The sequence below is a fragment of the Dermacentor albipictus genome, unplaced genomic scaffold (assembly GCF_038994185.2).
Source record: "Dermacentor albipictus isolate Rhodes 1998 colony unplaced genomic scaffold, USDA_Dalb.pri_finalv2 scaffold_14, whole genome shotgun sequence".
In the NCBI taxonomy this organism is placed as follows: Eukaryota; Metazoa; Arthropoda; class Arachnida; order Ixodida; family Ixodidae; genus Dermacentor; species Dermacentor albipictus.
In genome coordinates, this window is record NW_027225568.1 from 11494087 (window position 1) to 11566175 (window position 72089).

The following is a 72089-nucleotide window of genomic DNA, read 5'->3' on the forward strand; positions in this document are numbered from 1 at the left end:
GTCGAGGATTGCTTCATTAGCGAATAGTGCGAGGTCAAGAGAATGAGGAACAGAACAGGGGGTTGGAAAGGCAAACTTATTTGCGTAGAACAAGGGGCACTCGTGTTGGCCGGAGCACGGAGCGCAGTCCATCGTTCTGGTAGCATGATCTACAGGTCAGAAGGCTACATCTTTTTTCGGAGCACACACATCAGAGCAAGTCAGCACACCAGAACACACTCGCACACAGCCGCTACGTCGAAGCACTCGTAGTCACCTGGAGGGCGAGAGTGGGCACACTCACTCCGGCACCTTTCTTCACGGAATACACAGAAAGGAGGGGAACCTCGAAGACAGGTATTGTCACGCTTGACTCAAACTGGCGCGTCTTAGTTCATGGGATGACCCAGCACTTGGCTGGCGCGCCTGGCAAAGGACCTTGTCTGCTAGTAGTCGCCGTGAGGAAACGGCGTAGAATGCCTTTTTCCAAGAGTTTCTTGCTACCATCGCCGAGGACGGTGGCAGTGTACCATTCATCAACACTCTATTGGCCAAACATTGTCTCGCCTTCGTGTCGCCGCTAGTATGTCTGAGGGGACGAATTGTTAGGTTCCCGAAGCTATTCGTCGCAGTAGGACAAGAAAGGCTAGAACGTCACTTCCACCGCTGGTCGATCGTAACAAAGCGTGCACGCGGCTATCGTCTTTCTTGGCGGTGCTGGGGCTGACTGCTGTGACGTCACACTCTTTTTTCCTCCCCATATGTGTAAGGTAGCCAAGCGGGTACTTTCTTGGTTAACATCCCGGCCTTCTTCCTTTCTCTCTCTCCATTGCTGTGTCATCTTCCACATTCTTTTGTGGGTAGACGGTTGCCACTACCCTACCGGGTGAAGTACAAAGCGAATGAAGCCTAGCTGGGTTGGTCGGGCGCTGCTCTCCTCGGGCTCATGATACATACACCTAAAATCCCCATTTCTTATCAACCAAGAAAGACACTGTAGGTGACTTGAGTTACGTTACCGCGTGCATTTTGTACAAATGTGGCTCTTCAAGCAGCCGTTTCGTCTTTTGCGTGGTTCTGAACCAGAGTGAAAGGCAGGAGGGCAAAACGCCTTCCCAAAAATGACAAGATTCTGGAGAGCAGCGCTTTATTGGTGGTATCAGCGTACAAAGAAGGATAGCGCACTCGATAACAATAATATTTCATATTGGACGCTATATGAATCGTAGGGACCCGCCGTGGTTGCTCAGTGGCTATGGTGTTAGGCTGCTGAACACGAGGCCGCGGGATCGAATCCCGGCCACGACGGCCGCATTTCGATGGGGGCGAAAACACCCGTGTACTTAGATTTAGGTGCACGTTAAAGAGCCCCAGGTGGTCGAAATTTCAGGAGTACCCCACTACGGCGTGCCTCATAATCAAAAGGTAGTGACTACAGTGACGGGGCCCGGCACTTTAACATCTGCACTACAGTGACGGGGCCCGGTACGTTAACATTTGCACTACAGTGACGGGGCCCGGTACTTTAACATCCACACTACGGTGACGGGGCCCGTCGCTTTAACAACACTACACCTACGGGGCCGTCACTATAAAGATGTCGGTATTGGGGGCGAGGACGACTTACGGAGTCGCCATCTGTCGGAAGCGCCTCACATGCGTCGGCGTTAAATAAAGGTTAAATAAACATACTACGCGGCAGCCCTCCTGAACAATTTTGCAAGTACTCTCGAAATGGCAGTATTTTACCTTTAACATAATCATGTTGGACAAACAGAAAGCACAGAATGGTTTACATTGATTGATTGATTAACCTTTATTTTACAGTCCTGCAGAACGCGTATTAGCACGTCGCGGGCCGCTCCCACGACGGGTCCGACAGGCCTAGCCTGCCAGCCGCATCGTGGGCCTGCTGGACAGCCCAACGTTGCTCAGCCAGGAGTGGGTTGCGGAGGGCCGCCTCCCTCCTAGCTGAGCTGCGGTCAGGGCTTGCTATAGAGATACATCCCCAGAGCATGTGCGAAAGTGTTGATCTATCCCCGCAAGCAGGGCACGCGTCATCAGTGTAAATCTCCGGATATATCGCATGTAACGTGAACAGGTTGGGATAGGTTTCTGTCTGCAACAGTCTGAATGTCAGTGCCTGAGGCCTAGTGAGCTTGGGGTGAGGAGGAGGGTATTGTCGCCACGAGAGATAGAAGTGTTTAAGAAGTTAAATTATAAGTGGCAGGCGCGTCCCTACCATGCATAACTGTAACCATGGTTTACAAACGCTATCTCTTTGCCTACTACATACAGTAAGCTGGGACACTGCGAGCGGTCGCCGCAATTCGATTCCACCGAACCGGTTTGCGCGAAACGTAAGCAATCGCTGAGAAAACTATATGAAATATGTTCTTATAGTAGGATAGCTGTCTGTGTAACTAAATGTAGCATAACAGAATGAAGCTGCAATGCAGCGATCGCACGGGTTCGCGGTGACCGACTTCGCCTCTGCATGCATGTCCTCGCGCAATGTTTCGCTTTCGCTCCGAGCACGTTTTCGCACCGTGCCGTGAGCTTTATGCCGCAGCATATGAGCATTTGACAGTACGCAAGCAACCATTGTTGCATGGACACTATCGGAGCTGTTCACCGACGCCTACAGCGACTTGTGATATGTTCCGTCGCGATGATTCAGTCTTAATTTTCTTTTTCTTTTCTTCTAAAGTCTTGGAAGCTTCAATATCATTATTTCTCAAATTTCATCGAACTGCATGTTTATCGGTCTTCTAAGCGAGCAATTAGCCGCTGCTTCTTTTTCTTATTTCAGTAGAATATTCATTATCTGGTGCTACACAAGCAGGAACATGTGCCGTGCCTTTTTTAACGTGTTTACCGTTCCCCTTCCATTAGAGTGAACTTTCTTTCTTTATTATAATCATCATAGGTGTTGTGCATACGCAAAAGATTGTACATTCGTGGACAAGTACCCATTGCGGTCGTTCGATCCGTATGTGTGCAATCAATGTATTCCATTACTGCACGGAAGTTGCTGACATCGTGAAATTCACGTGGTGTTGTGGACAGTAGTGGAATAAAATACCGCGGTCCGTGAAGTGCTTGGCATCCCCATAGGCGCCAGCATCGAGAAGCTCATGCAGCTGGGGGTCCACAACACCTTCGATGAGGTTGGGTCACAGAAGTTAGTCCAGGTTGTCAGGCTCGCTTCCTCGCCTGCGGGGAGGCGGATCCTGGAGGCGCTGGACTTTAACCCGTCAGGGAAAGGCGGTGCGTGCTCGACGCGTGGTCGCGGGAGGCCGTCACGGTCTCGCCGTTCCCGCGCAACGTGCACCCGCAACGCAATGTAGGCACACGCCGGGCCCGAGCGGCCGCACTTCTCGGATCCGTCGCCGACGATCCACGATCGGTCGCGTTCGTCGACGTCGCCCAATACGGTTCGTCCGACCGGTTCGCGGCGGCCGTGGTGGATCACAGGGGCAACCTAACACCGCGTCCGTGCGAGGCAGGTGTCCGGATTGCGGAGATCCATTCTGAACTTTAGAACACATGCTCTGGCGGTGTCCCTCGTTACGGGACCACGGTCATCTCACCACGGAAGAAGAGTGGGAGGAGGCGGTCAGGCACGGCCTGCCCGTCCCAACGTCGGAACGGCTCGCGGCGGCCCCCTCAGGGAGTTTCTCAGTCGCTCCTCAGGACCTTAATAAAGTTCACTGCCTGCCGTGAAGTGCTCGAAGTTGTTTGCATAGAATGTTTGAAAGAAGTGCGACCATTGACGTCGCTACAGTGTTGACTGCAGGGCTGAGGTTAAAGCGCCGGGCCCCGTTACTGTAGTGTATATGTTAAAGTACCGGGCCCCGTCACTGTACTGTATATGTTAAAGTGCCGGGCCCCGTCACTGTAGTGCATATGTTAAATTACCGGGCCCCGTCACTGTAGTACAAATGTTAAAGTGCCGGGCCCCGTCACTGTACTGTATATGTTAAAGTGCCGGGCCCCGTCACTGTAGTGCACATGTTAAATTACCGGGCCCCGTCACCGTAGTACAAGTGTTAAAGTGCCGGGCCCCGTCACTGTAGTCACTACCTAATCAAAAAGTAGTTTTGGCACGTAAAACCCCATAATTTTTTTTTAATGAATCGTAGGGGTCTGTGAATGTCATCACAGCGCCTACACGTGTAACAAACACTTCTGAAACGTATTGATCATATTCTGTGCAATCTTAAGTCTACAAATATTACCTCCGGCGTAGTAGATACGGATCTATCGGATCATTTTCCAGTGTATTAACTTGTAACTAAAAAGCGTCAACACCCTAAACGGTGTCGTCAAACAGCTACACGCGTGGACAGAATTTTGCTTCAAAAAAACTTATCTGCGATACGCGAACACCTCATGGGAGGCATTGATGCCAACAAAATGTATGAGTACTTGAATATCGCGATATCAAACGCATAGTGCTGAATCCCCCCCCCCCCCATGACACGATAAAAAATTCTACGAACAACCGATAAACCTTTGGATGACGCGAAGTGCCTTAGAGCTATCCAGTACCAAGTATTATTCTTATAGAAAGCAAAAAGGAAATAATGAAGACGTTTAATTACTACAGAACTCAATACAAATACTTCAGGAACAAATTATTAGCCCACTTACGACATTGTAGGAAGGATTATTACAATCGTGCTATAATAGCAAATCAAACGTGCCCTGGAAAACTATGGGAAATAATTAATTCAGTCATTAAGGAACCACTGAGCAATCCAGGTTTCCTGACATCTATACGGTGACTGAAAATAACAATCAGCAAATAAATTTAGTGTTTATGTACGAACATTACTCATAACCTATCATTGCTATGTACCCAATGCCGCACCTGTCCCTTGACTTTGAGTAGAGCCAACTCGTTAGTATTTTTCAATACTACCAGCTGCTGAGAGGTAATGTCTACAATTATTTACATGCCGACCTAAAAATCCTCCGGATGTGACAGTATATCATTAAGCGTTGTAAGATATAATCTAGATTTATTGTGTCCTTACCTCTCGCAATATTTAATTGTGCTTTTTACACTCGAACGTATCCCAATCTACTGAAGAGAGCTAGGGTCTCTCCCATTTTTAAGAGCGATGATCACAACCTGTTAGAAAACAACCGTCCCATTTCAGTACTCTCTACCATTAACACAGTGTTCGAGAAGCTTATAGCCAAGTGAATAATTAAGTTCTTGGCAAAATACAACATACTAACACCGCATCAACACGGATTTCGCCCAAACAAGTCGACCAGCACCGCGGTTACTTATGTTACAAACTATATTAACACTTGCCTGAATAACAATTAAGTAGTAATTGGCATATCCCTAGACATTAAAAAAGCGTTCGGCATCGTCGGTGATCAGAATTTGTTAAAAAAACTGCAAGGTTAGGAATTTCGAGAAGACCGCTTACATTTCTTAGAATTACCTGGAAGAAAGATACCAGAGCGTACACTTGGACAGTGTCTCGTCTGACTTCCTGCCCATTACACACGGCGTTCCTCAGGGGTCTGTTTTGGGTCCGTTACTATTTTCCTTGTACATCAACGACCTATCCCAAAGGCTTGTTAAGGGTGAGGCAATAATGTATTCTGATGACACCATAGTTGTAATCTCAGGAAAGAATATCAATCACTTACAAAACACTGCTAATAGAGAACTAGAAAAACTAGGAAACTGGTTTATGAACAACAGATTAACACTAAATACACCTAAAACAAAGTACATTATATTTTCGTGTAATAGAGTTAAAATACCAACAATAACTTTGAAGACTGCGATGACAACAATTACAGAAGCTCAAGAACATAAATATCTCGGTATAACGTTAGATTCAACCCTTCATTACAGGGCACACACAGGAAATGTTTCCAGCCGGCTCAGTCATACATGTTTTATTTTACATCAGGCGCCTCAGCATTTTCCCGCATGTACACTACGAGTGATTTACTTTAGTATTTTTCAAAGCCATTTACGCTATTGTATTTAGACATGGGAGCATACCTACTCCCCTTACCTAGATCCGGTAACCAAGCTGCAGAAAAGAGCGCCTCGAATTACGTCCTTCTCTTGTTTAACGGAACACATGGAACCATTATTAAAAAAAAACTAACGTAATGCCATTCCTCATTGTCAGGGACTTCAAAACAGCGGGCTCAGTTCATGTCATGCTTTCGGACAATAACCCCCTTCCAAGTACCATTTTCATCACACCACACAGGCACACGAGGACACAATCGAACAGAAATTTTAACGTACCACCTGTTAACAACTTGTACGGTAGGCACAGGTTAGCCTACATTGGAACGAAGATATGGAATAATCTTCCAAAGAGGATAAAAGAGAGTCCAAGATTTTCGTATGTTCTTAAGGAATTTATAATGCATAATCAATATGTTTCTGCATTGTAATAGTAACGGATTTTGCTATTGTTGCTTTTTCTCTTGTGCTATAAAATGTATTAATATCATGTTAACAACAATATTAGCGGAAGCTGTACTTGCAAATCACATTACCTGTTAACCTGAGTGGCAATGGTGTTTTGTATTCATTTTCATGGGCACAGAACTAGGAGTATTGCTAAGGGCCCAGGCGATTTCAGCAACGTTTGTAATCATAAATGAAACACAAGTTAAGCTTTTTGAAGTTGACTGACCTTTAATATGCTAAGTGTACTTTTTTTTTCTTAATTTCTTTCTTCCCTGCCGCCTGATGAAGCTGACTAAAGCACTTAAACGTTCTTTCCTCTCAAGATATCCGGCTAATATCCAAGCTCCTCAATTTTGCACTCTGTTATCCGAGAAAGTCCGTTGTGAACAATAAGTTATCGCGGTAAAAGAGTAAACGCACATGTACCCAAAGTCTGTAGCCCCTTTCGCCGCCTTCAATCAACGAAAATGTAGCACGTTTTCTTTTTTTGCTTTTTTTACCGCCACGTAGAAGCCATGGTCAAGAACAAAGACAATTCCAAAAGTGTGAGTCTCCAGTCAAACTCCTTAGTTCGCGTACTCGTGTGCTCAACAACGAGTAACGCTCAAAGCACAACGATAGCGGCGCACAGAGGCGTCCATCGTCGGAGTCTCACTACTGGTCAAGGCATAGGCTGATCCGACATGCATCCTACACTCCAGGGCAGTCAGTGGGACTCGCCTATGATCGCGAATCTACGCAAGTATTTGCTTCACGCGCGCGATCTGAGTAGATAACGCTCTTTCACTGTGAAAATCTGGGACGTCATTTTGGAAATGTTGTGTACATGGATGCGCGTCTTACGCCAAACAATATCTTTGTAACGGTGGTTGAAAAAAAAAAAGAAAAGGTAACAGGGAAAAGATGAAGTGTTGTCAGTACTTCAGTATTGTTCTAATAGCCCGTATTTTCTCCTTTCGGCTTGAACCTTATGGGCAGTAGCAACCGTGGTGGCGTAGAGGCTTTGCCGTTGCATTGCTAAGCCCGAGGGCGTGGGATCGAATCCCGGCCGTGGATGCCGCATTCCGATGGGGTGGAAATGCTCGCGCACCGTGCATTGGGTACACGTTAAAGATCCCCAGGGTGTCGAAACTGATGCGGAGCCGCCCACTACGTCGTCCCGCACAATCATATCATGGTTTTGGTCTGTAAAATTATAGAAATTAATAAGCTAATTGACTTGGACGGTCAATCAATTGCCACAAAGCACTCATGCTAAAATTTCTGTATTTTCCGCTTCAACGCACATGTCCACACTGCTCAATCTATCGCGAATGACTGAAAAAGTTCTCTAGTACTTTTCCCTAAGCAGCTGTTTTTATTCCTGAGGACGCCATGAAACCAAGCGTGAAGCCACCAACGCTCAGAAATGTAATCGGGAATGAACAAAATGTACTCGCCCATTTCGTGTGATGTACCGTAGTGCTGAAGCGCTTCTTGTATAATGCAAGGGAGTCCATTGTGAAGGTAGAACAGCATTGTTGGGCACATGCGTTTGAGTTTCTGAGCTTTATTTGCATCAAGAAAATATGTACAAGTGTTCGCACCTGCTTTTTCAAAAGCGCACTGCACCATGAACAGGCTGAATAGCGGCCCCAAGTGTTGCGCTGGGGCACGCAGGAGTGATGAGCTTTAGGATAGGGCTTTGCGTTTGCGGATGTCTTGCGCTTGCACCATCACTACGGCGTTGAAGAAAAGGTATTTTTAAAAAGTGAAAAAATTTACTGCTTTATGAGAAGAGTAATTTAACATTCGTGTTTCCGCGTTTAGGCACAATTTAGGGGTTATTCTATAAACAGGAAGCAATTAGTTGCGCTTAGTTTTGAGTAACCAACTTTACGTGCCTTCACCAGTCAAGTTAAGCCGTGTTGGGCTACAAGTCATGAAATCGACAATCGAATTCGGAATCAGCCGCGGATATTCAATAAATCTTCGTAACACATGCTAGTTGAGAAGGAGCGATAAACGCAGTCCCTTCTAGCTTTCTAACTTCACGCGTTACCACAAATCCAGCCCAGTTTTGTGCTACGTTAGAGCTGTCGCTTCGAAGGGTGCCATCATGTTTGTTGACACAAAGCGTTTGGGGCAGCTTCTGGGGCTCCCGCTAAAACAGTGAAATATTGCATGACCGACGCAAAATACAAACGCTGTTGGCCTCTCGCGCATGCGCAGTGGCATCGACGCTCTTTCTTTGGGGCCCCAAGCGTTTGGGGCCGCCATTCTAAATCTCTTTAATATTCTCATATGTTTTCTTAAATTGACCAATCTAAATGTTACTGACGTTATCGTTATCATTTGAGTGTTCCGACGGTAACATATGGATATTGAGTAAGCTTAGCAGTCGTGTGCATAATTAGTCAAGCTACCTTAATTAACCTTTCAATAACTGATCTGAGGTGGCTAAAGCAAATGAGTAGCTTCGAGCCCTTCCTCGAGATTTTCTAGCTGAGGGAAGAAATCTTTATTGAACTTGCTTCTTTAAGAGCTATGCGAACCATCATGTTGCAATTAAACGTTCTCTGAAAGCGTAACTGACGCTGAAAAAGAGCGTCGGTAACATCGACCTGACCGCGCCCAGCCTTCTGTGATATTGTCATCAACGGTATGGCTCTGTGATTATGTTCCTTGCGGCCAGTCCACTATCGATGTTTATTCACGTTCTTTTTCTAGGGCAAGCAGTTTAAAAGTTTTGATGACAATATAGCAGTGAATAGGCAGTTCTATAATAGCGTTTGCCGCCTTACGCCCCTTAAGCCCCTTTGCCGGAAGTTACGTTGCGCGTCCTTTCAAGAAATTTATTTTGCCGCACGGAAACTCAAATACACGGAAGACGTTATAAATGAGGACGCGGTCTGCTGCCTCGTGCCAAACGTACCCAAGCCAACACAGTCCATTAGCAACCATCCTGTTGCTGCTCTGCGGCAGCGTGTCGATAGGCTTACGGGTGCCGGATTCGCCGAACGATCTCAGAAATTGGACGCCCTATGCGCTCATAATTAACGTTTCAGGTGAGTTTAGAGATAGCCAAAGTTCGTTCGAGTAATTACTGGCGGTTAACGCGAGTCAGAGCGTAGCCATCACGACAATTCACGCTGAAGATGGAGGGATTGGTGTCACCGATCGGTAACAAATGTAAACACATTGTGTGCGTAAACAAATAGCTTTGTCATTACCGCGCATTATGCGAACGTTCGTGCGTTTCTGTGGTTTACGTGTGCTATTATAACGCACATTATTTGGCGAGTAATAACGCGCTGATAACGCGAATACCATTCGGGACTTGTAAGTACCGGACTACCTGCGGTATCGTGCTCGCAGGGAGGAAATGCGAGCAAGACAGATTACGATTTTAGTTTCGGGGCGAGGTAAGCCCCAAAAGGGAGCAAACTTTTTTTAAGAATGCAGAACGTGGACGTGCTCGGAGTGCAGTGTCGGAGTTCATTTTTGCTGTGTCATACTGAGCACGGTGGACGCAATGAATTGAGTAATGGTAGGTTTTGTCATAAATTCATAGAAACTGAAGTGTAATTTTATTTCATTTCTTTACTATGAAAATGCTTCGTCGTTTGAAGAAGTTGGAATTATGACAAAAATGGCGATCACTATAGTATACGACAGCAGTGCCTTTGTTGCGACAGAAAGCATCTGTCATTATGACGGAATGTGTAGCGCTGTGTTCTTTTAGTCCGTTTAACTTCGCTTAATCTAGCGCCACATCGTGAGCCAACCATGACCCGTATTTATAAAAAAATTTTCCGCTAAACTGGTTCGTAGCAGAAAATGCCAGCAAATCAAGGCATTGGACGTATTAGCGAGGACATCTATATCAAACATCCCTTAAGAAAGGAAAACTTTGTTGATTCGTCCCAAAGTTGTCCAGGCTTTGGGAGAGGAAGAAGAAGAAGCGGAGCAGTGCGGACGTTCGTCGCATGGGCTTCGTAGATTCCTACCCTCACGGACTATCTCGACCCACCGGGCCGCCAACTTTTGGGTTGGATCTGAGAGTGCTAACAAGCTGGATCAGCCGGACACCGATTTCAAGACGGTAGGATCATTTTTGGCAAATTACCGGACTTTGACGGGAAACGCTCGCCGCTAAGCCTACCGAGGTTTAGCACGACTACGGGCGTTTGCGGGCAGCCAGGCCCGCTCAGCGATAGCGATGCAGCCTGGACCCGACTCCCGCTCCACGAAATATCCTAATGTTGAGCCATCGACGAGTAGACTAGCCCAGAACTTGCTAGAAGCACAAGAGATGGACGACGACCACCTCGGCGCCTCCGACTCCGAGAATTCGGCGGACGGGGAGATCGAGGACTCCGCCATGCAGGAGCAGCAAGACACTCACAAAGAAGACGAAGCAAATTGGGAATTGGTGATGACCAAACGCCAAAAGAATCGACAAAGGAAGAACGGACGGAACGCCGGCAGCGCCGGGAATTCCCCGGCCCCACCGCCGACAGCTGGCGCGCCAGCTTCCGGCGCACTGAAAAAAGACGGGAAAGGAGCGCAGCGGCAGTCTAGGCAGAGGCTGCCCCCGCTCCCCAGAGACGATTTCAAGATTATTTTGCGACCGAAGGGACTCGTAGTCAAGTCGCTCCAGCAATTTCAAGTGGCCCGGGCCGTAGCCGCGGCATGCAGCAACAAGTTCGAAGGAAGAGACCTGATCACGAGGCTCCGCACAGGGTCCAACATAATAATCGTGAGCACGCCGAACGAGGAGGCCGCCCAGCTCGCGAGGCGCATCACTAGCCTCACGCTCGAGGGACGCTCATATGACGTGAACGCTTACGTGGCCGCACCGGAAAACACCCGGCGTGGCGTGATACACGGAGTGGACCCCGGCGCGACACCGGAGGAACTGAAAGCCGACTTGTGGACGCGCACACAGGGTGTCACCATTCACAGCGCCCGAAGGTTAGGCAAGACCAAGACGGCCGTCATCACCTTTGACGGACCGATCACACCGAAACACGTCATCTACTGCGGAGCCGAGTACAAGTGCTACGCGTACCGGCCCACAAGACAAATCTGCTACGTTTGCTGCCAACAAGGTCACCGCTCCGACGTGTGCCCCACACCGGACGCCAAGGCTTGCAAACAGTGCGGGATGCAGAACCCGCCAAAGGATCACCAGTGTACCCCCAGATGCCTGATCTGCGGAGGCAACCACACTACCGGATCGCGGGAGTGCCAAGACCGACTAAAGAAAGCCAGGGACCTGCGAGGCAAGGCCAACGGCGACAACAACGGCGGCGGACGCGGGAGCAGACGTCGCAGCCGGGACGACCGCGGCAAGAAGCCGCGATGGTTCAGCTCGGAGGAGGAGACTTCGCGGAGCCGTTCGAGATCCCGGGCGTCGCGGAGCCGTTCACGGAGCCGGTCACGGTCCTTCCCACCTCTGCCGCCCCTGGCCATTAAGGGAGCAGGCCAGCTGCAGCAGCAGCAGCAGAAGAAGAAGACGAAGAAGGAGCCTACCCGAAAGAGCGGCGGCGTCAAGGTGAGCTGGGGAGCCGAAAACCCTTGGTTTGCTCCGCACTCGGGTGGGGTAGCTAACGAAAAGAACAACACCAACAGCCACCGCGAACAGCCTAGACAGGAGGACGCGGAGAAAATAGCGCTGAGACGTGAATTAGAGCTATCACGCGCTAAGCAGAAAGAGCTAGAACGCCAAATAGCAGAGCTAACGAAGGCAGTGCGAGACCTTAGATCGAACAGCCCTGCGCAGCCACAGACCGTACAAACCCAAGCCCCATGGCAAGCAGGCAACGAGGATTTCGCCACGTTTAAAGCAGAGATTCAGCAAATGATGCAGCAGATGATGCAGCAACAGCAGCAACAAATGCAGCAAGTGCAATTACAAGTCACAGAGCTCCGGAGCAGCATCCGCAAGCAGAAGTTTACCGAGAACATTAGAGAGAAGGCCTACCACCGCCCCGCGCTGGCATCCCTCGCCGACACATCCGCAAACAACACCGAGGCTTAAACATGGCCAGTACAACTTTAAGCAAGCAAGAAAGCTTAGATATATGGCAATGGAACTGCAGAGGCTACCGTAAGAAGCAGGGCCTCCTCCAACAATACATTCACACGCAACAAGCACCGCCTGACATCATATCGCTTCAAGAGACGGGCACGACACCAACACTCGCCGGATACACGTGTTACGAGACTCAAGAGAAAGGAAGAACGGCTACCCTAGTCAGCAAGGCACTCATCGCCATAAGCCACGACAGGATAGCCGACACCGACGTAGAGCACGTTATTGTAGAAATTATACCCAAGAAGAAAAGAAAGAGGGGCAGTATATTTATTGTAAATGCATACAGCCCTCCGAAACAGAGGAAGGCCAAATTCTACGAGCTTTTCCATGGCGCACGCAAACTAGCGAAAGACAGCACGCTAATCATCCTAGGAGACTTTAACGCCATGGACAAAAGCTGGGGGTACCAAACAGCAAACCCAAAAGGCAAAACGCTAGCGGAGGCAGCAGAGAACACCGACTGCAACCTACTCACAGACCCAGACACTCCAACCAGAATCGGAAACAGCGTTAGCACCGACACCTGCCCCAACCTCACGTTCATACGAGGAGCGGAGCAAGCAGCGTGGGAGAACCTGTTAGAGAACCTAGGTAGTGACCACTACATACTCAAGACACAAGTAACTTCGGACAGGCTAAGGCGTCAGCTGGGATCGGCAAAAATTACGGACTGGAGCGCTTTTCGAGAGGCATGCGATAGGAATTTCGCCGAGAACGGGATCCAATCGATAGAAGAGTGGGGGAAAATTCTCATTGAAACACAGCGCAAGTACACCAAAGAAATCACGCGAACGACGCAGACGCCCGAGGTAGACGCCAGACTGCTCAAGCTGTGGGAAGCTAGACGCGGGCTCACCAAGAGGTGGAAGAAACAAAAATACAACAGGAAGCTAAAGATAAAGATCGCAGAAGTCACAGCGAAAGCAGAGGAGTACGCGGCGCAATTGGCAAGGCAAAATTGGCAGCAATTCAGCGACTCCCTCAACGGAACTTTGAACACAGCGAGGACGTGGCATATCCTCAAGGCTCTCATAGATCCGACCAAGACCAAGGCAGAAAACAACAAAACCATCTACCGGTTCATCCACCAGTACGAGGGACCAGACTCCGAACTCCTGGAGAAGGTGCGCGTTAAATGCTTCGGGGACACAAACCCAGCAGCTTACGCAGAGCGCTACCGAGGAAGAGAAAACGTTAACCTGGACAGACCCATCACGCGAGAAGAGGTCTACGCAGCGATTCGAAACACAACCAGAAACACGGCCACGGGTGCAGACAAGATAAATAACGCACTCATCCGCAACCTTAGTGAAGAGTTAGTCGCAGAATTTACCGACTTTCTCAACAAACACTGGGAAGCTGAGACCGTCCCCGAGGAGTGGAAGCATGCGGAGGTAGTGATGATTCCTAAACCGGGCAAGAAACTGCAAATTGAGAACCTCAGACCGATCTCGCTCACATCTTGCCTGGGAAAACTGTACGAACGAGTGGTGACGCTGCGACTACAACAGTACATGGAGGACAAGGAACTGTATCCCCACAGCATGTTTGGATTCAGAGCAAAATTATCGACCCAAGACGTACTGCTTCAAATCAAAGAAGAAGTACTCGGGAACGTCCCCAGGAGCGGGGAGAATATAATAATGGCATTGGATATCAAGGGGGCTTTTGACAATGTAAGCCACGAAGCTATCCTCACGGGCATGAACGACCTGAACTGCGGGAGGAGAGTCTACGGCTACGTCAAAGCCTTCCTTTCAAACAGAACGGCAACGATTGGCCTCGGAGGGCTCCGATCAGAGAAGTTCCTTACTCCAAACAAAGGGACGCCTCAAGGGTCGGTCATCTCCCCCACGCTTTTCAACATAGCAATGATTGGCTTGGCAAAACAGTTAAAAGAAATCGACGGCATACACCATGCCATGTATGCCGACGACATCACCATCTGGGTTAACACAGGCTCGCTCAGACAGAAAGAAGAGAAGTTACAAGAGGCAGCCACCTGCGTAGAGGACTACGTCAGAGCAAGAGGGCTAGCCTGCTCCACTGAGAAGTCCGAGCTCCTGAGAGTTTGGAGAGGAAAGCAAAACCGCACAGTCCCCACCAGCGACGAGTTAAAGCTCAACGTCTACCTCGAGGGCAAGCCGATACCGGAAAAGACGCTCATCAGAATCCTGGGGATGTGGATACAGTCAAACCAACGCTGCACCCACACCCTCGCCCTACTCAAGGCATCGACCCTACAAGTGGCCCGCATGATCACGCGCATCTCACACAGACGCCACGGCATGCGAGAGGAGGACACCCTCAAGCTGGTCACAAGCTTGGTTGTCAGCCGAGTGGCATACAGCCTCCCATACTACAATCCCATCAAGAGTGAGGTACAACAGGCGGACGCGATTCTACGCAAAGCCTACAAAACCGCACTCCACCTTCCCCAGAACACCTCAACCGAAAAGCTCCTAGCCTTAGGACTACACAACGCCTTCGACGAATTGAAAGAGGCGCAACTAGTCTCCCAACAACGCAGACTACAGCAGACCCCATCTGGGAGGGAGCTCCTGAAGAAACTAGGCTGCGCCGATCAACTGCAAGAGATCCAGAGGACCGAAACAATTCCGGACGAGTATCGCAACACTCTAAAAGTAGCACCCATACCCCGGAACATGGATCCCAACCTCCACAAAGCACGCAGAGAAGCGAGGGCTGAATACCTACAAAAAACACTAGCACCCCAAGAAACGACGGTATATGTGGACGCAGCCACATACGCCAGAGCAGCGGGGCAGAGCAACAGCAACGCGGTAGCAACGGTGATTGATTCGAACCTACGCGAGATCACCAGCGCATCACTACAAGGCTGTACGATAATCGAGGCTGAAGAAGCGGCCGTCGCTCTAGCGGCAGCGGAAGGATATCGTTCTAAACGGTCCTTAACAATCCTTACAGACTCGCAAACAGCGTGCCGCAACTACCTACGCGGCAGAATAGGGCACGGAGCGCTCCGCATACTCCGCTCCGGAGACCACATAACACAACGACAAACAAAAGAAGAACCAATTAGGCATACAATAGTATGGACGCCGGGACACACGGGAGTCGCAGGGAACCAAGAGGCGGACAGGATAGCTCGAGGGCACACTTATTACCGAGCATCCCACGTAGGCGACCTCGAGGAGACCGAACCTGTACCCCAAGACTATTCGGCGATACTAAATTACTACAAGGGCTGCAGAAAGCGGTATCCACCACCGCACAGCTCCCTTAGCAGAGAGGACTCTGTCGCGTGGAGGCAGCTACAAACGGGCTCTTACCCGAACCTACACGTACTCAGCAAAATTTATCCGACACAATACAATGACAAATGCCCCTGGTGCCACGAAACACCCACGCTGTATCACATAACGTGGGCATGCCAGAAGATAGACGTGGCACCCGTTATACCAAACCCGAGTGCGGAACAATGGGAGGGAGTGCTCTCCAGCGATCGCCAGGTCGACCAAGAAGGTCTGATTCGGCGAGCACAACTGGCAGCAGCATCCAGCGGAGCCCTGGACTAAGGGCAACCGACCGTTGTGTTAGAAGATGGACGATTCCATCTGAAGACCGCAGAATACCAGCGAATCTAGAGCTGATAAAGTTTTTCACTCACTCACTCACACTCCAGGCTTTAATAGTCTTAATGTCAAGAAAATGTTATATATGTGACCAACACAAACATCATAAAAGAAATACTGCGGCAACAGAAATGGCCAAAATAGAGCGCTAGTTGAGAAATAAATAGATTTAGCCCGTTGACTTGGATATCAGAATTTGTGCTTATTGAAAAACTGAGCGGGATGCACACGCGATTGGAATGTGGAGGAAGATGACAAAGACCAGCAGCCACGAGACTCACATGCTCGCGCGCTAGCCTCGAAAGGACCCGACGACCAAATCAGCTGCAGCAAGGTGAGCCTGCAGTCCAACTCTTTCCGCTGTTCAGGTGGCCGTCCTGCTGTCTCGTTCCTTTTCTTCTCTCTTAGCCCAAGAAACGCGGATGACGACTGTGTGTTTCAGAACGCCTACCGTAGCAGTAGCCCTTGCAATAGGCCTAACAGTAGGCGGACAGTTGGAAGGCCGAGAAGTTAATGGATGCATCGAGTTTTCCCGCGACGTCCCGGCGAATTAAAAAAAAATACATTCACAGCTAAAACGCTTCGCTTAGCCTGCGCGGCGTTTGTATCTGCAAGCTTATCAACGCTAAACTGAGGCAAACGCTAACTGGTGTTGGGCCGTTAGCGGTTAATGTCCGTCCTTTCACGTCCCTTCCCCACCTCCCCGACCCTCTCTTTGTTAGCTTTTGTATAGTAATTTCAGCTTCGTTTTTTGTGTTCTCATTCATATGTGAGTCGAGATGTGGCAACCCAGTGAAACAGATATCTCTATTGTGTGCTACGCGGTCATTGTGAAATAACTCGAAATGCGCATAAAAACTCCAGGGGTAATAATCTTGACGTAGCTGAAGGCAGAGCATAGACGAGAACTGTGGTCGTATTATATGGAAATTACTTTCCTATCGTTTGCATCATTCATCGCAGCAAGCGGCTGATGTTGGCGATCTATAGCGATGGCCTTGCGTGACCACAGGCAATGAGGAAGGGCGGATAGAATGGTGAATGAAAATAATGTGTTACATAATACCGCGCCTGGTTCGATCGCGGCAACAAAACATTCTTCATATTTATATGTGGCTTCGTGCGAGCAAAAGCCAAAGGGTTAAAAGAGAATGGTAGTCGAAATTATTCGTTAGAAAATGCGGCGTCTGCTCTTCCTTAGCTCCTGGTTCGATCGCGGCAAAAAATATTCACCATTCTTATATGCCGCGCCGATAGTGGCCGATTGCAGCAATAATGGTAACACGGCTTCGTGCGAGCCAATGACAGAGGTCTAAAAGAATGGAAATTTAAATGAATCGAATATGAATTCCCTGCTCCTCCCAAGCTAACACGCTATAGGCAGACCAATACGGTTGACAAAGGGTGCAGCTCCAACCCAAGGTACCTATTCATAAAAACTCAGTCACTAAAATTGTTCTTAAGACGTTAATCCTGACGCTGGACATATCAGCGAAGGCCAATGACGAAGTGCACTTACGGCCGAATTGCTCGGTGAATTCTACCCCAGATACACATTATATGTAAAAGCATTTGTAGCCTCATAAAAAGACCTAACAAGAGAAATATTGCGAAAAGGTAGATGTATTGCGCCAGACGCTGCCATTTGGCCGACTTGGTGCGGCTTCATCTTGCGTAACACAGTGCAGACGGAAACACCGACAAGAACAAAACATTCTATGGGACAGTCTCAGGTGTGCAGCGCTGTCTCATTCCTGCTTTCGTTCGTGTGCGTGTTATTTTTTCGCTCTGTTACCTACGATGAAGCTTTTTCTCGATGACAGTCTGGTGTATTTGGTTTTAATGGTCATTCAACAAAAATGACAGTTAGAATCTCCGCACTACATGAACTTCCTTGCTCGAGCTCCTGGCATGCACACAGCCCATGGAGCTTAAAGCAGGGTCGATTATTTCGATATTGCAATGTTTTAGAATAGCGTTCACAAGCAAGCATAAGCGACTTCAACAATTATATAAACAGCGTTGTCCTCATGTTGCGTGCTTCGTAAGCCATTCGGTTTTTGTATTACGTGCGCTTTGTTCGCGTATACATGTTATTCCGCTTACTTTAACGGACGTAATTTTCGCGTGTGCTATAAGCAACAGTGCTGTGAAAAGTCATGTCACGAGTGTCTCTTGCGTGTACTTGAACTGTCCGGATGGCGGCGCTTTCGCTATCGTTGATAGAGGCGATAAGATGGCCAAGCAGGTTTGGATTCATTTCAAAACGCCTTAGTCAAAAGTGATGAGCGGCTACTGTGCCTAAATTCCGTGATCGTTGGACGACTCTGGCGCCTGTAGGCCTGATGAGTCGCGCCGACATAAAAACGGCAGGATGCATACTAATACACTATCCTGGGGTCTAATTCTGTAAGAGTCCACCTAGTGGACTGTCCATTTCGGCTGCTGCTGATTGGCTAGGGTCACTCATCTCCTCCTCTCTCGTACAGCTGCTTCCAATCAGCGGCGGCCGAAATGGACAGTCCACTAGGTGGACTCTTACAGAATACACCCCCCCCCCCCCCTGGTTTCGTCTGCGTGGTTCGAAACGACGCACCAAGTGGCGCCCTTTCTCCTAACTTTTATGGGCTATTATTTTTATTTCTCTTTCGTTGTTTGCTTTCCAGAATACGTTAAGCTAAGTGTTCAAGGGACGTCCATCGTAGTGTCCAGTAAAAAGCTTGCGCTTAAAGTGCAAACGGCGTTGAACGCTGTTCGAAAATTGTGCACATATTAACATATCCGTGTGTGATAGGATAATTATTGGGAATCTGCTAGAGCAGCGCACAAGAGACGAAGGACGGTGGAAGCCAAACACTCGTGCTTGTTTTTACCATCCTTCGTCTCCTCTGCCCAGCTACTAGGTTCCCATGATGTATCAAGTCGCTTAGCTTTCAATTATTTTATAAGTGAATTAGTCTCTCTTAATCGGTGCTTTTCATTAGTGTTAGTTTTGAATGTATTGCGCTCTTAACAGTCGCATGTCAACGCACCGTCTTCAAGCGGACATGCTAAAATCCGCGCTTTTTTCTTCATCCGCCTTCCCTATTGCGGTTATCGCTCGTTTTAAAACGTGCTGACTGAAACGGGACTCACCGCTGCCTTTTGTTGTCAGCGTTCATACGAAGGAAACCTCTAAACAATGGCGAACCATTTCATCTTGCTTTCACTCACATCTACTTGCTGGAAAAGAATCGTGCACGTTGTCGTGTACTTCGCTTATAAGCACTTCGCTTCAATATCATGGTTGAGTATCCGAACTTCACCGTCACTGTCGCCTAAGGGCACAGAAATTGCTGCCATTTACGCAGTTGCATTAGCTTTCGACGGCTTCATGCATTCGAGCACAGATCCTAATTATTCTCAATTTTAACAAAACCTTCCATCGCGAGCCAAACAATCGACTTCGAACAAAACTGCATTTTGCTTAACGAAACTGGACTTTGCTTTCCTACTTCAATTATGTGGTAGAGGAATGTCTCTTTGTCAAACACACCACCGTATGTTGAAGTTTGTTGGTTCTGAATCGGCACTTGCAGTGTCAATTAAGTGCTGTTCATGGAAAAATTTTCGCCCGCATCCTGCTTTATTGCACTGAATCCCACAACGGCTACCATGGCAGACGATAGTATCAGGTTGCTTCCAGGCGGCTCTGTGCTTGAAGAGTTAGACCGAGTTAGAAAATACTGTTAAGCCAGAACACTGAAAGTTTATCTGAGTATAGTGCTAATTGCAGTCGGTGAGACACTATAAAGTGATATTACTGATTCATATCAGTGAAAAGCACTCTGTTTCTGCTGCTTAAATATTGACTCGTGTAATAAATGATTGAGCTTGTATAAGTATTTAGGTTCAACTAGTAAAAACGCATGGTGCTTAAGCAGAGCGGATTACAAGCCCTTGGATTTCAGCAAGCCGAAAACTTTCGCTGAAAAGTCGAAATTGTAGCCCCGCATAGCCCATCCTGTTCAACTAAGCTAATTACTTGATTTTAGCTTGAGCTTACAGGTGTGGCCTGTGAGCCTTTCTTCAATAACTATATAACAGACACAGCGATGTGCAGTGTCTTTAATTTTTAAGAAATACGAAAGCATCGATTCAATGAGCTCTCATACTTAAGAGAAAGCTTTAGCTCGGCGCCAACTCAGTACCGGCTATTCAAATACATGTAAAACTCAGGAAATGTTCCATGAAAAAGCCCCTGGACCAACTTGAATGAAACTGGTTGCATTTCAGAGGAAAATCTAAACTCTAGTGATGCTTAAGTCGAATGTTGAAAAGGACCTGGCATTTTTACGAAAGCTACCGAAAATTGGTATCGTTTAAAAATATAGTAGCAGATTGTTTACACATACGTAACTATGCTCCAAAAGCGGATACTGCTGTTTTGTAAACTGCATCTGTTAGAATAGCTAAAGCGTACACATTTGACATATGAACTGACAGCTTACGTGAACTCGTTACAATGTTTACGAGTGCTTTGCAAAAGTGCTACTCACATAGTATAATGGTATATTTCATAATTCTGTATGATGAACGATGTTTCTTTTTTTTTTGCTTTACATGAAATATTAAGTGAAGTTTGCAGAATTGTGACATTATATTTCACTGCTGACTTAGAGTTGTAAACATGGTAGTATAGTGTTTTAAAATTTCGCAATTTTGAACCGTTTTTATTAAGACACTAACTGCCTAGATTAAAATTTTACTTGCAATATTGACTACATTTTACTGTTGCCTTTTATATGCATTAAAGTTCATCAAATTCGGTGTGCTGGTTGCCGAGAAAAACAATTTCTCCGCACGCATGTATTTGGATGAGAACGCCCGAGCTAAAGCATGCTCATAAAGCTAATATTCCATTCAGATATTTCGCCAACGAAACTGCTATACTCGCGGACAGCTGTGTGCAGCAATGAAGGGAAAGCTACTGAGGCAAAGCGCGCACAAGTGTGGAGCGCTTCTGAAAGGAGTCCCAAATTTTCATTCGCTTTAGTATAAGCCGGGGAAGACAAAAGCATAAACACTTTTTTTACAACATCTGAATTAGAGAGAACACTCCAATTGGTGTTGTCTTATTTGGCGCCTGCTCCCATTCGCGTCTTGGCAAAGGCGAAACCATCGCACGTGTAAGCTGCATCGATTCTGCAGCGTCCGTAGCGAGAAATCCGAAAGCGCTGTCAAACGCTGCCGGACTACATGGCGCGTTCATACATGTGCAAAAGCTCCACACCGGTAGCTTAACCTTTCATTGCCGCACAAAGTTGTCGGCGGGTATAAGAGGAAAGTTCTGTGCTCCATTTGATCTGGTCCTCTGACCGCTAATGGACGTGCCCATATCTACAGCTGTTCACTGCACGCACTGCGAGCCATTGTCCAGCGTACGACCCGCTTCCGCTCAAGGTACGCCCTTTGCTTGCTGATTCATTCCGCAAACCTTAGCGCAATGGTGTTTCGTGCCGAGCGAGATCGTAAAAACATAGCTGTGAATTCTCGAGTACGACTTGCCATGGCGCATTCAATTTTCACTGTTTTCCAAGCGTATGCGACAGCACCCCCTGTAGGTCTCTCATTTCTTGTTTTCCTTTTACGCGTAATTTGACCCCTGCATGATTGTCGTTATTTTCGTAATAATGCCAATGCCGACTGTGTGCTTATATCGCGCTCACTGTGCGACTTATGTTACTGCTTGTGATATCGAGCTAGCTATTTAAGCTATCACGTATGTGCAGCACAAAAACTAAAAATATGCGATCATTGAGTCAGTTATTTCTGAATAAGATTGCGCATTGTAAGTCAATCTTCACCTTTATTGTGGCAACGAAAAATATATCAAAGAAAAGCAAAATCAATCAGTGAAATTCTCAATACCACCAACGTAGTCGGCTGATTTTCTTTTCGTTATTGAAGCCTTTTTTTTTTTTTCTAACGTGTTGGCACTTACCCTGTGTAGCATCGTATGGAACGTTCGTCGGTCAATCCAGTTGCTCTTCTGAGAAACACAAAGACTTTTTAACCACGAAAACTACGCGCTCGTTAGGCTGCGTCCACAGGATAGACGAAACCACCTTTTTGGCACTGGAAGCCGACGGCACGTCAAAGCGCGTTTACGATTTCGCCAGAGCCCCACCTAATACCTTTTTTTTTGTTACTGTCGCTCGGACGTAGCAGCTGTGGAACGAAGGCGCTTCCTCCTTCCTCTGGATATTAAGCAGCTTTGTCCAGTTTCTTCACGTTATAAACAAGAGCGTGGCACATACACGATATACTTTTCAGTTCTTTTCGTATGTCGAGAAATCGCCGGCATCAAGCGGCAACTAGAATATTTTCAAGAAAAGTAATTCTATGGCGGTCGGAAACTGGGCATACAAAGCAGTTTCTTCTTAGAGAACGACTGCGTTCGATATTGCAGCGTAGGGCGGAAGCGTGTTCGTTTGACAACCTCGCCAATTCGATAAAAATTGGGTGTCCCACACTGTCAGTCCACCATGTGATTCGTGCGCGCCAGGCCACGCTCGGTTATACGGTGACGTGACATATCGACCTCAATGTCAGTCCGTCCTGTCGATATGCTTTTCTGGCACGTAGTGGACCCGCACGATATAAGTGTAGTATCAAAAACAATGCCCCGCTGGTTTCGTGGCACACACACAAGAAATGTGAACTTGCGGCAGCGTGTTTCCGTGCGCCGCTTTCTGCCGTAGGCTCCCCAACGGGTCTTGTTGCGTTACGCGTTTGCCGCGTGTGATCTACATAACCAATGTATTTGGAAAGTTCAGTTCGTGCAGGTATGCCATCAGCGTCGAGCATCAAAGGCGTCCAGATTGCACAATGAAATATTCATTTATGTGGGTTTATTCGGATGTCTGGGCCTCTTCTTTGGCGACAAAGCATAGTTGCTTGGCAAGAAAAAGTGCGAGCTGTTTTCGTGCGCTTTCATTGTTCCGTGCCAGGAGGCGTCGAATGGGCTTGGAAGCTCATATACTTGTGGGGGGGGGGGGGGGCAAAACAACAAAATGATCACTTGGGCGCAACATGGTGGCGGTCTGCGAAAGTATTTCCAGTGGCAGTCTCCTCAGAAGTGTTTTTCAGCGACGGTGCTATAGACAGACTAACTGTTTTCGGGCAAACAATGCGAAATGTAAATACGTAGAAGCAACGAGATTTGCCTCAATTCGTCTGGAGAACGTGCACACTTGGTCTTTTCTCGAACGAAACGTCGTCTTTGCCGTAGCTAGGACAGGGAGGTGCCGTATTAGACAAAGGCATTCCGACCTACCGCATCTCCCATTTTTAGCGCGCAGACCTGCAGGCGTCGACCAGCTGCCGTACAATATCGGACCCTGCGGTGCGCACCCTGTCGCCGTGATGAATTTTCGCCTGACGGAACCCCGCCTGAGCCCCAAGCAGCAGGCGCTGCTGCTGCGAGTCGGCCTCGTCCTGCTTGCGGCGGCGGTCATTCTGACGACCGTGGTGCTGGTGCTGACGAGGAGCCACCGCGTGATGCCTCTCGACCTGAAAGCCGCGGCAAAGAAGTCGCCGCATCGGGCCGCGCAACTGTGCAACACTACCTCCTGTCGCCTGGCGGCGTCGCTACTCAAGGCGAGCGCCACATGCTGATAGAAATGCGTTTACGCGTAGCAGGTGGGCCAGCAACGATTACGTGCTGAGCGGTATTTTTTTTTCTCTAAAGGGAGACAGCTCTGTACAATCGTGCGACACGTCAGGTAGACAAGCTACAGAGACCCCTATATTCCTTCGTCCACCGCAAAGTCTCGTGACACGATGAGGCACGACAACTTCAGATCGGTCCGCGCCAATCCGGTATACGAAAGAGAGAGAGCTCTGCGCAATTTCGTGCGACGCGATCGTTGGAACTCGAAAGACCCCCTGTTGCAAGAACTTCACCGCTGCGTGTGTGCCATATACGCGATGAGCATTGCATGCAGTTGGCCGTACTTAATTAGTGGTATGCAGTTGGAGACGAACGTGTTTCGGTATGTACGTAACTATACAGACACCTACTTGTTGCCTCCTGAAAGTCATCAGCGTTGCTTACGTTAATTTTAAATTACAATTAAATTGTGGATTGTAACGCTTCCGAACCTGCATTGTGATTGACGCCGTACTCGAGACAACGGATTAATTTGAACACCTCCACCGGTTCTGTAGCGTACACCTAAATTTAAACTACGTGAGCCTTTTTTGCACTTCTCCCCTATCAGAAATACGACAACCGCGAGCAGCATTCAAACCAGCGACCTCGTTGAAGCTGACCGAAAGTTAAGCGTCATAGCCACTGACTAACCGAGGCGGGTACTTTTTTGTTTGCGCAGCCTTATATTGTAAAAACTTCTAGTACGTGTATGAACTCAGTAAGATCTTTCAAGTCCTACTTTTCGTTCAGAAAGAGAACCAGGATCTTAGAATGCTCGCCGCAGGAGAAAGACTGGAAGGCAGAATTTATTTTAGACGGAGAGTGTACGAATATTTGCATGCTAATCAAATAGTTCGTGCTTGATTGGCATTCTATTCCAGAATTCACTATAAAAAATTGTGCAATATTTTTTTCTGTTCGAATATTCAAATAAAGATCTGGACTTTTATGTGACAGAACCATGATGTGATTATGAGGCGCGCCGTAGCGAAGGACTCCAGAATAATTTTGACCACCTGAAGTTTTTTGAACGTCCGGCTAAATGTAAGCTCACGAGCGCTTGAGCATTTAAGCCCCATCGAGATGTGCCCGCCGCTCCGGGGATTGGACCCACGAACTCGAGCTCAGCAACGCAAAGCTACGCAGAGCAGCGAAAACACAGCGCGCAGAGCTATCAGCGCTCGGCACACTCTGTCAGCATTGTTGATCGCTTTCAAGATACGGTGCGCGTGCCATGGCCATGCCGTACGCAGCTGCCCGAGTACGTTTGATCACGGTTCATAATCGTTCGACACTGACGGATAAGGTTCTAAATGGTGATAATGGCTTATAATGATCGGAATGTCATCAGCGCACCTTGCTGCGCCACCTGCAGTACTTTGCGTGCGTTATCAATTCACCGTGCGCCCATAGTGCGCCGCCGTCTGCACCAATTCGTCCCGCTGCAGCGTTGTCGTGTGTACTGGGCGGATCAAGTTTCATAACACTTATAAGTACACCGGGCTGTGTGGAGGTGAGAAAGTGGCACACTTAACGCTTACTCATACTTAGACAATTTCTAGAGAAGCTTCTTCGTGAATTTTTGTATATCAGCTGTGTACTTCGTGATAAGTGGACGATCAAGCAGCCGACATTATCTAGACGCTTGTGCAAACAGTATTACTGAGCTTCTGCACGTTGTTTACCAGCCGAAGAGCTGCCATTAAGAGTGCTTCCCGTGTCTACACGTGCGGCAAGGTGGGCGTGTAGGTGAGAACCACTTGTTCTTGCAATGAACGCGGCCAGGTATATATATATATATATATATATATATATATATATATATATATATATATATATATATATATATATATATATATATATATTGCTGGCGCCCCTCCCCCTCTCATGCCGGCATATGTTTTTTTTTTTTCAGAACAGATTCTTGAGCAACACCTAGTAAATTGCATTGACGTCCATCCTTGCTTCCGTTGCATTGCTTCGTATTTTATTACATAGCGCGATGGTGGTTGCAACGACGTCAGTTTCTCCATGCTGTATCGCGAAACGTTTGTTTTTTGCTCGTAAGGACTGTTTGCTATTGGCCAGTCACCTTCTGTAAACATATGTGCGATATCACGATTAGCTGGCGTTTACTCTCAGAAACAGTTCAAGCGAAACGGCTTTTTTTTTCTTTTTTAATACGGGCCACGGGGTCCAATTCCCAAAGTTTTGGCGTTCGGGAGTACTCTTTGCCATTAATTGGCCGGCCGCCTTCGGCAATGAGTACAGCTTCAGAGTGGTCTGGTATTTGCTCTTACTAGCTGTTCTAACGTAAGAAAGTTTGCTGAATAAGAACCCAGATCCTTCAGGGTGCCTGCCAACCGGGAAAACCGGGAATTCTGAGGGATTTTGAGTAATCTGGAAATACCGAGGGAAAACTCAGGGAATGTGTGCTTCTATCAGGGAAAATTAGCCGTAACTTTATTGAAAAGGAACGAAAGTCGCGCTAATGCTGGCTCGAATAAGAGAGAGAAATCGCCACAAATTGTCTTTGACGCCATGTCATCGGCTGCAGGAGTTGCCAATGTATAGTCAACGGCCGACTATGCGGATTCCCGATAATTCGGACGGCATCGCGGCACCACCACCTACCCCATAGAACGTCTCTGAAAACGTATCTGAAACTTTTGACGCAAGAACCCTTCGCCATCCGATTTTTCGGACTTTTTGCCGTGACCGAACGTCCGAAATGGCATTAATCAAAGCCACCACCGCTGCCGTTTTGATGGCCTCGCCGCCTCGAACCGGCGCTCTCGCACGCAGATCCGATGGCAGCCGTAGCCACCACCGCCGCAACGCTAGGCCGAGCTGCTTCGACGTTCGCTATTAAGCTTCTTCCCCTTCGGCGCCATGTTTCTCATTGAAAAAATTGCCGCTGCAAGCAATGGCACCGACTCCGCCTTTGTGGTCATCGCGATTCCATGGCTTCGGCTCTCGGAAAGCACAATGCTTTGCATAAAGTCAGTTTCCGACTGTTAGTTTTGCCTTAGTACATTCTTGCCATGCGGTGAAGCATAACTAGTGTGGGAAGGGGCAATTCTTGCGGGATGCATTAGGTTCAAACAAAGCGCAAAAAAAAGAACACGAGAACAAGAGAAGGAAACGAAGACGCAGCGCTAGTTATATAGTACCAACTAGCCCACTAGTTTGTTATCTTGAACACATTATGTATGCCTTAATTATACACGTATTCACCCGTCATCTCCTGCACACTAGGAGCACCGACATGCCTAAGTGTAATGGCAGGCCTTCAGAGCTTTTTCGGGTGTGCATGCGGCAATTTCAACCCATAAGGGCAATAAAAGACATGCATTCTTTTTTTCGGACATCCCGATTTCCGGACGTTTTCGCGGCCCCAAGGAAGTTCTAAAAATTTGACGTTGACTGTACAACTGACCAATGCTTCAATTTCTCCCTGGGGCGAACGCTCGGCAGAAGGAGGACGAGAACACAAAGGACCTACGCATTGAGGAATGAACGTGAAAGGAAGCGTGCCGTCGCTTCTTTCAAGGAGCTTGAGCTCAAAAAACAAAGTGGTGGCTGACGCCGAGATGCAGGTGACCATCATCTAAACCAAATAAACACTTAAAAGCAGTGAAATGCAACACTGAGGCGTTGTGCGCGGGCCGAGATTATGTGAGGACAGTTGAGGTCTACTTTCCGGCTGCTGAACGAGAATGTCACTTGTGACAAAGTTCGGGCCTCATACCAATGTGCTTGCTATAAGTCGATATAAATAGCTCATATTTTAATGTATTTGCTTTTGTATGCAGTCCTTTTTATTCGTATTTGAGAATGCTCGACTCAATTTGCAACGAGTTTTACCATTTGTTTCGAAAATATTTTATTCGCTCTGCATTTTACTAACACCTGCCTTCTGTTTTCTTATGGAGCAAAATAGACACTGCTTCTTACTATTCGAACTTGATTAAGTCGTTTTTTTAACATGCGTGCTAGAGAGTGACAGCATTGGGCGACATGGTGTCAGCTTATCTTTAAATAAAACAAATTTCTGGTTCACCCTGGGAAATTCGCAAAGGCACTCAGTTAAAACCGGGAAAACTCAGGGAATTTAGAAATGTGAACTTGGCAGACACCCTGTCCTTGTTTTTTTATGTCGCAATAATTTAGTTAATGAACCGAAGCCTCACGCACGATCAGATCTTTCTTAGCTGTCTTAGCTCCTGTTCGAGGTGAAATCTCGAGCAGATGGTGGGCGCGTTACCTGAACACCCGTTTGCAGGCTATGCAAGGGCCACTGTGGTCATTACCGTGCCGGTAGCAGCACTAGTATTAATGTTAATGCTTGCGGCTAGAGCCGCCTGTAGCTTTCAGTTCGAAAAACGCGGCAGGACCGCTTCAATGAGAGAGCAAGGGCCCTATAACGTAAAACTATTCCAATATGTTTTTGTTCCAACCTCCTGACGTCAAACTTGCGTAACTACCGACACAAGCATTGGGCAGTGACTGGAGGCTTTGTTTGAACAAGTCAATGAAACGCTCTCCTCGATTATAGGAGTTCACTTTTGTTTGCTTTCAAAGCGAATAGCATTGCCTTACTTGGAAGGTTTCCTCGTATAAATGGCTGAGCAGAGGCGAGGAGCATGCAGAGGTGGAGAGGGTTTCGGTGGAGCCGCGCTAGCACAGTGAAAGTAGGATGGTGCGATCATCTGTGATTGGCCCGCTTCTTTTTGCTTAGCTTTCGATGCCTGGCAAATCGATTCTGCCTGCAACGTTTGACCTTTGCATACGCAGGAGACAGTGAGCGGCGACCCCTGCGACGACTTCTACGCGTACGTGTGCTCGGGGTGGCTTAACAGGCCATCGTTTACCAGCACGTACGACGAGCAAGAGACGCGGCTGTGGTCACACGCGCGCTCCGAGCTCAAACGTATGGCGCCGAGCACGACGACGACGTCGCGCTTCGGCTCTACCGCAAGGTGAGGCAGCGCTCGCTCATCACCTGTGTTTCTTCGCTCGCTAAATATGAGTTCCAGTCGTACTGGATTTGGCGAGCATCACCCGAATCCTCTCCCTTTTCTGGCCCGTAACTCGTGTTATAAAGTTACTCGTTCCAAACTAAACGCGCTGTTAGTTCCCGTTATATTTCTCCGTTTGTGCATGCACTCTTTCAGTGCTGTACTTGGCGCAAGAAAAGAAATGCAGTTAAATTGATCAAGTCCGGTATTCGCAAAAGAAAGAGTTCATAAGTCAATGGGAACGATGGACATATCTGCTACATTGGCCTGCCAATGGCGAACTGCTTTAACAAAGATTTGTGAACATGTTGCTGTTGATCCACAGGCCCTTCAGGTCAATTTACTGCGAGAGCTAGGGGATCAAGAAAAAAACCACGCGTTCAACAAAGCTGAAGACGGTTGAGGAATAGGCCTCCATTACTACACCTTTTAGAGCGATAGCTCTACAACTCCAGGTGCAAACCCTGAAAACGCCTGGTTCCGTAAATCTCACCTTCAAGCTCTGCCAAGGTCAAACAGGGACTTAGCCTGCATAATGGGTTGTGGAGTGAAAACGAACAGCGGCTCAAGGTCAGTCTTTCTTGCTGCCACCGCCACAGGCTCTGGCTGCATCGAATTTCAAACTTGCATATCAAGTGGATAAAACTTGGATGCAAACTTGGATAAAAAGGGCTTGGTGACGCAACCCAACGCGCCATTCCAAAGGGAACGCTCACAGCATCCATGGATCCTTCAATGCGCCTTCGCGCGGAAGCGCCGACGCGCGGAGCGGCGTGTTTGTGTTGTCTTGTGCATTGTGCAATTGTAGATGTGGTAGTTGCTGCTACAAAAAGTTTAATCTCTGCAAACCAATGTTTTCGTCCTTTCCCGAACCAAGAAAAACCGAGCTATCGCTCGACAAACTTAGTTTGACCGCGTTCAACCACGGCAATTTTTTTCTTCTGTGTCGTTCGGAATTAAACGTAAAAAAGGTGTTCAAGCTCGAGGGCTATTTACAAATCATTTTGTACCCTACATCAGTTCTAAAGAGACCCGTGAAAAGCAATAGAGAACATATCGCCAAAGGAAGAGAAATACAAATAGTTATTGCAAACTAACCCTAATGCGCAAAATATTCTCTAATTAGCGTAAGCGGTGACCTGAACGTGCGCCAGCGCTTTTCTCTACACTTCGAATCTCCAGTCACTTAAGCGACATCATAGAACCTATATGAAAATGAGATTTATATGCCCCACTTAATAAGTGAAACATATGTAGACCGAAATGAAATGTTGCAGAGTAACAGTGGAAAGAAGCTCCATCGAATGCAGGGGCTACGCTCAAGGACCGCTCACTTAGTGAAATCTATGTGGAATGAGATTATAACGGTATCGTGGCTTTATTCAGTTTTAATGCTACACGACTGCGAGGCTCATGAGCACTATTCCTGCCAACTTTCATGCAGAACAACCACGCAAGGGAGTAAAATCCCGGCAAGCAAAACACCAACTTCCCAAGACAAAGCCACGCCCAGGTCGGTGAAGGCTGCGATGCTCTACGGCGAGTGCCTGGAAGCTTCCACGCGGCACCGCGCCGACGCCCTGGTCATTTTCCTCAGGGACGTTGGATTGAGCTTCGTCAACGCCACCGAGAACCCCGTCGAGCTGGCGATCAAGCTCGACCTTTTCTACAACCTCAAGGCACGCCTGATATCACGAATTCTCCGAGTGATTTGTGACACATAGCTGTCTCATTCTGGAAGTGATAACGAGAGCTCAACACGCACCCGTAGTAAAAAAGTGCCAGAGAACACAAGGGACCAGACGGAGAAGGACGACACGCACACGGGGTGCACTAACAATCGAAGGCTTGTGCACTGAATGCCCAGAATAAGTACTGATTGAGCATGAATAAACAGATGACAGCAAAATATGAGAGACGGGAAAGACCGTAACATGGGCAAGCCTGCTACACGTGAAAAACGGTTCCTGTAAGAAATCTGACGTCTTTCTCCGAGAGCATGACGGACGGCTTGCTGACGCAAGAATCGCCCAGCTTTTTTATCTCCAGTGCTTCAACGTTCTCCCTTGTTAGGCTATCTGTTGGTTATTTGGACAGGATATGATAGCTTTTTCCCCTATATTAGTGCGCAGCCGCAGACCCTGCCAGGCATATATAGATGCCCTGATATTATTTTTGTTGTGTTGCACTTATGTTCTTTCAATCTGTCATTTAGGCATCTTCCTGTCTGGCCTATGTGTGACGTGCTGCAATCCAAAGGAATTGCGTAGACCCCGTTTTCAGTGCACTCTACAGGCTTATTGCGATGATTCTTAGTACACACAGATTCCTTATCTGCTTCATTGACGGCTCTGCACATTTTTGTTAGCTTGTCCGGTGCGTTAAAAACCACCTTTCCGCCCTCTCTCCGCCCTCTCCCTCTCCGCCAGTTTCTTCACGCTTTGCAAAACGGAATGTACAGGCGCCGACAAAAGTGGTATGTATACTCCACGCAGTCCACGCAGCGGGAGCCGGAGCAACGGGAAACTGCGTCGCAACGCCATCTACAGGCAGAATCTGGGATCATGTCTGCCGATAATAAAGGGTACCCATTGGCTGTCTCGATACCAGATGCCGCCTGTAGATGGCATCGCGATGCAGTGTGCCGCTGCTCCGGCTCCCGCTGCGTGGACTGCGCGGAGTATACCACTTTTGTCGGCGCCTGTACATATGTGGGAAATGTATGTGTCAGCAAGCCGCCCCTCATGCTCTCAGAGAAAGACGTCATATTCCTTACAGGAACCGTGTTTCACGCGTAGTAAACCTGATAATTTGATGGTCTTTCATGTCTCTTATATTTTCATATCTTCTGTTTATTCATGCTCAGCCAGTGCTTATTCTGCGCATCCAGTGAATAAACATTAAGTTGTTAGTGCACCCTGTGTACGTGTCGTTCTTCTTCGTCTGGTCCCTTCTGTTCTCTCACGCTGTACTACGGATACGAGCCAACTAGCCCAAAAATGCACCTTTACCAGAAACACACACAATTGCGCTGGCGCACAATCGGTGTTTGGTAAATTGGGCTTGTTCGTGTCTGTTCTGTTTTGCGCTTGTGCTTCTTGCCCGATAGCCTGCCAACCATAGAGTTTCATACAATTACTAGCGTGAACTACGGCGCTAGTGTTTACGGGAGCTGTAAGCAGCGCAGTTCAGCCAGCATGAGAATGATGGGTATAGTGCATGGATTTGCCTGAACTGCGTCCTCCTGACTTTAAGTAGCTTCGTGACTTCGGAAAGTGATAATTTTTATGAAAGCACGGCGTTACACGTGATTAAATATAACTAAATTTGTCCGATGGCAGGCTTGGAACACAGGACCACTAGCACAGAAGCCCGATATGAAGCCATTACGCAACGCACGCACGAAACCACCGCAATTAGTAGCAATTATGCGTGCTTGCAGAGTCTTATTGCCCTCAGCATTAACAAAAAGTATAAAGCGCCTCGCAATTTATTTCAATTTAGGTCCCGATAAAGCGTAATAAATGAAGCCCCAAGCATGAAGGCCATACAAATCCGTGAACGGCCCACCATTCTCATAGTGGCTGAACGATCGCAGTGCGAGAGTTACCTCTTGTAATTGTAGGAATCTTTATGGTTCCAACGAATCAACTATCTAACAGAACAAAGTGACTGCCACCTTTCTTATCCTTTGGGTATATTTTCACAGTGTCTCCTAGAAAGCAGGCCTGTGCACTCTGCTTCATGACACAGTTTTAAACAGTAACTACTAGAGGGAACTCTGGACCTAGTATCTGCGGGAGCTGCAATGAAAGTGGTTGAGCCAGCATGGGAATTATGGGAAGTGATTGGATTTGCGTAAAATTCGTCCTTCCAGCTTCAGGCGGCTTTGTGAGTTTGTAAACTCTTCATTTTCAGCAATGCACTGCGTAATCAATAAGTACACATTATTAAAATTGTCCAACGGCTGGATTCGAATACAGGAGCTCTAGCACAGCAGCCTGATATTGAAACCATTACGCCACAGACGCATGCACTGACAAGCGATGTGAAATGCCCTTATGAATTTATCGTGGGCATGCCAGTGCCTTGAAATGCTTGACGCGTTTCGATTTCGTCACCTCGACAAGCTCCATCGTTGTAATTAGTAGCGACTGTGAGCGTTCGCAGCGCATTCAGCACTTCAAAGTGTACAGATTGCTTTGAAATTTACGGCAATGAAAGCAGACAAAGCTTATTAAAAAAACACAAGAGCGTCTGAATTGACCAGCAGGAAGATCAGACATATCGATGTACTTCCCATCGGTCCTATTATGGCTGAACGATTGCAGCGCCACAGTTCCCTCTCGTAATTATTGTACGAAACTCTATACTTTATGACGTCATGCTACTTGGACCGAAATTTCCATTGCCAAGCCCGCCGTGATGAAAGCGGTGACGTCAAAATCACTTCGGCTTGCTCAGGAGCATCCGTCGTAGATTCTATGGCACTCGGGCAAGGTAGCATGACGTCATGGATCAAAGTGCACGGGCCTTGTGCTATCTAGAAGGCATTGGTATATTACGCTCACGAATGCACAGTCCTGCATATGGGGCACATGGCATTGCTACTATAGTGATACTTACTGCCAAAGTCAGTACTGTAGTGCTACTTTCACGAAGCATTTTGCTCGTAAATTTGTCATCGTCTCAAAAGCTTCCCGGCCAAATTGTACATCTGTCTTACAGAAAGTTCGGCGACCGTATCACTCTCTTTCATTCAACCTTCTTTCACTCTCTACCGCTACTTGCGTAATGCTTCATGAGCGGGAGTTATTTTGCGTACGTGTAAAATGCATCTTGCAAGCAGCCGAATATAGTTACCACCGATGTAGAGTTATCGTTTAGTTGGTGTATTTCAAGTCTAAACAAAGCGCCAGTTAAATCCCCACCCTTCCCGCACAGGCCTACATAAATATTTATGCACAACTGTCAAGTTACTCTGCAGACGATCAATAGCCAACTAACTAAAGCAGAAATCCACACAGCCTTCCTGTATGCCTGTGCCAAAGAAGTACCGAGATTCCCTTTGTTGCATGGATATGGACGAATTTTGTGAAAGCGAAGTCTGTTCCTCGAAGAATAAAAAAACTAATAATTTCGCAGCAGCACTCTGCTAGTCTTAAGTGCACGAGAATGTCATCGCAGATATGGCTGGTGAAAGTCGTAATCAATGACAAGTCCACCGGAGGGGCTCCTCCGAAAAGTGCGTGATGCACGTGTCCTTCATCCCTTCGCTTTTTGAGAAATAAGATTTTTATAGATGCCACTGGTACGAAAAGAAGCGACCCAGTTGTTCAGACAATCCATACGTGGTGGTCACACCGAATGTACGAAGAATAGAAATAGCCATATGTAGAGACTAAGGCTGTCCAGAACCCAACCGGTTTGTTAGAACAGCGATTAGGCGAACTATTTGCCTGCGACCACCTGACGTGTCCCCCTTAACAGCAGGTATCAATGCAAAAATACTTGAAGAAAAAGTGCTCTCAGAAGGCTGAGATTTTTCACTTCACGCTAGTACTTGAGCAAGAAGAAGCATTTGGGCGAAGGCGAGAAGGTGGTACAACAGATAAGGATGGGAGGAAGGATAGGATGAAGTGATTCGCTGAAGAATCCAGTATACGTGTTCTTTTTAAGAAGCACCGGTGTTGTATTTTTGGCTTGTCACTGACTTTAGTTCAGTGCACTGCGCGAGTGTGTTCAGTAAAAATAATGGTTGCACCGAAGATTTGCGCTATCTATCGAAACGAAGCGAGTTATGTAGGTTTAAAAGTTTAAAAAATAAATCTTTTTAAGCAAGCATTTCTGAATCTAAATTTTTAGCTCAGAAATGTGATTTCTCTGCGCTTGAGTTATGAAAAGCTTTATTATTATTATTATTATTATTATTATTATTATTATTATTATTATTATTATTATTGTTATGAATTGGGTTCGCCGAAATTTGCAGATAGTTGTGTGTACGGAAGCACGAAGAGTTATGTGGTGAGTGCAGGATTGCAGCAATAGGCAATTCGAAACAGCTTGTTGCAGCACAGAACAAAGAACGCCGTATAAGGGCATCTAATTGGTCGTGCTGTGGCAAGATTGCTGTCAACGGCAGATAAATAAGACACTACATGAACGTTGCCGTATTGCCTTGTTGAGTGTGGCGGCGGGTATGAATGCGAGAAAGTGAGGATACTAGAAATACACAAAAAATGCAGCATGGCGCGGGCGCGTGCCTGAGCTTTCGTCCTCACTGACAACTGCTTGCTATAGAACAGAACCACATATATGAACAGGCCCACGTATGTGAACTTGTATGCACTCAGAGCGATGTCCTGGTTAACTGTGCTTTTCTATATCATCGTTACAGAACGCAAAATATCTGTCTCATAAATCTAAAAAATCTTCAGTGTTACACTAGTTTGCAGGGTCTCGGGTTATCCGAGTAGCCTGGATGGGATACAGTGAGGCCCGGAGAGTCAACTTAGGTTTTGACACGCATCAAAAGGAAACTAATATTGTAGGGCCTTCCACATGAAACAAAATACATGTATTCTGGGGTTTCACGTGCCCAAACTACGATATGAATGAGGCTTTGCCTATTGGGGGATCCCGGAATAGTTTTGACTATACCTTGGGTTCTTAACGTGCACACAATGCCCGGTACACAGTACACGGGCGTTTTACAGCAAAGCTGTATATGACTTGGATCCCGGGATTTCTTCGTCTCCGTCGACAGAACAGTCGATAGACCGTCAACAGAAAACCATTCCATGAATTGAACCCAAAAGTGCCCATCTCCATTAAAACTATGCATGCAAGAGGCACATCAGTATTCGTTTCAATAAAAGAAGCACAAAACAAGTGTGAAAACCACATGGTAGATCATAAGGCGCGTTCGACCAATGCGAAGCACGTAGCGTTCGCCGCATGGGTTTCTTTGTGAAGATTACGGTTGCATAAGCTGCAGTTACCGGGAAGCGGCGGCTACAGCATATGAAGCAGGGAGTGACGTCACTACACTTCACGTGTAGAAGAACCCTCCTGGTCACTGATTTCATTTGTGTTCTGATAGCGCTGTGGGAAGGCCACGCATATTTAGGAATTCCGAAGAGCAGCGTGAGCACGATGAGCGGCAACGGGAACAGCAACGTCAGTATTCACAACGGCGTCGTGCTCAGGCTAGGCAGAACGCAGCGGTTCCTTCCCAAAGCAAGCCATACATACTTAGGTTTTGGTACAGTACATTTAATTGTCTTGCTGTCAATCATTTAATCTAGTGCATTGCTCAACCATTCAAGGCTACGTCACAGTGGTCTATTGGATCACGTAATACCACAACTTCGCTTGCTAACCACCTTCACAGCGTGAATTGGAGCTTTTTTAAAGAAACCGCTGTTTCATGCATTGAAGCACGAAAGTAACTGGAACACCAATGCATTTCGACGGACGCTGAAAATGATCTTTTCTGGTACTGTCCAGCGAATTCGTTCCAAATGGATACGCAGTGCGAACTCACGGCTATAATTCCCATATTGAAATATCTCGCGTAAAGCAATTAATTAAAAAGGTGATTGGCGTAATTACTTTAATTCTTCAATTTCACATTTTGATTTCCCGCAGAAGTACTGGCAGCCCCATCGAGTAATTTAGACAAAGGGTTAGAATTGTTCTGTCTGTCATAGGCAATCTTAAAAAATTCGATGCAGCAAAAAAAAACAGCCTGTATGTTGAACAACATACTGAAAGCCAACGTGGATTAGGACCAATTTCCACTAACTTCGAAGTATCTTTCTGTAAAGCAAAAATGAATCATTTGGAACACTGTGCGATGAGCCATTAGGTCGAGACAATTTAGGCACTGGAGTTTTGTAAGAGGGTCTCATTGAAAGGACGAAGTTGCTAAGAGGCTGCCACTGTGGGCCGCTTGTTTGCGAAATGCGGTCGCTTCGCGTTCAAGTTCTGCTCTCGTTTCTTGACTTTGAATGCCAAATGTCGGCTTAGTTGACACCTCTTGCGTCTCCACACCTTCTCGTAGACATTGTTTGACTTACGTCGCCACCCGACTTGGAGGCGACCTGACGGCCGCCCGATGTTCTCCATGGGCCGGCGTCTCGACCTGGAGTCGTGGCGCCTCGAGCGCGTCCGTTTGCGCCGTCGCGGGGCGTACGAGGAGCTCGTACACTCCTACGTCATCGTCATGGTTGTACACGTACGTGCTCGTTTCGCCCAGTCGGGGCTCATAGCGCACTAAGCGAGCCCTCGTTTCCTCGTTTGGCGCTCGCTTTCTCGCTTTTCTGTAAAACGCTGTGTCAATACTTGCGTACCCCTGCGTTGGCGATTAGCAACGGATTAAATGTGATAAAGCGAGCCTGCGAGCTTCTGTCCACGCTGAGCCGCAGCGAAGTGAAGGGTATATACTTTGGAAAGAACGTGAAGAGCACTGGAGCAGCACACCTGACCATGTATGTTTAGTATTGAGTCAAGGTGCCGGTGCGCGTGTGTCGGTGCACGCGTGCTGATTGGAGCGTGAATGCGGTTCGAAATCTCACGTAACCTGAGAAGTGTGTTGTATGGCTCGGATTCTGTCACTATAAAATGCCACTTGTGATAATGGATCTTACTTTTGATATGCCGCAAGGCCGATTCGATTCCAGCAGATATTTTTTTTTTCTTTTTTTTTCATTTGGGCCGTGTCTCTAGTTTTTTCTACTGGTCGGACGGGACGTTCCAAGTTAAAGCAACATCACGGAGAGTTCAAGATTTGGGGTCTTAGCAGTTGCTGTGAAAGTCGCAGCACGCTGCGCGTGGGGAATATGGGCGAATTCAACCCAGCTGTAGGACTGACCGATCAACAAGACAGACCCAGGCCTTGCTCACTTACTACACTAAAACGCTGCGTGGCAAGGAAACGTGTGCATTATACCGTGAAGCAATCGAGGCGACGTCGCGTTAGAACCCGTCTTACTTATCTGCCCGCGGCACCCAGATGATACAAAGGACTAAATGTGTGCCTTACTGCAGTCATGAGAAAAATTCGTGACACAAGCTGAATTGGGTGAGCGGGCGACTAGGGGATTGGGGTGAGAGAGGGGGGAGTGTATGGCGGTCTAAGTAAGTATCTTAAGTATCCTATACGTTAAATGATAACAGCACACGTGGTGGCTTTATCAAACTCCCTTAAGGAAGACATGTTACAACATTAGATAGGAAGGTAAAGGCCACTTCAGTGCACGGGCCAAAGAGGCCTGATAAAATTTCACAATTCTTGCGAGATGGCAAAGGTTCCGCAGACGGCGGATTTTCTGGGAAAATTGCTTTAATTGCATGCGCCTGCAGTGAAGGGTTCTCTTCGCGAGCTTCGTTTTGAACAAGGCAGCATGCGCTAACTGCTTTGTCACACATGGCGGCTCACCCTTCCATGCCTCATGTAGTGACGTATAGGAGTTAGTTCACGTAAAAGCGCGATTTCATTGCCGGTAGAGTATATTTGCGAGTACTAGAGGGACGCGTTATCTAGATCGGCAGTACATTTTGTTTAGAGATTTGTTGGTTTTGCAGCGGCTTTTGTTCGAGGGAAAGCTCCACATCAGTCATTGAGCAAGCTAGTCCCGAGCGTTCCTAAGCGACCCAGCTTTTCTTTTTTTTTTGCTAATGACGGTGAAACTGCTCCTGCGTGAGAATGTGGCCTGCAAGGTGACAAAAAACTTAGATAGCACAGACGGGCTACGATAATACCTCCGTAGGGAATGCTGAAACAGCAGAGTCACTCCGGCACGTGATACCGCCGCAGAGGTTTGTGACTTTCTTGAGACTCGTGACGCTCGATCTCTGAAGTTTTTAGATATTACGTTTACTCAAAGCAAGTGCAGCGATGTTTCCTTGCAAGCGTCGGATAAGCTAAATGCGTCGCCGTTTCTGAGTTATCTCGCGCAACGGATTCGCAGAGCCAGTAAAGAATGCGTCGTTTCTCTGATGTCTCTGACAACTTTCATTTGTCTGACGTTTCTCTCGTTCGCCCTGTCCGAAATAAAAAAAGAATTATGGTGATCAGGAGTGCGAAGCCACTGCGTTGCAGGAAAACGTCCTTTCTTCAAGCAAACAAAAAAACTATCGTACTTTTTACGTGTTCCTGTGGCTTAAAAATACGGGACATACTTTCTGGACACGAAACTAGGTTTATTGCAAAGCTGCTGCATTAACCAGTTTGGATTATTCACCGCGAAATAATTTTTCTCTGCGCTGCGGAACGCGTCCACTGCGTTTCACGTTTTGAATTTCCTTCTCTCGCCGGGGTCTGGTGGCAGGCGAACCGCAGCAAGGTGTCGCTGCATGGCAACCTGGACATCAACTTGATCGTGCACCGCATCATGGCCACCGAAGAGTCCATTCTCGCGGTGTCCGGAATCATTCCGGAGGAAGATCCGGACCGGTACTACGCCATCATACCGCTGCTTTCGACTGGCAACTCGTCGCACGAGAACGATTCTTCGTCATCAGCGCCGCTCACGCTGGAAGACTTGAGCAATGTGGCCGTCGGCCACCCGTCATTCCTGGCTTACAGGCGCTTTCTGGTGGAAGAGGTGGACCACTCGGAGGTGGCGGCCTACGTCAGCTGGGAGCTGGCACGACACCTAGGCCCGCTTACAGACAGGCAGTGAGTACTCGCGCACACGATGTTTTCGATGTTTCATCATTAGGGCCTGAATTCACAAACCAACAATAGATCTGATGGTAAGGATAATCGCTTGCCAGTCGTGATTGCGTATGTTATATTCAGAAGTCAGCCTGACTGTTGACAGTACTTACAAACAAAAGTATTTATACCAGTGCCTGAGTTCACAAATCGGTCGGAACGCTATACAGCCACGCGTCAGAATAGGTGCCGGCCACTTGTGATTGGCGAAGACAACCGGCCTTTCAATGACTAAACTTTGTTCAAGAATGAAATGCTTTGCAAGTGGGGCCTAAGTTTCTTTCAAAATATTTGCTGAAACGCTGATTTGGTAGCACGTCGTGCATCGTTGCGACTTGCCTTATGCTGCAGTTATTGCAAATGAAGTATCATAGCTGAGAAAATACGCTCCAGAAAGAGGGCGCCAACAAGGAGGCGCCCGTCTGTCCCATTCCATGCCTACCGAAATGAACATGATTTAGTACTCCCCCAGTACTCCCCGTTCGGGGCTTTCGGGACCATCCAGCAAACTTTGCCCGCTTGCCGTTTTTTTTTCTTTTTTATTGCCGCTCATGAAGTGAAGCTATAGCAGGGCTTCCGTGACAGAAGCGGAGCTGAATGTGAATAGCTTTTCGATCGCAAAAGAATATACGTCGTTGGTATGCTCGCGCAGCTCCTCTTGAAAAACTGCATAGCATGCGAACTGCGTTGCGAGTGTAGCCCTCAGCTTCATCCATCAAACAATATGCTCACTGTGCAAACCTGCTGCTCAGGAAAACCTTACCCAACGCGGGGTAGCCCAGTGACTATGGCGTGGCACTGCTGAGCAATCGTGGGCTCGATGCCGGTGTCGGTGGCCGCATTTCGATAGGGAGAGAAATGCAAAAACGTCTTTATACACTACAATGCGTACAGGTTAAGCAACCCTCGGTAGGCAAAATTACTTTGGAGCCTCCTCTTCCCCCCCTCCCCCACACTATAAGAGGCACCTCGTAACGAGATCGTGGTTCTTGCAACCAAAATCGTAGAATTTATTTTAATTTATATGTTGCCAAATCTTAAGCAGCAAGGTGATCATTCCTACTGGATTTCGATCTTAGATCACGAGTTTCCTGTGATAGTATGCTCGGGCATGATGGGACGCACGCGCGTGCCAGGCAAGAAAATGCCTAGCGCATCTTCGATTAAAGTAGCTGTTGTATCAAGCTATCGGCCCCTGCAGTGCATATTTATTCGCAGCACGCTGGCTGAATGAAATGGACGAACATGATAGCGTGAATCAGGTAAAAGAAACAATCAACGACGGTGATATTTCAGCTGCTTTAGTGCACGGACAGGCGACAGCCAATGAGTGCAAAAGAAGCTTTCACTATAAAATAATTTTGGAGCGGATGGACAATTACCTAGTCTCTAAAAGAGCTTCCAGGCATTCGGTGCAAGAAAATGTGCTGTTGGGCTGCCCGTAATGCATTTTTACAATTGCTAGTAGTTAGAGCGCTATGTGGCGTTGCTCGCGGCACTCGACGTTTTTGCGCAGGCGCGCGTAGCGGTTGCGAGAGAAAATCTGGGGCCCTTTGCTCTTTGAATATGTGACTCTGCGTAGGTAGTACGGAGGAAGTTTCTTGGAGCCTGTCGTATGCGTTTATCCCCTAGACACTCCGGCATTGCGGAGTGCGGTCGAGTTTGTTTACGCTCCGCCTCTGGCTGCCCGCGCGGTGAAGTAGTGGGCATGGGCGCCCAATTTTGTGATCGCTCTCTCTGAAGGGGTAAGGTTCTGACTGGCATTTTTTCGTCGCGACAATAGGTCGCATTCTTTACAAGCACTGCTCGAGGAGGGCACATGTTACCGGCCAACGGAGGCCTCAGGAGATCACCTGAGGTATACTAAAGCAGGCGGTGCCGGATCTCCCGGGAACCCAAGGTGTAGCGTGGGGATCAAAGCTGGAAGCAGGCGGCCCGTGGGTTGGGGCCGCGGAGGCGTGCCAAGGGGTGTTAGAATAAAAAAATTGGCTTTCCGCGATAGCGAACAGCCTATCTTGTACACCCCTGGCACGCGCACGCCTCGGCGAGCCCCAACGCACGGAGCAGTCCGGGTTCTAGCTTTGGTGTCGCCGCTGCAGTTGTGTGTCCTGGAGGCACCGCCAATAATGCGAAATAATGACGTGTTGTTTCAATTAGTAAATACACGACTGAGGAAATATAATTACGTCCAGCCGCCAACTTGTGACGCTAAGTTCAGCCAGTAAAAAATAGAGGAGGTGCTGGTTCAGCACTACCGCGCCCCGCGACTTCGGCCGGCACGCTTAGGGACAAACGCATACAACACGCGCTAAGAAACTCCTCCGTTGTTCCTAGGCAGAGTCATATCTTCAAGGAGCAAAATTCCCCACATTTCCTCTCTCGCACCTACTCTTTACTCGCGCATGCGCGCAAACGTTCGGCGTTTCCGCAAGTGCCTCGCCCCGCTGTCCCTACTAGCGATGTTAAATACGCGCCCGTAATGATGCTGTCAGTACCAATACAATGACAGATAGGCACATGATTAAGTCTAGGGAGCAGATTACATTTATCATTACAAGAAGCCAAGATTCTGTTATGGCCTGTAATTTCTGTTTGCTTTGCTTCCTTGTATGTTTGTACCACTGCATTGTTTGTTACCCGGAACCGCTGTGTCAGCGTAACCGAAAGCTTGAACACCTTATCCAGCTCGGCTACTTCGTCGGCACATCACGCTGGAGATCATAAGGTTTTTGAAATTCAATATCCTCATCGATTACAAAACACAGCACGCAACATCATGTCTGATCAATTGCTTTAATGAGTGTAGAGACTAGAATAATGATGAGCCTGCACCGAATAAGAAATTGACTGTGTACACCAGCAGTAGAACGCTCGTACATCCCTCCGAGAAACTGATGTTCGTCGAATGAAGCGACTTACGTGCAGCGAATGTCTCTTCCATGCGGTAGGAAGAATTGTGCGCCAGTTAAGTTTCTACGGCTTGAAATAAAGATTATGTTACATTCGCGGGGGGGGGGGGAAGGGGGGGCAAGCCATACATTTTTGTAAGGATGGTGCATTATGTTAAAATTAAAATTGGCCAGTTTTGAAACTTTCAATTCGGAGAGTTCTTCGTGCAAAAGCATTATCTTCGAAAGTGTTTCTCTGATGGTACTTACCATTTCTTTTTGCTATATTTTCCTTAAGAGGGACGGATAATAAATGCTGTGATTGTGCCCGCTTCTCGCAGATAATCGCACAATACAATTTCGTGTTTTCCATAAAACACGAATATCATGAAGTTGCCTTAAGCTCCTTGTATTCGCAACTCCTTTTGTCGGAGTGTAGCACTCTATTCTAGTTCTTGAGTGTTCTGTCGTCTGGACTTCGCTCGGAAAGGGTCATTCTTCTCAGAACGGATTAATAAACAAAGAAAACCTATTTGATCTGCCTCGAACAGCCTGGCATTCGTACTTTTGGTCAGCGCCGAAGCATTTGGAGGTGCACTCTCGAAACCTGGTTCACGTCGAGTACATTAGTCACAATGCAACGAGAGCATTTTCATAGTAAGTTGAGGGTCACTGCTTTACATCTGCTGCTATCGTTCTTCAAAATAAGCGTGCAGTAATGCTGTTGGCTTGTCATTTCGCATGCCTGTGTGGCCATTCATATTTTTAGCAGAAATCTACTGCCCGGCATCAGTGTTCGTAATGTTTTCGCTATTTTATAATAAGGGGCAACGTTTTCCGGTCTAATTTAATGATGCATCAAAAATCATTCTCGGATTTCATTTTGAAATATAATTTAGCCCTTACCGAAAGTATTTGTGACGTAAGCTCACTATGATGGTCGACTTCTAATGAAGTTTACCGCGAAACTTTCCAGTACAGTGTCCGTTCCTAAATAATGCCTGAACTTAGCACTGATCTTAGCGATAAACTTAAACTTACCATCAGTGGAATCTCTATTTACTTCATAGTATGACCGTATTCTCAAAATTTAGAACTTGCAATTCATTCAGAAATTATTATGTTTAATAAAGTAAGTCATTGAACATCGACATGCCATGTCCCTGGCGTACGACATGTACCTGTGCAGTTTTATTCAATATAGCTTTTTCTTTCTACGCTAAAAGCACTGTCAAGATTTGGTAATTTCATAGGCTATCATCATCATCACCATTAGCCTATATTAGGTCCATTTTATGACGATGTCCTCTCCCAAGTGCTTTCAATTTATCTTACTCCCATCAGCCGGCGCCACCAGTTGGCTGAATAGTTAGTTTCAATCGCACAACGTAATGCTGAACCGTCCTCGACTACTTTTTTGTTCACTTTGTGCCAGATCTAGTTATTAGACCGCTTGCTCTTTAATAATGTCACGCTGTCGTGAAATTATCACACATTGTCAAATACATTCTCAAAAGCGTGACTTAAGAAGGTTCATTATTGAACGAACTTTTACCCAGAAATACAAGCAGCACTAAAGGAACGATAACATCGAGCACAGTAGGCGATCCTATAAATTTGATCTGCAGGTCAGTGGCACCGGCTATTTATTTATAGGCAGTTTTAGAACAGCGCTTGCAACCGAAAGTAAGCGCATTACGTACGTAAAGAAATGGCGTCGTCCTCAATACCCATGCTTGGAACGTTATTGGGTTTCTGCGGTTTACGTGCGCTATGATAACGTGCGTTATTTGGCGTTCGTAATGTTTAACGTTCGTAATTTTTACGGATGCTGAGAAATAGCGTTGTCCAACATGACGGCACCGATGGCTCCCGCTTCAGCGTGAATTCTCGTGATGGCTACGCTCTCACTCGCGTTGATCGTCAGTAACTATTGTAATGAGCTTTCGCTTTCTTTAAACTCACCGTAAAGGTTAGTTATGAGTGCATAGCGCATCCATTTTCCCATTCGACGATTCTAGCGCCCGTAGGCCTGACAAGACGCGTCCACATAGCAACAGCAGGATGATTGCTAATGGATCGTATTGGCTTGGATGCGTTTGGCATGAGGCACCAGACGGCGCCCTGTTTTATAACGTCTTCTTTACGTTTTCGTTTCCGCACGGTAAACTAAAAGGCTTGAAAGGACACGCACCGTAACGTCCCGCAAAGGTGCTTACGTTTAACGTGCGTAAGGCGACAAACGCTATTCTAAAGCTTTCTATATACAGTAAGGACTCAGCAGTCACTTTGTCTACAGCGAATGTTGAGTGTCTTCTCGATGGCCGTGGCTTCAGTAGAACATTCTGTAACCGTCTTGGGCGGGTTTCGAATCTGGTGAAGAGTTTTTGCTTTACTCCCCGCGTGAAAAAACAAACTTTCCTGTGTTCAGACATATTCGGGTAGGTGTGACGAAACAGGCGGGTCATCTCTTCCGGGTAGACGGAAATGTTCTCATTCGGCAGCTGCATTCGGGCTTCTAGCAAAGCCTCTGCCCTTTTCTTTACGCACGACGCTCGTAAAGGTTTGCAGGAAGCTATAGTGAAACATGTCCCACGCCCTTACGGTCGACTCTCGGTTCTCGAACCAGGTCCTCGCGGCGTCTTCCAAGAAGTAGTATACATGACACAACTTGTCCTCATAGTTCCATTTGTTGAACTTCGCGACCGTTGTTGAACGGTGCGTGACACTACCTACAGCCCCGTCCTCCTATTTTTACATACTTTTCAAGAAGATTTGTAAACTATCACGCTTAGCTTGGGAGTGCCAACTCATATGCACTGCAACGTATTTTTGTTCTTCTGGAAATATTCCTCATACGCCTCAAATCTCCTTCCCGTTATCACTACTCGGTCTCGATAAATCTGATCTTTCACAACTTCAATACGTTGACTACAGATCGCGAACTCTGATTGCAATCCTGGTTAATAAACAAAAGTCGTATGCATATTAATCCTCCAATTTGCCGTTAGACTTTGCTATTTGATGTCTTCAATCACACGTTGTAGGTCATCTCCTGTGTTACGGTAGCGGAGAATGTCATCAGAAAACCTGAGGTTGCTGAGATATTCCCTCTCAATCTCGCATCTAATCCTTCCCAATCTGAGATCCTTACTACATTTTCCTAGTAAGCTGTGAATATAATTGGAAAGGTGTCTGCTTACTACAAGTTGTTATAAATGGTTATTTCCACTTTTCTATAATTATGCTAGCTGTAGAATCTATACAGACATTTACTGCCGCTAAACGTGCTTCCGCCGCTCCTTTACTACGCAACGCTTCCATGAATTCTGCTATCACTGTTTTCGTAACATAAAAATAAGACCCTGCTAAGAGGCTTGTAAGACTCCGCACTCTAGTGAATTAGCTGACTGATGACATTGATATGATCCGTGTATGAATGTTCTGGCCCAAAGCCAACGTGTTCGCTGGGTTGATCGAAGTGAAATGTTAGCCTGATTTTATCCGAAATACCCGAGCATATATATTGAAAGAACTGTGAGCAGACTAACCGGCCTATATTGCAGCCCCCGGATTCACATAAAGAACTTGTGATATAATTGTTGCTAGAAGAAAACTCCACTCCATCCTGATGCTGGACGTAATTAGCGAAGCTGACTGTCCATTGGCAAAAACGCTTACGTACCAAAAGCTTTGTGAATGTGGCTGCACTAACTTCACTTCATTTCTTTGAATTAATAATATATTGTCCATCTGATAAATTTTTCGTAGCCTTGAAGTCACAAGGCATTGCATATAAAGGGTCAGAAGCCTTTTAGTAGAGTGTACGACTCGACGATATTTATCATATTGGCTGCTATTTCATATTAATGTGCCGTTTTTCCCAAAGCACGCCCTGTAAAGTCCTAACCTAGTCTTGTTCTATTCGAGACTTCTTTTTCTTCTCTGGTACTATGTGTTATTGCGGCTAATCGTATGTGGTAAATATTACAAACCACGCACGCGCCATTCCGTAACATCTTTTAGATCGAAAAAAAAGAAAGTACCGCTGAACACGGGATGTGGCATCTCCGAAACCGAATTGCTGCAAGAGAAAACATCATTGTTTACAGCTTGCGATCCCTCTCACAGCTTGTTGCCAGCGCTTGCGATTGCTGGACTTTTGGCGCTTCAATTGTGATAATTATAGTCCTTCCTTCAAGGCGAGAGAACTGGTGTTCTTTGCTCTATATTTCACAGCGACAAAGCTTGATCTTACAGCGTTCCATGCTTTATACTATACACTGGAAATATATACGAATACCTTCACACACTCTGCGCAGACAAAAAAGAGATGCGGAGTTGAATAAATTACCGTTTAATTCAGGGCTTGTTTATTTTAGTGCGTCTTAAAGTAGAAGGGGCCAGCAGTCTTACATATGGGATGTTTCGTTCCATCGAAACCCATCTTAGAGTTTGCAAGCCTCTTTAACAGAGTGTATACTCGGGCTGCGTTTAACAATGTAATATAGCCAACCTTACCGACTGCCTGTTCTTCGTGGTGCCTGTTCTTTTCCATTCAATTTAAGGCTCTCGCGTGGGATTTCCGAGACCAAGTGCTTTGAGGCCATCAGCCGACTGATGCCTTACCCCAACGTGATGCCCTATATGGAGGAACTGGATTCCAGCAGGGGATGGGAGGAGGCCGAGATGATCTTCAAGGATGTCTCCGAGGCCTTGATCAGCTTCATGAGCGAACGAGGCGTCGCGCTTCCTGCAACGTGAGCGCAATTTACTCGCACTTTACGCGCACCTAGACTTATCGGATGGTTTTAGCATACTTACGCGGACGACCATCCGAATGCTAGAAGGGCGTAGAGATAAGCAGAGAACTGATGGTGGCATCAGTGTTGAGTGTAAACGGGTGAGGCGCTTTCTATATTATTATTTTTTGCAGTGATCGACTGTGTTACACATACATTTATTAGATGTAACGCAAGAATCGCTGTATATTTGAGTGTTTCAAACATGAAATGCTTTTATTTCCCGTTGTCGGCGACCTTCAGCGACCTTGATTATCCGGGCAAGTTGCGAGAAAAAAACGAGATCATCCGGGAAGCCAATCAAAACTTTAAAAAATGCGCTCCAGGGCCCCCCAGCCTTATACAGGACCGCATTATATACATACGATAGTTACTGCCCAAACAAGTTACAAAAAATATTGCTTCCAAGTTCTTCCTAATGCTTGTTCACAATCTTTTATACGCTACTCGCCATCTACACTACACGCCATCTACACGCCGCGGGGGCTTAGCGGTTATGGTGTTGCGCTGCTAAGCACGTGGTCGCGGGATCAAATCCCGGCCGCGGTGACCGCATTTCGATGGAGACGAAATACAAAAACGCCTGTGTCCCGTGCACTGGGGGCAAATTAAAGATCCCCTGGTGGTCAAAATTAATCCGTAGTCCCCACCTACCGCGTGCCTCTCAATGAATTCGTGGCTTTGGCATGTAAAACCCTAAAATTCAATTAGTTCTTCTATACCTCGACAGTGCGCTCTGTCTCCCTAGCTGCTTTCGCTGCCTGTCGTGCGTCGTTTAGCCGGTTTTCTTCTTCCAGCTGGGCAGCGTCCATGTGGGCCAGTGCACAGCATGGCATGGTGCGGTGTGATGTGGTGGGGTGTACCGTTGCGAACATGCACTACATCCGTTTTAAGGTTGTGGCTAGTATCATCTCCAATAAATCTGCTTCGCTGGTTGCCATTTCATGCTTAAATCCAGTCTCGATCACGGGAGAGCCAACAATTTTTTTTCTAAGAGTCCGGCAACAAGACTATTTTCACATCTTCTCAAGATGTCACCACCTGAGCTGCTACTATAAAATACCTCCTACGTTATTAACGTATACGCCTGCGCTAGTACGCATTGTCTATGCTAAAACTCCATATATAACTAAAGCAACCAGAAGTGCCGATCGAGCTCTGACACGGTAGCGCTCCCCATTTCTCCCGATAGCACTGCGTTTTTTTTTTTCACTCCCGACGCCGCCGTTGTCACTCTAAAAGTCACTAAGGCTGACTTGCGCATGCGGTACTTCGGAACGCAGGCACTGAGAGCGATTGCTGCGCTGAAGCAGACGATGTAGTTCTGCTAAACTTGGCTTCGGCAACTTTGCAGACATCCAAAAAGAGTATTTCGCATGCAGCCTGCGGGAGAAGGTGGTTAACATGTGATCCGCAGTTATGCTACAAGAAGGCGAACGCGTTGAGGGGCGAGAAAGTGGTCAGTTATTCCAGTAGCTGCGGAAGGAAGTCATGGAACGCATGACCCCTCTTGGTTGCTTGGTGTGCAGCGATACGCAACAACCGATCTTGCTGAGAGGGTGCTACAGGCAAAGGAAAGGGGTCATGTTTCCCTAAATGCGCTAAGGCGGAGTTTCAAAGCCGATTGAGAACCTGGTAACGCTTGTGAGGTAACTTGAAACATTAGTTCACTGTAGTAACGCTGGCTTTTCGGAACGCCATAACAGCATCAGCGCCTCCACACTCTCGCCTCGTTTTCGCCTATAGAATTGCCTTTCCACGGTAGTTCATGTCATTGCAATTTCCAGGATATTATTAACTGCACCCAGTTTTAGTAATATTGAGGCGCTGCTGCTAGCTTGCGTTGTGGAATACAATGAGTTTCTATTTTCAGCAGTTTGCCGCGGCCTAGTTGTCACGACATTGCCTTAGAACAAGAGTATCGGTTTGAATGCGGCGTTTATCCCATATAGTCAACATAGGATTCCCTATTGTATTCTCCTCTCAATCTTTGCAACAGTTCCCAATTCTTCGCGTTATTCACGAAACAATGCTTTAAACAAATTTATACAATGGTTGCATACTGTAGTGACCTGTGGGAACCGATTGTCTTAGACGCAGGGCCCTGTGGGAGGCTGCGAGGACATTTACATTTGCAGAAACAGTGAAGAGCGAAAGGCCCACAACATTTTAATATAGTCTCTCACTGTGAAAATAATGCTGTTCGGCAACATCGTGTGCTAGCCCCCGTTCGTACCACCAAACTTAAGAAAAACTGAACATTCAGAAAGAGTAACATTGCCTCTTGACAAATAACATTTGTGTTATTAGTACAAGGACGATGGTTAGTGGTCAACGTCTGCAATATAATTCCAGCTATGGTCACACTTTTCTAGAGTGACCATACAAAAGAAACAAAAGGGGAATTGAAATACTAATGTTTTTATGCGTAGTCAAGTGCTGCGACAGCTTTAGTATCTCTCACTTGAAAACTGTGCCAAAATAATTTTTTGTGCTTAATCATAGAGGCTAGCTGCCATGCAAGTGCCTGCAGAAAATGCTCCTAGACGAGGCATATCATGACTTTGGCAACGACTGTTCGTGGTTGAAGGGTTGTTTGGATAATACACGCAAGCCTTTAAACACTAACTGTGGTGTTCTATTTTTCGCAGGAGTCATATAAATATTCTATAGTGGCAATAAGAGTTATCGGTTAGGTGTATTTATTCACACCGCCATGGTGGCATAGGGCCTATGGCGTGGCGCTGCAAAGAACGAGGACGCGGAATCAAATCCAGACTATGGCGGCCGCATTTAGATGCGGGCGAAATACAAAAAAAAGAAGCCTGTGTACCATGGATTGGGTGTACATAAGAGAACGTCAGGCAGTCGGAATCAATCCTGAGTCTCCCACTACAGCGTGTCTCATAATGATATTGCATTTTCGACCCTTAAAACTCAAAATTTAATCATTGTTTTAATCATGCTACGTCTAAAAAAACGTCTATATGGAAAAAGTTCCATATCCTCGCCACCAACAACCGACCGCGTTCAATGCCACTCATCCCGTTTGTTACATGAGCGCTTGTCGTGGCGATGCTACGTCGACGACAATGGAGAGTTATAGCCCAGTGAGCCAGCGGGCCCGACGGGCCAGCGTAGACGCCAGTGCGCGTGCGTGGTACAACATGTGCAGTGGCGTCTACGTTGGCCCGCTGGCTGGCTTGGCTATCAATCTCTTTTGAAACCAACAGTCCGGCGCGCCGACATCACCGGCGGGACCAGGGCTATTGGGCACGCCAGAACGTCGGCAGAGCAGAGACTGAACATACTCTGTCTTGACGCAAGAACCATTTTGGCGTCGGCACACTTTTTTCAAAGAATGCAATGCGCGCCCTCACCTGCAGCCGTATTCAATGCCGGCATGCATGGCAGGCACGTCCGGAGATGGCCGTCTGCGCATGCCTCGCTGTCACTGAGCAACAACGCGTAGCGCAGCGGAACGGCTCCGTCCGGCGTGATAGCGACTGCAACCAGTACAAGAAGAAAAAAAAAATGAAACAGTAGTATTGCATTACCAGCCTAGGCTTTTACAAAGCTTCGACGCTGTAGTTCGCATACCAGTGCCTATGGCGAAAAACAATTACTGATACTGAAAAACAATTAATGCCTGCGTTTGCAGCGAACCTTGCTCCTATTTCAAAAATGTAGGATGAATAATTGTCACTCACAAAAGCGGTTCGTTGATTCCGCACCTAGAACCATGTTCAGAACACTCGACTTACTTAAAAGTGTAAAAATGAGTTCCTGTTTGTTGGTGCATACCCGTCCGCGACGTAAGCCGCGGACGCGTATGACGCAGACAGCTATCACAATTGCGATATCGGTCGGCGTGATGGAGACAATCGTCACCCCAACAGCCAACAGCAGAGCGCTACCTACGTAACACAAATCACCTGAATACAGGCTTTGGGGTCGAATTCGCTGTGCTCGAAAGTGCCCTTCACCATTGGCCGACGGCCTTCGTTAATGATACGTCGAACACCATGATAGGCCCACGTATAGTTTTATGAACAGTTTTTGTGTAAGAACGTCTTGTGAATGCGGGCCTTGTGCCTGTATTCCCGAAAAGCTCTTACGGAAAAACTTTTCATCAAAGCAGATGCTAGCCAATCCTGATGGTGGACATATTATTAACGAATGCGGCCGGCCAATGACGAACAGCACCTCCGAACAAAAAGCTTTGTGAATTCGACCTCTGTTTTGTAAGTCAGCTTCGTCGTATCTGATACAGTAGAGTGTACGTCCATTGCCCGTACTAACTGTGGCAAAATTTTATTTTGGTAGATGGATAATGAAGAGCTCGAGCGCTGTATGCCACAGGCAGAACGATAAATGTGTCACGATAAATGTGTCGCAATAGGTTTGGTGAACATTTCAGCAACATCGTTGCGGAGCATAATCGACAGGAGTCTGGGATATATAGTGCGGTAACTCAGGGTAGTAAACAAGAAACCTCGTTCTGGTCAACCTCTCTGCCTTTGCTCTCTTTGTTTTCTCTCTCTTTCTATCTCTCTCTTTGCTGTCGTGAATCGAGGAACATTGCAGCTGCCCCTGTTTCTGCATCATTTATTTTTTAAGGCAGGTGGCGTGGATAGCTGTTAGAACTGCTGGTTCGATTTTTATCCTATGCATAGGAGAAAAATGGAGAGAACAAACATGTTGTTATCCACCACTCATGAGCAGCCGATCCTGTTGACAACTTATGGGTGAAGCGCCACTCTGACAACTAACAAAGCGTGAAAAAAGGAATACAGCAAGAATAGAGTGGTCACGTTATGCTGCCTCATGTTACTGATTCAAAATGCACTTCGCAGACGATTAAGAGGGCCTGGCGCACAGCTTGCGCGAAAAATTGCCGGTCAGCCTGTAGTTTCGTTGTTGAGCAGCCACAGTTACGAAACTCTCTACGATGCAGTCAAGTACGCTGTCGTTAATCTATACTTTTGGTATCGAATAACCCTTGACGCTAAACTTTCTAAGAGGAAACATACTCAGAAGCGCACGTTTATAACGACTGCTTCGATAAATGTCTCCTCGTTTTCTTTTTTTCCCCTTTCCTTTCTTATTTTAGCGATGCCAGTTTTGAACTCAAGCTCCCAACAATGCACCAGCTGGACGCGTTTTACAGCGAGCTAGGAGAGGACCAGAGGGCGCAAGAAGAGCCGACCTTCGTGGACAAGTACTTGTCCGCTCTGTCTCAGATCCGCAGCAAGGAGCTCTTCAGCGTGGTGCACATGGAGGAGCGCAGCACTTCCTACCCACTGCCGCCGCTGCTTGGCCGACAAGCGCAGGCAATTTTTCACAGCCACACCGCGCGCACTTGATTTTGCCGGAGAGGAACTCAGTAGACTCAGTCGCCCTTCTCCACTATCCGAGATATTGGCGGGCAACAACTATTGTCAGGCGCTGTGCAGTCTGCTGTCGTCGCTTCCGCATGCATGTTGCCTCTAGATCACTTATTAAGTTTGCGCGCCCCAGAAGAAATGCGCGGGCATTCTTGCCAACGGTGAGCTTGTGTCGCGGCACGCATAAATTATAATCGTGAGGAGTTGGGCGACGGATCGAAAACACGCGGAAATAATATTACGGCACTTTGTTTTCGGAGTGTTTCGTCGCCACCAGCTTCCTAACCTCAGTCTCACCGCCATGTGGTGAAGAAAAACGAAACTTTGGGCTTCGCCCTTGCCGGAGATCCAAGTCGTCATGTTGATGCCGCAACGAACGATCCGAACGCGCCAACCACAGAGTTATTGCTCACGTTGCGCTGTTATCATGCTGTGCGGCTTTTCTAGCATTCGCACACAAGCCATGAAGGAGACAATGCAAAACATGCAGCCATCTGTCGTGTGGCGTCCTTCATGTCATGTCGCTAATTTAGGCTGTACACTATAGGGTGCTTTTTCTAGAAGGTCCAAAATTTTAAACACTGCCTGTCGCAGATAGCACAATTCAATCTTTGAGCTAAATTACTCGATAAGGCAGCCATTACTTCTGCGAGAAATCAAAACGCCTAAATAAATCATTGACACGATTACCCTACCTAACCTTTGATTTGATTATTTTACGGCACACATTTAAATCTACGAATTAGAGCCGGTGAGTTCACGAGGCGTGTCCACTTGGAATTAATTCTCTGGACTGCAGCAGTTTTGAGAGATTAATTTTCAACGTGACCGGCGAAATGCATTGGTGTTCCAGTTACTCTTGTGCTTGAATGCATAAAACAATGTTTTCTTAAAAGAAGTAACTGGAACACCAATGCATGTCGTCGGACACGATGATAATACACCTTGGTTGTCGTGTTGTGTGCGCGTACACATATTTGTGCGTTTGTTAAGCTGATCCGGACCAAACAACGTGAGCGCAAAGGTGTCCTACCGGTCTTCGCTGAAGGGCGGTAAATTCACAATTTTGCAAAAAGAGCCTCTGACCATTTTTTTTTTATTCATGTACCCTAAAGGCCTTTCTAAAAGCATTACATTGGGGGTTACAGAAAATTAGATAACATATGACGGTGAATAAATAATGAAAATATAGACGCAATACGAAAGCCATTTGCTGAGAAGAAAGCTTGGTAAAACATACTGAAAGTATACACTGCAAACACAAGAACATGCTGGAAAAAGCAAAAATACAATAAAGAATAATACAATCCTAAGCAGTCGGCACAATACAATTCCAACAGTCGGCACGCAATAAGCATTTCAGTTTGCTAGCAAAAGCGTCGTGGTTGTTGACAGAAACGATTTCCGCAGGCAGCTTATTCCAATGGTTTATGGCAAGGAACAATGGAAAATGACGCATAAGCTTGGTGCGAGCGATCCTTGGGTGTACTTTGAAGTCCTGGTCTAATCTGGAAAAGATGCGATGGGCCGGCTTGATATGAGATTCTGTGAATGGCGAAGGATTGTAATAGTCGATGAAAGCGAGATAACAGGGTAACAAGTCTTCGCATTTCCAGTGAACATAAATTTAGACGTAAATTCAGACCTCTAGACATGTTCTATTTATCACTAAACATTTCTCCCCGCTGCGTTGACCTATCACCACTGTTGCCATCAAGCTCATTTCATACCTACTTACTGGCAAAACAGAGCGGTGAGAGGATAGGGCGTTTTCTAACGAATTCCTGACGGTGGCCTTTAGAGCGCAGCTCTTAGGCGGGAGACACACGGTCCGATTCAGTGTCCGATCCGGCGTCTGAAGCGCCGGAACAGCAGCTGAGATCGCGGTGTTTTGCCGTGCCAAAGTGCCGGATCGGACGCTCAGCGTGCGACAAGCCGGGCATATTTTCGTCCGACGCGTCCGACAACCACGCCGTCGTTTGGCTGGAGCCAACGACAGTGCGGCTGGCATGTGACGTTCTCTGACGTTCCCTTCACAGAGGCGGTGCCGGCGGGCCAGTTTCTCGCCGTCTTTTCTTTTTTCCTTTGTCGGCTGCAGTTTGTTTCCGACACGAAATAGTTACCAGTTCACTAAAATTATCTCGAAAGTATGTCTGTTCTACAAAGCGGCGCCTAATACACTAGTACTAAGCTACTGGCGAGATCGAGAGCCGCGATGCGAGGGCATTTAGCGGGCAGACAGCACACACCGACTGTCTGAGCGACGCTGCTCGCTTCGCTTCCACGTTTGCCCTTCGCAACGACTGCATCGACTAAACCAATTGTATTTAATTACGAGCAACCTAAGTGTACAGTGTTTTGGGAAAAATAAGCGCTCTTCGACGAGCTCGGGCTGGATCGTAAACGCTGTGGGCCGTGGCGTCAACCTAGCTAGGCCTACCGGCCTTATCGCTGGCTGTCAGCGGACAGCGCGCCATCGTGAGGTGTTCTGTCACCCGCAGGGACATAATTTCATTCACAGTGTTCGCGTAAAGCGAAGCAGTGTTGCGTAGAGTTCTTTATATTCCATTTGTCGAAGTGGATATGAAGTCTTCCGAGTGTACAAGCCGGGGCGCTGGATCTGGGCGGAGCTTACGAGCCGCTCGCTCGTCCGGACGCATGCACTGAGTGCCCCGAATCGTCGTATTCAGCGTGCCGGAGCATGCAGCGCCGCACGTCGGATCGGACGCCGAATCGCACCGTGTGTCTCCTGGCGCCCATTCCTGCGGCGAGCGTCGGCGTCACCTGTAACCGAACAAACGAGGACAGTGAAAGTTGAGAGCGTATGCGGCGCGCAGCGGGGATGAAAAAAGCGGCGAGAGCGACGACGCGCAAGGAGGAAAGCGGAGGAGGGTACGGCGAAAGTGTGAGAAGGAACGCGGACTGCCTCCGACGACCAGGCATGCGGCGAGCGCGGAAATTGCGCTGGCGTGGGCTTCAGATCCACTGCGCATGTGCAACTTTGACCGCGGCTCCACCGCCGCTAGAGAATGCGCAAGGCCGATTCAAATAGGTCGCGAAGCTTCGGGCGAAAAGCGGTTCAGTACAGATTGTCACCGACATCAGCATGGGGGGTTATGGGAGCAGCGATCGAAGCGCGACTATGTTTGGAGGGAACAAACATCGGGAAAGAAAAACGCCTTTTTTAATTCAAACGATACACAGTTAGATTCATTCAACGAAAATAAAATTCCTAGTCAATTTTATATATTCGTGATGAGTTAAATAAATACGTTTAATTTTATTATTATTAATAAATGCATTTCTTTTCAGCGCCCATCGCTACAGGGGGCGTTGACGCCACTATCACTCGCAGTGCAATGCACGTCTTGAAGTGGGCAGAAAGCTAGGCGCACTCGTATCACCTGTTGAAATACGTCCCCCTCACGATTTGTGCTTTCTTGCTTGTCGAAGTTTGTCTGAATTTGGTGACGTGGGTAGCTTCATTGCTTCTTAATCTGTTCAGTCAAAAGTAGTGAGTTACGACCGCCAGATAATTGTGTAGTTGTTTTCGTGCGACTGCGCTGGCCGACGGACTTGGCATCCGACAATAGGATCAGCACTCTACACCTAAAGCTTTCGTCGGCTTCCAAAGAAAGTATGTTCTGCGCAGGGATGCGATTTCGACAACCGTACGGCTGGCCTTTTCCTGCATCGCTTTCCACGCTGAAAGCTCGAAACGCCCATCAAGTCGAATGGCGGGGCATTTGAATATATAGCTCCAAAGGAAGAACAACAAAACAAATTTCGCGCCGTCGAAAACAAAATGACGTCACTTCTGCTTTTAACGGACATGGCGTCACGTTATTTTGTCTTCCGCCGGAAGTGTTCCCACCACATACAGATGGCGCTAAGCCCCATGAACCGGCGATGGACCGCCATGTTTTGAACGTATGGGCTCCTATGGAAGCTTCGCTACCAGGTACATTTACCTTGGAATGCGCTTCGCCCAAGCCACACGTTCTCGCGTTGCTGTCTCCTTTCTGAACAATGTGCGCAACCAGTGGAAAAGCTTCGTCTGCCGCTGCTGCTAAACGAGCTGCCCGAGCAGGGCCTCAGCGCCGCCGCCCAGATGAGCCTGTCGTTCAGAATCAAATTATTTGCCACAATATATCGCGAATTCAAAAAACAAAAGCAGCTATGCCCACATTTCGCATTAGGGACTGTCCTAGTTGCTGGTGAAATTTTGTAAAAGAACTTTTTTTCATTTCGCCAAATGTCGAGCGGCACCTAACGCAATCAGAATCTTGTTTCAGCGCCAACAGCATACCTTGCAGACTGCGTTTGATACATAGAGGGTAGAATGTTGCTCCACAAACCTCATCCGCCGCATCCTGGAGCGTTTGTTATATGGTATGCTATAACTACTTTTCCGTCGCTGTAAACGCTTAAGAGACCATAAAGTTTAAGATGTCCCATAACCTGGTGTGCTTGAGTTTACCTGTTTAACATAGGCGATTGAATTTCATTATTTTGCCTCACGCATGTGTAGTGGTTTCGCTGAAATGATGAGCGTGCTTTCGTGATTAGAAAGGTCGTTTTAGCAAGTTCATTTGAAAGACAAGATTACAACTTTGCAGGTGACACAGAGGGGCGAAGGACGGGTGCCGCTGACGTGGCTCCTTCCTCCACGGTTTGGCGCTGACTTCCCACCCACGCTGAACTACGGCGCCTTTGGCCTCGAACTTGCCGCCGCACTGCTGCGCGGAACACCCTTCGACAAATCGTGGCTGGAATGTCTCGAACACCTGGAGCCCCAACTGAACATCAGGCCAGAGAATGACATTACGGCTCAACTGGCCTTAGCGACTGAGGCGGTGGCAGCGTTCGTAGAGAGCCACCAGAAGGTGGGCCACCCGCTGGTACTTCCGGGTCTGGAGTCAGTCACCGAGGGCATGATGTTCTACGTTGGTGCCTGTGCGAGCATGTGCACTAAGGAGAACATGGAGGCCTCGTACAGATGCAACCTTCTGGCCAGGAACTCGGAAAGCTTCGCACGGACCTTTGGTTGTCCCGTGGGCTCACACATGAGTCCCGTCGAGCGTTGCTCCTACCCGAATGTAACTCAGGGATAGTAAAGAGCACAAGCTTGCTCCGGAATGGGTGCCTTTTCTCTATTTTGTCTTTACAGCATGAAAGAAAAAATGAAGACGTCACTGTCAGTCGTGACTGACATACGTTACGTGGAGATGCAAACCAATGGCCTGAAATAAAAAAGCATTTTTTTAGCAAGCATTGAAAAAAAGGACATAAACTAGGTATCGCACAGTCCACTAGAAATACTTGTAGCTTTTACTTATGTAGCTTTTACAAATACTTGTAGCTTTTGTAGCTTTACTTGTAGCTTTTCTTCGTCTGTTAGTTTGGTTGTTATCTGCTCGGTACTGGGCACATGTTTCCAGAATCATTGTGGGTTATTTTTTAGGAAGCTAAGAAGAGTGACATTGTAGTAGTATTGTTTCGAATCTTAGTTTCTGCTTAAAATGCATACCTGCAGATTTTAACTTCAAGGTTGTAGATGGTTTTGTGGTATTCTTGTTTGCCTTACGAAGCCGATTTGCTCGCTGTTTAGCATGGATGACTTCGCGTGTGATCCATGGATTCTTAAGGTGCTGTGTTTTCTTTTGCATTGGAATACAATTAGTCATACAGTGCAGGACAATGCCCTTAAAATGTAGCCACAATGCATCTACATCATAAGATTCCTGAGATGCGTTTTCCTAAAAGGAATCGAATTCATGCGACAGATAAGTTAGTATGCTGGCGTTATCTGCTTTATGAAAGTTAAAAAACATTTTACTGTAGACAGGGTAGTAATACAATGGTAAAGCTGTAATGTGCACATAGGTATACTGTGATCAGATATCCCTTCAATAATGTCCATTTGTACTTGACTTTTACAAAAATGGTTGCTAAGGAATATGAGATCGAGGATATTTTTCGTTGAGCCTTGAACGCGAGTAGGACGAGTGACAAGTTGATGTAGGTTAAAATTTAGCATTAGGTCTATTAGCACTTCTGAGGCTTCTGTTGTGTGATGCATTGTGGGCCAGTCTATGTCAGCAAGGCTAAACTCGTCCGCAAGAATAATCCTGGATTGGTGGACATGACGCTGCATATATTCTTCAATTGCTGAAAGGCATGCACTGTAAGAGGAAGAGCTCCGATAAACGCAACCGGTTACAATTGACGGCCCGTCGCACAAAAGTTTGCAGAAAACGGCTTCCGCGTTGTCCACATCGGGAAGAAAGACAAAGCGAAGACATTTTTTTATAAGTAAGGTAAACATTCCTTACAGAATCTAAACGAATGCCCTGCTAAATTCTATTTTTTATTATTACTTTTAAATTAATTATTTCTCATTCAACAGCACCTTCCTGATTTTATTTTAGCCGGTTATTCAACCCTATTCAATGCTATTCCCATAGATAATAGGAAATTTATGCTATAAATTATTCTGGAATAATCCATCCATTTCTTGGCCAATCCCCCATCGTGGGTAGGAGCCACACGTGCCACAGGCTACAACAACAACAACAACAACAACTGCTCCACCCCATGAAGGTCGGTCTTTTCGGATGATTGTGCACTTTGGCGGAGCAATCTCGTGGTCCAATATAGCGGGTGATAGCCATGTTTCCGTGGTGGCCACAATATCCGGCTCGTAGTCGACTAGAAGGCTTTTTAAGGCTTCTATTTTATTTAGGACACTGCGGGCATTTACATTTATCAATGTCAATCTTTTGATTGCGCGGCTTGTGCTGCTCGGCGGGTTATTCGGTGGTTTGTTTCTGTGTCGTTTTTTTGCATCGGTATTTGGTCCTTCTTTTCGTCCCAAATACATGCGCGTTTGTTAATGTAAAGCTTGTCAAAAGAAAGTTCAACTTTTTTCCTTTTTTCATGGTTTGATTTTGCACTATCCCAAAGTTTCTTCCGTATGTCTCTTATTCTTTTAGAGAAGTCTTCACCAATTGAGTAGTCAGTTGTTTTTAGTATGAAACCTCGGCTTAAGATTGCTATTCTTTCTCTGTAGTCAAGCAACTTAATTATTACCAGTCAAGTTTTATGTGTGGCGCGTTTCCCAAACCTATGTATACGCTCGATGGCAACATTTTCTAGTCCCAAGGTGTCTTCGATAATGTCTTTGTTCACAGTTTGCTCTAAGGACTCGCTAGTTTCATCGTTTTTTTTCCTTGAGGCCATAGACAATTAGGTTAGATGGCCTACTGTGGATTTCTAGGTCGTCAGTTTTTTTCTTGAAGTGTGTCTGTAACTTCGCTCATACAGGCGATTTCTTGTTGACAGGATTCAACTCTATTTTCAAGAACTGCAAGGAGGTCAAGCTTGTTTTCAATGTCTACTAAACGTTTTTCTTTCATATCTTTGATGTCGGCTGCAATATCCTTCAGCTGTTTTGAAATTTGGGTTAGATGGGGGCCAGGGTTAGTTTCAACATCACCGCCTAATAGCAGCAATTTTCTCAAGTCCAAGGCGACATCAAGAACCATGAAACAAAACGGTGGGCAAGGCAGCACTAGCAAGAAAGGGTCAATTGAGCGGATGCAATATCCAAAATCCTTTCTCACCTGTACGATGAATGCAAACGGGTTGTTAGCGTGCCGCATGCTGGCAGTGCCACCGAGCCCAGTGGCCGAGTTGATCCCAGGCAGGCTATTTAAAGTGGCGGAGAGCAGTGGCCCTGAACACAGATCACGTGCCAAGATCTCCGAGCATGTTATCTTCCGGTGTTGATGGTGCAATTCCCACGATGAGTATGGTGGTGGATCCAGCACGTGGCATCGGGTAGCGTAGAGCCCCTGCGCCGCCCTGGTAGCCCAAGCTTCCGCAGTGCCTCCATCCCCGGCATGAAGCTGCAGGCTGAAGGACAGCTGTACAATGAATGCAAACGGGTTGTTAGCGTGCCGCATGCTGGCAGTTCCACCGTGCCCAATACACCATTGTTCAGGCAACCTTGTTGTACTTCCTGCAAAATTGCGTTCGTATATATCGGTTTTTCCACTTTCTTTTCTATGCCGTAAAACACGGCTCCTCGTTATAAAGCAAAAATGCGAACTACATTGGAAGATTCGAAAGAAGCGTTTTTTTTACTTCCGCGTTTGTCAAGGTCATCGGCAGTGTGATGCAATTATATTTCACGGAGAGCGGGCGTCAATAAAAAAGATAACAAACGAAAGCCGCGTTATATTTGTTTTATGAATCCAAATACAAACAGCGAGGCGCCTTCTGAGGCGAGAAACCTCGAAATAAATCTCCCCTTATGTTCACGTAAATACGGTAATTAATATAGCCATTCAAACAAGGCCTCCAGCAGCGTGAATGCCATTTTGGAATGCCATTGTGGAAAATATTTGCTACAGTTTCTCCACATGTGCACAACCATGTGACAGCGCTCACGAAAGATGAAATGGTGTCACCATTTGGTCAAAGGTTGACGGGCGGGAAGTGTATTCAGTCTTTATTGAAGGTGTCTTATAATCTGCCACCTCAATTAGTGGGAAAACAGCACTGAATGATCATTGAGAACTCACATCACACAAGCTTAGTTTGTATGTAGAAACCGTTCATAATATAAGCAAGCGAGGAAATGCGAGATTTCTAAGGCGTCCCGCCGATACCGTTCTCAAAGCCTGCGGCAATCAGTCGACGCAAAAGTATTTTCCTTCCACATCAGTGATGCACATCCACAGACTGCTATACTTCTCAAAGCGGTTTAATTTTATTTTTCCTCGCGGAACCGCAAACACAGGGAGCGCCGCGCGAATACCACCGCCACCTATGCTGGAGGCGCGCGCTCTTTTTTATCTAGTAATGTGGCCGCCATCGGCTGCACTGCCTCCTATAGGCGGCGGCTGGGACTGCCACTGAAGAAGTTTAAGTATATAACCTCCTTGCATAGAAACGACCGCACGGTGGCCAATAGATTGAGTTGGCTTGGTTATGTTCGGCACGAGGCCGAAAACGACACCCTGTCTTCTAAAGCGTTCCTAGGTTTGGTTTCGCGTAGATTAAACATTTATCTTGAAGGGACGCGCACCATAACATGCTGCAAAGGCGTTTACGTTGCGCATATGTAAGGAGCGAAATTCCATTCTAAACTGTCTGTTCTCTAACTTGCGCAGTAAACCGATGTTTCTAGTATTCGCCCAGTCGCAAGAGTGACGAGTAAAACCACCTTAACCGCAAAAGTCGCGGTGTGGTCGTAAGTTGTCGCAACCCCGCAGCTGTAATCCACAGGCCCTGCCAATAGGGAATACGCGACGAGGTATGGCCGACGAATCAGTAATCGCCAATATTGGTATTCAGGACACGTGTTTTACCAAGGACGGCGGGCGCCCATTCCACTGCACGGGGCGCACGCTGGCCAGCCACTACAGTCATTTGCTCACCAAATCCCAAATTTACTCTGGAATTCAACCGGTTTCACCAACTGTCGATTATATTCTATAGACCCTAAACTGCGACTTCGCCTGCCGCCCGGACTCCAGCTTTTACTCTTTTTATCCCCCACTCCTTTCCCAATGTGCTGAGACGTGCTTCCACCGATGTTTGCTACTCCTCTTTTTCAATAAATGATTTCATTCATTCCTAAATTGCTGCAGAAAATAGCGCGTATTCATCTCCATAACCACCCCCTCTCTCACCTGCACTCTCCCATCGCAAAACAATGTTTCTGTTTTGCGAATGGCTTGACGTCGATTACACAATTTCCTAGGAATGGCTAGCAGCACGGCGTGCAATTTTCAGTGGTTGACGAGACAGTGTAGAGCACCTTCTCTGCCACTTCCACAATCAGCGCTCTTGTCCGTGAGCTAATATTAGCCGCTTCGACGGCAGACCATACTCCGAGAAAAATATCCTGGGAACTCGACCTAAGCATTATTCTATGCACAAGGCCACAAAAGACCAACTGTGCTTCTTGACAGTACTTGCACTGTGTGTACGACAGCGTTCACGTTCCCTAGCTCTTCATTCTTTTCCTTACCTTTCTTTTCCTATATATCTCGTTTTTTTTAATGCGTAGCACTAAGAATGTCAAAGTGGGAAAAACGTAAAAGCGTGGGAAGTTGCGCAAGCTGGCCACATGGGAGAGGTGGAGTAAGGATGAGATTGCTTAGGGAGAAGCGTATAGAGAGCGCCTGGTGGTTTTCTCCAGACCCTCGTCGGTTGCACTTCTCTCCTCAAAGAGGAAAGACGTGTGTTGTCGAGGTAGCTGCTGAACACAGCTTTGTAATGTGGTGAACGTGGTACCAATCATAGACCCGGAACCTTCCAGAGGTGCGCCGTAATGTCTATAGCATTTCTATCGCATTTGACGCTAAACTACTATTAATTTTTCCCTGCCCATGTGTAGGCTAGCCAAACGGGAACATCCAGGATTAATCGGCCTGTCTTCCTCTCTTACATTCTTTGTCCTTTTGTTTACGATGTGGGGCTGTCCTTTGTCGGTGGCCTGCCTGATCTCTCCTGGGAAAAAGTACGAAATGAAAGAAACGAAGCTGCGCTGTCGCGGGCAGCTGTTTTCGGATTTTCGTTTGTGACATATACTTGCCGCAGCGCGGCATGTATGGTATAAGAAGTGTATTCTTATATGCTATGTTATTGCGGTTGCCGATCCGCGCATGAGAAACCGCAATGCGCTGGTCTGGGGTCCTTCGGCTGGTATTGTAGCGTTGCCTTTGAGAACTGTATTGTCGTCTAAGAAACAAGCTCTTTGAATAAATTTTCGCGAACGAAGATGTCACAAAAATAAATTTGAGATGACCGCGATAAGTATACAAGCAGAGGGAACGAGAGTGAACAAACGAAAACACTGCAGAAGTCGTTCAGACACCGCACGAACTGCTGCAGACAACAGGCGCTGGTCTGTGGCCTGACGTCACGCGAGCGGCGCTCGCAGCGCCCCTGTAGGTAGTTCTTGGAGCTAATAGAGTGCAGTAAATATGGAACGGCGAGATGCCGCTTGCGGTTATATGCTCAATTTGTAAATTAATTTCACGTAAAGACTGAAATTCGACAATAAAAAATAGCCCTCGATATATGATATTATGCTGCTAACGTAAGGTCCAGCGTAGCACTTTCACAAGAGACGACGGCAAATCCATAGAGATGGAGTGCGTACAAGCCAGCACACTTGGAATTCGGTGCTGTTTGAACAACGACAGATTGTTGGTCAAGGTATAATCCGGAACCTTCCAACCACGGCGTGTCTCGCTTCGGAACGTGGAACAGGTTAAGCTGCAAATCCATTAAATTTCATTGTGAAAAAACTAGGCTAACCCTCAGGCACACATACTCTCTCAACGCGTGCTGTCGTACGAACTGAAACAAACAACAAAAAAGCAATCACAGTTTTCTCTGGATCATCGTTACTGTTTATCTGGTCTATTCGTTCTTCACGTGCTTGCGCTAAGCAAGCTATTCTTTTTTTTTTTTAAGGAAACGCTTTCGACAATCATCACGTGAATTGAAGGACGCGCTTACGCACAGTGCCAGTACCCGAGATCCACGAATGGTGCCATGCAATGTACCATATTTACCCGTGCACAATGTACAGCGTTTGCACGGTGACGCTCTTTTTTCATTGAATTATCACACAGTTCTCGATTTCTCACTCGGCGCAAGACGAGGCTGTCGTGCCGTCACGTTTCTTGCTTGCGCGGATAATCAAAGATGGCGGCAACGATGGCGTCGATGCAAACTACTAATATTGGATACTGGATATTGGATAATGGCGTGGAATAAGAACCATCTCACTGTATTTTTTATTGGCATTGTTTGTATATTCGGCGCAAGGCCCACCACTGGAGGTGCGGGCGGGGCAATTGTTTTGAAGTTTCAATGGCTTATACCCCAGTCACACGAGCATGCCAAAGGTCCTTTGAAGTTAAGGAGCATTGAGCTTTCAAAGGCACATTAGTTCAAGGGATATGTGTCGCTGCTACACGGTCTCCAGGTAGTCTCCGTTGAAGCTTTTAGCAGAAACCGCAACGTATCCTTAGCGCTGCCAGCGCCTCGATAGTAATAAAAATAATATGACCCAAGTGCGTCTTATAATAAGTTCGTCACATTTTTTTTCAGCAATATTTATTTACCCGCCGTGGTTGCTCAGTGGCTATGGTGTTAGCCTGCTGAGCTGAGCACGAGGTCGCGGGATCGAATCCCGGCCACGGCGGCCGCATTTCGATGGGGGCGAAATGCGAAAACAGCCGTGTACTTAGATTTAGGTGCACGTTAAAGAACCCCAGGTAGTCGAAATTTCCGGAGACCTCCAGTACGGCGTGCCTCATAATCAGAAAGTGGTTTTGGCACGTAAAACCCCATAATTTTTTATAATATTTATTTTTCTTAATACATAGAAACATCAAAACAAAATGTACGCCTAGTAAAGGCATTACTTTACGAAATACTGGTGTATTTATAGTAATGATGGCCACCATGTGTACCGCTCTGTACACCGCATGTTGGCGTCGATTATTCGTTGTTGCCCTTGCTTCAGCTGTTTTGTTTCATTCCTTGTGGCTAGGCAGCGGTAGGTACGCGCAAACGCGGTAATATAAAGAACTACTAAACAAAAGTGACGAGGGAAGAAGACGCGCAGAAAAAAAGTCGAGGAGACTGGGATGCTTAGCAGCCGCTAACCAAAGAACCAAATCGCACATGGCACCAGTGTTGTGTCGGTGTTGCTGTTGACGACAGGCCGTGCCGGCGCTGCTGTACCGGCGCATTCATGATGGAGATTGCGGGTGTCCCGAAAGTGTTTCGTACATTAATAATAGTACACAGTACTTATAAGCTTGTTCTGAAGAGATAAAAAATTAACTTCCATATTTTTAGAGATTATTTTTTTCTGCTGTCGGACGCCCTCAAGCCTCGAGAGTATTCCCTTCAGGTTTCAAAGGACGAACGCGCACTCCTTTGACTCAAAGCTCCCTTCCAGTAGGGCTCCTTTGCTGTGCCTGTGTGACAGCGCGCATTCTCCCTTGAAGTAAAGGATCGTTGGTTCAAAGGACTTTGATAGTGCCCTTGTGACTGGGGTATTAGTTTGATATATGACTAGGCTGCCAGAACGTCTTTCTGGCGCAAGAACTGCCGCCAGCCTGGCGCTCCCAGTCTCGAGTTTCAATCAGTGGGCACTGTTCGTTGGCCGCAAACCGCCAGCATAAAATTTGACTCTTTCATGGCAGGGTGTAATCAAACGTTGACAAATTCGATGCCGATCTGCCTCGACCGCGGAAAATGCACCGTCTGACAAGAGTATAAGATTCGCGTATACGATAGCATTCTCACAGGGGGAAAGGGGTCACTCCAACCACTTCCCCCGGTTGAGCTGTTCTTTTATTATCCGGCTAGGTCACGTAGCCCCCTTTTAGCAGAGTCCGACAACGACGGCACAGGGTCTCTATAAACAGCTTCTCTGTAAAAATGGTCACATGTTGTCGGTTGCGAAAACTAATGTAACGAGAACGTGTTATACCATTAATCGATCTTATCTTTGCAGTCGTACTATCCACGTACCTTTTCTAACTTTTATTTCCATCTCGCCACCCATATGTGCGCCGCAAACACGGGATGCAGATGTATCTGCGCATATGCTTTCCTCACGGGTCTCCTGGTGGGGGAAATCGCGTAGCACAGCACTACATAAATTATCTAGGAGCTAAAAGAAAAATATAAAATAAAGGTGCTCCAGCCTGTACCACTAGGTATAACGGGCCTAAACCGATAGTAAAATAAATGATGATGGCGGATACCAACAGAATTTGGTTTAAAAAGAGAAAAAAAGGGGGGGATGGGCAACTACCACCAGGCGAAACCAGAGCCAAAGAACGGACGACAAAGCAGGCTTTATTAAGTGAATACAGTTGTTACAGTAATATTTTCAGTCTTGGTCTCGACTTACAAATGTGACGTGTTCCAGAAATGTATTGTCACTGATAGGTTGGGCTTATGTTGCAGAGGGGTTGTTCCGGTGGTTGAGAGGACCGACTGGGTCTTCTCTGAAGAGGGTCTGGAATGCGAAAGGAACTAGGCAGGGATACGTTAAAAAGGTGGGAACAATATGTGGGAAACAAGGAAAAGATTAAGGTAAATAACTAATGAACGTTTCTTTTTCTTAACATTGCCATCGGGAAGAGAAACCCGACCTCGTTCTGTCAGTGGCCCTTTGGCAAGTCTTCAATATTTTTTTTTCTTTCTCTTCGAGTTTGAGACGGACATTACTACTAATAAAATGGGATAGGAGTGGGTGTCGGGGTCCGCCGCCTCCGAGCCCACAACGCCGGCACACGCCCCAGCCGATCCCGCCAACCACTCCAGGTTTAAGGCTACCACCATTCTGCTTTTTTTTTCTTTTTTGATGCAAGCTTGTCATTCAAAGCCAAGGACATGCGAAAGTCCGTTGTGTTTATCCGTGCTGTTTGCAGGTGCTGCCATACAACAAGGCAGGGCCACCCTCGATGAGGCCATCATGTCAGAAAATGCAACCAGGAACTCATGCATTTTGAACTGCATGACTTCCTGGTTGCATTTTCTGGTATTCTTCTAGGTGCCTGATGGCCAATGACCGTAGGGTCCGTGGACTTTGCTCGAGGGAGCATAGCCGCCTCGATGATCGCCGCTCGGCCAGTGCCGGTAAGCGTATCCCTGTCTCCTTGGGGTCAGACTCCCTGTTGAGAGCACCAGTCGCTAGGGATACTTGGGAGTTTGCAGATGCTAAGGAGTGATGTAGCATAGTGAGCTTAATCAAGAATGAGCAGTCAAAGTCAGCTGACTGTGAAGATGGTTGGCCATTTTCCGATGTTCTGGACTTGATGGGGACTCCCGGTTCGTTTCAGGATTCTTCCATCTTGATCTTGCGTTTTTGTTTTGTTTATGATTTTTTTTCAGAATAGAGGCAGAGTTGAGTTATAGTCCGTCGCACATGTGAAATAACGATTGAAATTTTTTTTTTTGCTTTGGTACGAGTCATTCGTTTATATATTCTATGTTTTCTTCAATTACCTTTAATGAGATCGGGTTTTTTATTAGTTCCAGTTTGATATGACAATATTAGATGAGTTTTCTGGAGTTCTTTATGATAGGTTTCTATCCTGGTGCAGTCTGTTAAAGTTAAATAGTGACTGAAGGAAGTGGCTTGTTTACCGCATTTGCATTTATAGTTGCCAGTTATTTTGAATTTATTAAGATAGAACGGAAATCTTCCATGTTCAGTTAATGCCTGTGACAAGTAGTAATTTGTGGGAAAATATGGTGGTATTAGATTTATGTTTTTTATCCAGTCGTGGATAACTGTTTTGTCTAGATCATTCTGCCATATTTCGTCCCAGGTATTATACGTTTGTTTCCTCAATTGTGATTTATGGAAAGATTTAGTGATGGGTAAATGCACCGTCTCACCTGTTGTAGATGCTTGCTTAGCTAGTTCATCTGCTAGTTTGTTGCCTAAAATTCCGGAATGTCCTTTGACATGATTTATTCTAATTTAATGGTTGTCTAAGTTAGCTTTCATTAAGGTTATTATTTGCTGTAATAAAGGGTTGCAATTTGTAGAGTTTTTTATCCCTCTTAGGATTGACTGTTTGTGTTTACCTGTTTTTGTTCGTTGCGCAGCCACTGTAAGGTGCATTCTAATGCTTTTAGTATTGCTAAAACTTCAGTTTCAAAGTTAGAATAGTGACTTTGAAGCGAATATTGTTGTTGATGTATTACAGTATTTACTCTGTCTAAGTGAATAAATGCAGAGCCAACTTTGTCGCCAGCTTTAGATCCATCCGTATAGATTTGGTTGTTGAGTTTAGTCTGTGTTTTTCGTTAGACTAATTACGATTCTCTGTGCAGGGTGTATTGTTCTTAGGTCGAATTTGTTGACTATTTCGTTTTTCTTGGCCGCCATTCTTCGGCCGTTCCGCATTCTCGGTCGTCCATTGAGAGCATGCTGGGCCGCATTGATCTTCTGACCGGCACTGTTCTGGTGGGTGATTTTTGGAGCAATAGATACAGGATCTCTCATTGTTCCTGCAGTATTTCTCACGGTGTCCGAATCTTGCACAGAATCTGCAAATCACTGGATGGTTATTATCGTAGAGCGCAACCCTTAGCCATCCAATGTTGAGCGAGGTTTTGTGTTTTTGTTGTTTCCAGAGGTTAGCTGAAGTCTTGATAGTCTCAGCAGGAAGCGGAACCGAGACTTGGTCCTGTTGAACCACCAAGCGTCGCACATAGTGTATCTGCGGTCGCAGTTGACGTCATACACGGCCACACCCAACATTATATCCGTAGCTGCGAGAGTCCAGGCGTCGCAGATCTGCGCAAGGTATGTTCACGCGCTTCCCTCGAATCTCTTTGATCCCTCAGACGTCGCCAATGATACCGGTCAGAGCTGACTGCTCTGCAAGCAGCTGTGTGCGTTCTCTTGTTCTGTCTCTATGAAGAGCAATTTTTATCATGCACAGCTTTCTCCTTCGCTTATGTTGGAAATTTTCTTCTTCTTCTTCTTCTTCTAATTATTATTATTATTATTATTATTATTATTATTATTATTATTATTATTATTATTATTATTATTATTATTATTTTACTGGCGGCGCCGACCAAATTATTCCCTAGTTCTAACGAGATTGAATGGTTCACTGTCATAAGTCAACACAAAATTTGTTAGAGACGCCCTCTATTATATACCACTTTTCGGTTTTATAGTCGTAAACTGGTAACTAGTTTAGACTGTGTCTAGCTTCTTAGTAAGCACTGAAATAACCGCGCACATCCTTTTCTACTCAGTTGCACTCAGTGTTCGTGCTGGCTCCTCAAGTCCCTTGTCTGTCATTTGTTCCTTCGAGATGTAACTAACTCTAAAGCCGAGGTAATAACAGAAGCAATGAGGTCAACTGCAACAAAGTTGCGGAGCGTGTAAGAAGTCTCGTTTCATATAGTATAGGTAAAGCCCAGCCTCCGTGTGAAACTTTACCTTCGAAGTATGGGTGGCTGCTTCAAGAAAAAAACTGAATAAAACAATACCGAAACTAAAAAAAAACGTCATAAATGCTCCCCGGAAGTGGCGCACGAGAGAGAAGGTTGAGAACCAGCATGGCTTTGCGCTACGATCTCGGAGGTTGGCCTGCCCGCGGTGCGCTGAAAATAAAAATTCGGTAGGGGGTTAGGGGGGGGGGAGGGCTCACTGGGATTCGCGTTACATTCACTAACCTACAGGCACACGCATCGTTCGCTTAGGTGCTGTTACAAGGCTGTTAGTAACAAAATCGCCAAAGCCAAAGTTGCAAAAATCTTGCCAATGCCAAGCGGCTTTGGCAATATTTCTTTTACAGGGTGTACTTTGCCATGCATTTGTAACCAATATAGTGGAAGTGACATTTAATTTCAGTTGGCTTTTAAGAAAAACGTGCGCATGCAGCGGTGGCTGATCAGCGAGGGCAAGTGCGTTGGCGGTACCGGGTGCCAAATAGTTACGTCAACTTCATTACAGCGGAGCTTTTCTTTCTAGAAAAGTTCGGTTTTGCTCCTCTTTACTAAGTTTTTCAACCAAATATAATTTGGGCATTCGCTGTTACGTAACCATTATGTAACGCAAAGCGAGATACAAGGGGTTTACTTCGTGTTCAGTAGCCGTAAAGATTGATCGTTATTGAATTTCTCAAAACTTGTAGTATTCTCAAATTTCGTTCCGAGTTGACCTGCCTTGAAAACTTCATCTCAGCTAACTGGCGCAGAAACACATTCAAACTGGTATACAAATAAAACATGCGCGGGTCTTTTTTTTATGTTCTCGCGTGAATGTGAATTTCATGCGCTGGTTAACTAGAATAAATTCGCTATTCTAACTCACACAACTCAGCAATTGCGAACTCACCGGCATCAATTCATTAGTCTCAACAAGTAGGATAATGCCATTAGCCTAAGGTTAATAAACTTCTAATGACCTAAGCTTGAAGGCCTGTCTTTTTCTTCGTGCAAGTGATATCCGCCTTCTCTGTGCGTCCTTATCATACACTAGAATGGTGCTGTAAGCCACAAGCTAAGTTTAAAATCATACGCGTTACATCAGCTGCCACTGCTGAGCTGACTCGGATCCAGCTTTTCCGGACATCAGGGTTTAGTTCGCCGGAGTGCCACAACGTGGCGTAGCGACCTTAACCTTTTCAAACCTCCGTTGTGGTGAGGACGTCTTCGAAACAAAAAGAAAATAAAAAAGGTATCCCTGTTCGCTGAACTTCGCCACAAAGCTTGTCCCGCCGGCATTATCAGTGTTTTGATAAAGAGTAGCCGCATAGAGTAACACACTAAACGACAAGAGTGGACACTCGATCCGTTTCGAGGCCGAGCTATGCAGCTTTGCCGATTCCGCAAGGTGGCAGAGCGCATCAAGAAAAATGCGGCTGCGGCTGCGGCTAGCAGCTTGACAGGCGGCCCGAACCAACACATGCGAAGCCTAGTCAGGCCCCGTCGCCGGGCTCTTTCTGTAAAATGCGCCGGAAGATCGTTGTTTCGTTTTTCTACCAGCGTCTGGCATTACTGCGTCGTCACCGTTTCATGGTGAGGCCACAGGAAGTTCTTTTGGACGTTGTCACTCATTCTCTTCGCATTTCGTCATGTCACTGTTAGCCGCGTCAGCGAGTTACGGTGGCCTTGAAGCCATAAACAGCTGCTGCCCATTTGCTACGCTGACTTTCATTTCGCATTCTTTTTTTTATGAGCAGCAAAAGAAAATAAAATGGTTCGACAAGAAATGCGGCCTTTGAACACATGCCATTCGGGGCAGAGAGCTTTATGGTACCTGCAGCGGCTTCTGAAAAAGTTTGGTGCTCCAGTTTTGCAAAAGAAATATAGCTATTTCTAAAACTACACGTGCAATCTTTGAAGTATGGCAATAATGCGCGCTCTCTAAACCTCTGTAGCAGGCTACGTGCGCTCGAGCATTGTTAGCTGCTTCTCACTGGGCTGAAGATACGTGATTTCATGTTTTAATTGTGTATGGAGTCCTTATCGCAGAAAGTTGCTTGTTTCTTAGTATTTATAACAGTACTTCCTTGACCTCAGATCAGAAAAATATGCATTACACGAAGGAATGCAGCATCTCCATTCTAAAGCTTTGAAGGCTCCAGTATTGCTTACCTTCTGCGTGTCATTCTACATATTGCAGGAATCTCCACTATTTCCTCAAAATACACTCCACAGACAAAGGACATCATGCATATTCAAGGGCAAATTTCTAAGGCTTGGAAGACCGAAGGTGAAGACCCCCAACACAAAGTGCTTAATTGCAGCAGTTCAATGGTGGACGCACTGCCTTACACATTCGAAATGAGGATTTGCTATGCGCCCAATGATTTTGTAGCCATTTATTTTGGCGCG

General features: G+C 46.7%; 1 protein-coding gene across 1 annotated transcript; it reads left to right on the top strand.

The window, feature by feature from the left end:
- The first annotated feature begins 16393 nt into the window (after window positions 1-16393).
- On the top strand, window positions 16394-57796 carry LOC135905881 (endothelin-converting enzyme 2-like). Its single transcript, XM_065436992.1, has 10 exons — window positions 16394-16478; window positions 21530-21586; window positions 23481-23785; window positions 28638-28822; window positions 30306-30540; window positions 36930-37103; window positions 39199-39548; window positions 47044-47235; window positions 52391-52610; window positions 57284-57796. Exons 3-10 carry the CDS (start codon window positions 23552-23554, stop codon window positions 57776-57778), a joined length of 2085 nt encoding a protein of 694 aa, XP_065293064.1. The 5' UTR covers window positions 16394-16478; window positions 21530-21586; window positions 23481-23551; the 3' UTR covers window positions 57779-57796.
- Window positions 57797-72089: the final 14293 nt, after the last annotated feature.

Coding starts and splice junctions, on each gene's coding strand:
- LOC135905881 (XM_065436992.1), top strand. CDS start 23,552: ATGAATTTTCGCCTGACGGAACCCCGCCTGAGCCCCAAGCAGCAGGCG. Junction 30,541..36,929: donor ACCTTTTCTACAACCTCAAG/GCACGCCTGATA, acceptor ACCTTCTCGTAG/ACATTGTTTGACTTACGTCG. Junction 47,236..52,390: donor GGCGTCGCGCTTCCTGCAAC/GTGAGCGCAATT, acceptor TTCTTATTTTAG/CGATGCCAGTTTTGAACTCA.